The sequence below is a fragment of the Rhinolophus hipposideros genome (genome assembly GCF_964194185.1).
Source record: "Rhinolophus hipposideros genome assembly, chromosome: 11".
NCBI classification, from domain to species: Eukaryota; Metazoa; Chordata; class Mammalia; order Chiroptera; family Rhinolophidae; genus Rhinolophus; species Rhinolophus hipposideros.
Genome location: NC_138057.1, coordinates 58,485,702 through 58,557,790, shown reverse-complemented (window position 1 = coordinate 58,557,790; position 72,089 = coordinate 58,485,702). Strand labels below are relative to the sequence as shown.

Sequence of the window (72,089 nt, the reverse complement as noted above, 5' to 3'; positions counted from 1 at the left end):
CTAGACAAGATGTTTTTGATAAGGGGAATGACAGAACAGATTTAAAAATTGAATTGTCTCGCTCCTAAAGATGAGTGATTTACAAAGTTTGTAGGAGAGGTGAAAGAAACTATAATGGTGAGGGATCTTGAAACATATAATGAGGAAACTGGATTTATTTAGTCTCAAGAAGATTCAGCAGAGGGCATGCTGGATGCTTTTCTTGATTTGAAACTGTCATATAGAAGTGCATCGATAAACAAAGGCAAATGGGTAGAAGATACAAGGAGACAGATTTTTACTCATCATAGGAGGAGACTTTGTAAACATCAGAAGTGTGCATTATCGTCTAATCTGGCTACCACCGAAAATATACAAACATAGGTTGAGGTTGTGAATACTCTAGGCGGGGGAAAGTATTGTACACAATAAGAAAACTAGGTAGATGATCAGTGATGTTTCTTTCAGTCCTAAATTTTTCTGTTCTAGAAAACGAGAAGACACAGGCAAGACATTACCCAAGAATAATGTAAACAGAAAATGACAGAAATTAGCAAACGCAAAACAGAAAAATTCAAAGTGAGTGTGAAAAATTGTCATAGGCTGGGTTCCTCCAGAAGCCGACTCTAAGACGGGTTTAGTTGCTGAATGCTTATTAAGGAGGTCCCTTTGGGACAATCTGTAAAAGGGAGGAAAAGGAAAAAGGATTGAGCAGAGAAAGAGAAGTCAAGTCTTGAGGCAGGATGACAGCCTCAGCCTCCTCCAGACGTTTTTTCTGGTGCTAGAATATCCCTTAGGAGTTGTCCTGAGTTGCGTCAAGATGGCCAGACTTTATTCACTTTCTTCAGTCATTCATTAGATGTGGACTACTCACAAAGAGATGCAATCTTGGGAAAGGTGCAACCAGTTGAGGGAGACCCTGAAATAGCTGACACCTGAAGGCTGACTGCCAGCAGCACTCCCAGCAACTGGGGCAATAACTCCTTCATCAAAGGGAGATCTGGGCGGTATATCATAATGTCTTTGAAATCCACCCCTTGTGCAAATTGAATCTACTTCTTCAGATACAATCTGGGAGCAATTCCTACAGGATTCTCGTAAACTTCTTTTCTTGAATGAACTTTATAGAGGAGGGAAGTTAGTGGGACGAAGTGCAGCCACTGCAACTGGGCTCAGAGCCACGGCTGAGACTCATTGTCTCCTTTTACCAGTGGGCCAGCACTCTCATTCTAGATACACTTCAGTAGTGATATTAGCTCAATCAGCAAAGGTAAGTGAAAATCCATACTATTCAACTCACGCATAAACCCGTTTGCATTATGTGCCTATTGTGTCAGGCATGAGCCAGCCTTTGTAAGGAGAAGTCTGGGATGATTGGGTCTCTGTCACCCAGGTGTTTCTCATCCCAGGACTCCCGTGCCACCCACCCCCACTTGCCCTATATCTCCCAAGATCCTGTGAGCTCTGGCTTCCTCTGGGAAGAGTGATCATGGCAGCGGCACCTTGGGCCTCATTCAGCCATTCTCTGAGCCTCCCCAGAGCCCATCCTCTCCCTGCTCCTCCATCAGGACCTTCACTTACTCCCCATACTGCATACCCTGTGGGCTCCTGTTTGCCTCCCTGGGAAGCCCCGCACTTCCCCTCCCCAGGTGCTGGCCATTGGGTGTCACTCATGGTGTTCAAAAGAGTAGGACATTTCCTGATGGAGGGGCTTGGGTGAAGGCATCAGCTCTCACATCGCAGGATGCTGGCCATTGGGCTGGGTTAAAAGAGTGAGCAATGAGTTGAGGCTGTTCTTCAGGGGAGGCTCCAGAAACAGGCAGCAGTGGTCCCCTGGGACAAGACACCTCACCGCTGCTGGGAGGAAAACTGGCCCTGAGGATAATGTAACCCTGCCTTGTGTTGCTGTGGCCTTGGACCCTGCCAGAGGTAAGCCTTGCACCCCTGAGCCTGTGCCAGTGTCCTGGGGCTCCAAAGCCTCATGGCTTTGGGCCTCCTGGCAGGTAATAGACTCCTGGGATTCGCGTGTGCAATTCTCCCCCAGCCAGGCCTCGGATATTCAAAGCCTGGTCCCTCCTTGCCGGGCCCCTGGGACTCTGACCGCTGGGTCAGGGAGTTTGTTGTGGGATGTACTCTGACATGGTCTCCTGAGATTGACCAGATGTGGCTGAGGGAGGGCAGGAGAGGCACTGTGTAACAGTGGTGGGTTATGTGGGAGTCTGGGGTTAGCTGATAAGGGACTGTGGGGACAAAGCCCCAAAAAGCAGTTTCCAGGCTCTCGGCCTCACATAGAAAGGTGCTGGCTCGGGTAGTAAATGGCCATTAACTGTGATCAGATGGCCATCAGCTGTGGCTAGTTGGCCGTCAGCTGTAACCTGTAAGCCATTGGCCACTAATATAACTGTTGTGGCTACGCTAGCAGAGGAAAAATGGGGGCTAGCAAGAAGATGGTGGCTGGCAAGCACGGACTGCTGTTAGGACGGGCGGGTTGCAGATTATGTAGATCCTGCTTCCTGTGTCTCCAGCCCAGCCGCCAGCGAGAATATATTGGTTTGACTTCCCTATCTATGGTTCTGTGGGTGTTCCTTTTTGGCCTTACCGTGTCCTGCGTTCTTATGTGGGAGGCGGGAGCAGAGACCCCACAGGTCACCCTGCACGACAGGGACCTGTGCTTGATTCTTGATGTAGCATTTTTCTCTTAAAATAGATTGTTGTTGGGCCCACCTGGGCACTTCACGGTTAGGTACTCGATCTCTAAAAAGGGTTCAGTAACACACTAGGTGGTGTTTCTCTGAAGATGCTGAAGTCTCGGCTCCGATGGCATGGCGCTGCCCTATGGGTCTGCGTTGTGAATATCCCACTGGGGCTTGTCAATTCCACACAGTGTCTTTCCCCACAGCTGGTGGTACCATAGGTTCTACCTAGTCATATGTTCCCAGTGGCAAAGCTGCTTCCACCACAGCCTAGCCTTGCTACAGAGCTTTTCCTGTTTAGGGCCCCTCTCAAAGTTTCCATGTCACTTGGCATATGGGTGGGCACAGTATTCCCAGTTGTTCTGCCTTCAGAATCTGAAGAGATCTACTAGTCAATGTGCTTCTTTGTATTGGAGGATATAAGAGGCAGTCATTTATTTTGTACTTTGCATGGGGCGTCTGAGGATGCCCACGACCACTAGAACATTAAAATTTCACTTATGGGGTATATCTGTGAGTTGTCATAGGGTTTATCTCCAGTCCTCTGGAGCACAGATATCTTCACAAGGTCTCTAACAGGATAGAGACCTTGCTCATCCAGCATGATCAGCATGATGTCATCGATATGGTGGATCAACAGGATATTTGGTGGGCTGTTTAGATTGTCAAGGCCTCCTCATATTATGATAACAGAAGGAAAAGTTATCATAATCCTGGAGCTACCTTCTAAATACACACTGTTGCCTATTATCTGAATTCAAACTATTTGTGATATGCTGTCCTGATAGTGATGGAAAAGAATACCTTTGAAATATCAGGAAAATAATACATTTGATAGATCACTGGCTATGTTCCATGTCCCCAAGGCTGTTTTAATCTGCTCAAGCAAAGATATCCCACCTGGCATGGTGGCTGTAATTAGGACCTCTCCTTGGTTGAATTTGCCATAGTCTAATGCCATTTTGTAGGATCCATATGGTTTTTGCAGGAGCCAGAATGGTAAAATGAGTGGCAAAATGGCTGGTGCCACCAATCATACATTCTGCAGATTGTTAAGAGTGGAATCTAGGATACGGTATTATTTTTGATTTGCTCTTTTGGAAGGGAGTTTTACAGTATCAAATACTTCTATTTAGAATTTCACACTAGAACAGTTTTTACCAGCAGTGCAGAGACACAAGGGAGGTATTGTGCTATTATCAAGGATGTCACTTCTATTTGAGATCAGAAAATGACCAGCAGGTGGGTTCAGACATGCAGTGTACCCCTGTGAACCAATTTTCATTTGTTACCTAGCCTCCACATGCCTGCACCTCCCCCCACCGCCACATTTAACAATCACACTTTAGCCATCCAGGTATCAATTTAACGAAGACTACCCATCATTCCATAAAATGTTTGCTATTTACATTTTTCTAGGGCACAATTATCCTAGCACATGCTTGCGTCTTCCTTGTTAATCCAATCTGAAAATTTCTTTTAATTGGTTGTTTATACCATTTTCATTTAATGTAATTATTGATATATTTGGATTTAGGCCTAATATTATTTTTTAAATTTATTTATTGAGGTGACAATTGTTAATGAAATTACATAATTTCAGGTGTACAATTCTGTATTACATCATCTATAAATCCCAATGTGTGTTCACCACCCAGAGTCAGTTCTCCTTCCATCACCATATATTTGATCCCCCTTACCCTCATCTCCCTCCCCCCACCCCCTTTACCCTCTGGTAACCACTAAACTATTGTCTGTGTTTATGAGTTTTTGTTTCTCATTTGTTTGTCTTGTTTTTGGTTTATATACCACATATCAGTGAAATCATAGGGTTCTCTGCTTTTTCTGTCTGACTTATTTCACTTAGCATTATACTCTCAAGATCCATCCATGTTGTCACAAATGTTCCTATATCACTTTCCTTAACGCCGAATAGTATTCCATTGTGTATATATACCACAACTTCTTTATCCATTCGTCTATCGAAGGACATTTTGGTTGTTTCCATGTCTTGGCCACCGTAAACAAAGCTGCAATGAACATTGGAGTACACATGTCTCTATAGAGAAATGTTTTCACATTTTTTGGGTAGATACCCAGGAGAGCGATTGCTGGGTCATATGGTAATTCTATTCGTAATTTCTTGAGGAACCTCCACACTGCCTTCCATAGTGGCTGCACCAGTCTGCATTCCCAGCAACAGTGTATGAGGGTTCCTTTTTCTCCACAGCCTCTCCAACACTTGTTGCTATTTGTCTTGTTGATGATAGCCATTCTGACTGGGGTGAGGTGATACCTCATTGTCGTTTTTATTTGCATTTCTCTGATGATTAGTGATGTTGAGCAAATTTTCATATGTCTATTTGCCATTTGTATGTCCTCTTTGGAGAAATGTCTCTTCAGGTCCTCTGCCCATTTTTCAATTGGGTTATTTTTTTGTTGTTGAGTTTCATGAGTTCCTTGTATATTTTGGATATTAGACCCTTATCGGAGGAAGTGTTCACAAAAATCTTCTCCCATTCAGTCGGTTGCCTCTTTATTTTGTCGATGGTTTCTTTTGCTGTGCAGAAACTTTTAAGTTTCATATAGTCCCATTTGTTTATTTTAGCTTTTACTTCCATTGCCTTTGGAGTCATATTCATAAAATGCTCTTTGAACCCAAAGTCCATAAGTTTAGTACCTATGTTTTCTTCTATGCAGTTTATTGTGTCAGGTCTTATGCTTAAGTCTTTGATCCATTTTGAATTAATTTTGGTACATGGTGACAGATAACAGTCCAGTTTAATTCTTTTGCACATGGCTATCCAAGTCTCCCAGCACCATTTATTGAAGAGGCTGTCTTTTCTCCATTGTATGTTTTTAGCTTCTTTGTCAAAAATTATTTGTCCATATTTATGTGGTTTTATTTCTGGGTTCTCAATTCTATTCCGTTGGTCTATGTGTCTGTTTTTCTGCCAATACCATGCTGTTTTGATTATTGTAGCCCTGTAGTACAAGCTAAAGTCAGGCAGTGTGATACCTCCAGCATTGTTCTTTTTTCTTAAGATTGCTTTGGCTATTCGGGGTCTTTTGTGGTTCCAAACAAATCTGATGATTTTTTGTTCTATTTCTTTAAAAAATGCCATTGGGATTTTGATGGGGATTGCATTAAATCTGTATATTGCTTTGGGTAATATGGCCATTTTAACTATGTTGATTCTTCCAATCCATGAGCATGGAATGTCTTTCCATTTCTTTGTGTCTTCTTCAGTTTCTTTCAAAAATGTCTTAAAGTTTTCAGCATATAAATCCTTCACATCCTTGGTTAAGTTTATTCCTAGGTATTTTATTCTTTTTGCTGCAATTGCAAAGGGAATTGTTTTTTTGTATTTCTTTTTCTGAGATTTCATTGTTAGTATATAGGAATGCACTGGTCTTTTGTACGTTGATTTTGTAGCCAGCAACTTTACTGTATTCATTGATTGTTTCTAACAGCTTTTTGGTGGAGTCTTTAGGGTTTTCTGTATGTAGCATCATGTCATCTGCAAAGAGTGATATTTTAACTTCTTCATTCCCAATTTGGATGCCTTTTATTTCTTTCTCTTGCCTGATGGCTCTGGCAAGGACTTCCAACACTATGTTGAAAAGCAGAGGTAATAGGGGACAGCCCTGTCGTGTTCCTGAACGTAGAGCAAAGGGCTTCAGTTTTTCCCCATTAATTATGAGATTAGCTGAGGGCTTGTCATAGATGGCCTTTATTATGTTAAGGTATTTTCCTTCTATACCTATTTTATTGAGTGTTTTAATCATAAATGGATGTTGTATGTTGTCAAATGCTTTTTCTGCATCAATTGATATAATCATATGATTTTTGTCCTTTATTTTGTTTATGTGCTGTATCACATTGATGGATTTGCGGATGTTGAACCATCCTTGTGCCCCGGGGATGAACCCCACTTGGTCATGATAAATAATCTTTTTAATGCACTGTTGTATTTGATTTGCTAGAATTTTTTTTAAGATTTTTGCATCAGTATTCATCAGAGATATAGGTCTGTAGTTCTCTTTTTTTGTGTTGTCCTTACCAGGTTTTGGTATCAGGGTAATGTTGGCCTCATAAAATGAGTTAGGGAGTACTGACTCTTCTTCAATTTTTTGGAAGAGTTTGAGCAGGATTGGTATTAGATCCTGTTTGAAGGTTTGGTAGAATTCACTAGTGAAGCCATCTGGTCCCGGACTTTTGCTTTTGGGAAGGCTTTGAATGATTGATTCAATTTCTTTAATGGTGATTGGTCTGTTTAGATTTTCCAGTTCTTCATGGTTCAGCGTAGGAAGGCTATATGTTTCTAAGAACTTGTCCGTTTCTTCTAGGTTATTGAATTTGGTGGCATATAGTCCTTCATAGTATTCTTGAATGAGCCTTTGTATTTCTGTGGTGTCCGTGATAACTTCCCCTTTTTCATTCTGATTTTGTTAATTAGTGTCTTCTCTCTTTTTATGTTAGTGAGTCTAGCCAAGGGTTTGTCGATTTTATTAATTTTTTCAAAGAACCAGCTCTTTGTCATTAATTTTTTCTATTGTCTTTTGTTCTCTATTTCATTAAGCTCTGCTTTGATTTTTGTTATTTCCTTTCTTCTGCTGACCTTGGGTTTCACTTGTTCTTCTTTTTCTAGTTCTTTGAGGTGTAACATGAGGTTACTTATTTGGGATTTTTCTTGTTTTTTGAGATAGGCCTGTAATGATATAAATTTCCCTCTTAAAACTGCTTTCGCTGCATCCCCAAAATTTTGGTAGGATGTATTTTCATTGTCATTTGTTTCTTATATATCTTTTGATCTCTCCTCTAATTTTTTCTTTGACCCAGTCATTCTTTAAAAGTATGTGTTTTAATCTCCATGTATTTGTGTTTTTTTCCTGCTTTCTTTTCGCAGTTGATATCCAATTTCAAAGCCTTGTGATCAGAGAATATGCTTGGTATGATTTCAATCTTCTTAAATTTGCTGAGGCTGCTTTTATGCCCCAATGTATGGTCTATCCTTCAGAATGTTCCATGTACACTCGAAAAGAATGTATAGTCTGATGTTGTAGGATGAAGTGCTCTATATATGTCAATGATGTCCATTTCATCTACTGTGTCATTTTGGGCTGTCATTTCCTGATTTATTTTTTGTTTGGATGATCTATCCATAGCTGTCAATGATGTATTTAAGTCCCCTAGTATAATTGTGTTTTGGTCAATTTCTCCCTTTAGTCCTGTTAGTAGTTGCTTGGTATATTTTGGTGCTCCCTGATTGGGGGCATAAATATTGATGACTGTTATGTCTTCTTGTTGTATAGTCCCCTTTACCATTATAAAATGTCCATCTTTGTCTCTTGTTATCTTTTTCACCCTGAAGTCTGTTTCATCTGATATCATTATGGCTACACCTGAATTTCTCTGGGTACCATTTCCATGGAGTGCCAATTTCCACCCTTTCACTTTGAGTCTATGCTTGTCCTTATAGCTGAGATGTGTCTCTTGGAGACAGCATATGGTTGGATTTAATTTTTTGATCCAATCTGCTACTCTGTGCCTTTTTATTGGTGAGTTCAGTCCATTTACATTTAGGGTGATTATTGATATGTGAGGATTTCCTGTCATTCTATCTTTAGTTTTCTGGTAAGGCTGTGACTCCATTGTTCCTTTGCTTTTTTGTTGTCGTCCATTATTTCTGTGTGGTGGTATTCTATGATGTTTCCCTCTGTTTCTTCTTTTATTACAGTATATATTTCAGTTCTGGTTTTTTTTGAGTGGTTACCCTTAAGATTATGTAAAAGAAAGTTTGATATTTAGAGTATTCCATTTTCTTCAGCACGCTTACTTTCTCCATTCCCATATTCCGGTTCAGGCCTTTCTGCTCCCCCTTTTTATGTTTCGGTTGCCACAAATTGTCCCTGTTGATGGTGGTGGAATAGCCTCCTTTGGTATTTCTTGTAGTGCAGGCCTGGTATTAGAAAATTCCCTCAGCTTCTGTATGTCTGGAAAGGTCTTTATTCCTCCTTCATATCTAAAGGATATCTACTGGATATATTATTCTTGGCTCATGATTTCTCTTTCAATAGTTTGAATATTTGGTTCCACTCCCTCCTGGCTTGTAGAGTTTCTGCTGAAAAATCTGATGATAATCTAATGGGCTTTCCTTTGTAGGTTACCGTCTTCTTTTCCCTGGCTGCCTTGAGGATTGTTTCTTTGGTGTTAATTTTAGACAGCTTCAATACAATGTGCCTTGGAGAAGGCCTGTTGGGATTGAGGTAATTAGGTGTTCTATTTGCTTCTTGGATTCGAGGATCCAGTTCTGTCCACAAATTTGGGAAGTTCTCATTAACAATTTCTTTGAGTATATTCTATGTTCCCTTCTCTCTTTCTTCTCCTTCTGGTATGCCCATTATTCTTATATTGCTCTTTCTGATGGAGTCAGAGAGTTCTTGTAGAGTCTTTCATTTCTTTTAAGTCTCAAGTCTCTTTCTTCTTCCATCAGTGTAATTTCCAGGTTTCTATCTTCGATGTCACTGATTCTTTCCTCCATCTGGTCAACTCTACTACCTAAACTGGTTATTTCATTCTTAATTTCTTCTACTGAATTCTAAATCTCCAGAAATTCCATTTGGTTCTTTTTTCAAATTTCAATCTCTTTCGTAAAATGCTCTTGTTGTTCTTTGATTGCGTTTCTGAGTTCATTAAATTGCCTTTCTGTGTTTTCTTGCATCTCTGAGGTTTTTCAGAACTGCAATCTTGAATTCTCTATCATTTAACTCACATATTTCCGTATCTTTAAGTTCCTTTTCTGGAGACTTTTCACTTTCTTTCTGAGCTGCCTTGTTGTTTGGTTATTCATGGCAATTACTGATTTATTATTTCTCTTCCTAGACATCTACAGGAGTGGCTTCTGCAGCAGGTTGATAGGAAGAGGTCTTTCTTTTGTTTTCCAACACTTGTTGGAAGAATGTATTATTTTCTCTCTGACTGCAGCCTTTTATTTTTCTCTCTGACATAGTAGTGCTATATTTTCTCTGCACTTTTCCTGCTTCTCACACAATGGGGGGATTCCCTGGGAAACGGGTCTCTCCTCTGTTAACAGTTCACCTGGGTCATAGGGCACCACGCCCCTGTGGGGGTGCGGAGAGCTTTTGAAGTTCCAAAGCTCTTTCTGCACCCAGTTCAGAGCCCGTATGTTTCAGCAGTTCTGTTTACTCCTGCAGGGTTCCGCCCTGATAGGTGGGGCCAGGGGCGGGGCAAATTGTGAGAGGTGGCCCAGAGCAACGGCGGCGACCACCACCACCGCCAGTCCTGCTTCCACAGCTCCCTCCCCTTTGCCGGAACTAGTTGGGCTGCGAATCTGTTTCTGCGGTCCACAGTTCTCAGAACAGCAAAAATCCTGTCCTTTTGATCTGACACTGATACTTTATTGCTTCTAGCACTGCGTAGGTGGGGGCGGCGCGAGCTCTGGGAGAGTAAGGAGGGGCGGCTAGTCTCAGTCCCTAAGGCTTCTGTTCTCTGCTCGGCAGTGAGGGCTTAAACCACAGTTTTCAGCCTTCTTCCCTCAGTCTTTGCTCCGAGGTGTCTTCCGTGAGCGTTGGGTTCAGCGGTGTTATATGCTGCCCCCTCAGGCCTGTGGGCATAAGCGGAGCCCTATCAGTCTGAGTTCTTCCCTCTCCTGCAGCTGCAGTTGTTCCGGGATGCAGCGAGCTCGGAGCACTGAGCTAGGTCTGTGTCCTGAGCCCATGCGGCTCCGTCCCTGCACTTCTCCCTTCCCTCCTCCCCCTCTTGCGCGATTCGCCCACCTGGAGGTGAATTCAGTAGTGGACCTCGTCATCTTGCCTGTCTGCTGTGCAGGGAGTCCTTTGTGGAGTTATTGTCCGATTAGTTGTAAATTCCAGGAGAGCTTTACGGAGGCTCACCTCACGCCGCTATTTTGATCCAGAGCTCCCTGGATTTCTTCGAATACCTAGAAGTGGATTTGTTGGATCATATGGGAGTTCTATTTTTAATTATTTTAGGAACCTCCATAGTGTTTTCCATAGTGGCTGCACCAATTTGTAATCCCACCAGCAGTGCACAAAGGTTCCCTTTTCCCCACATGCTCACCAACACTTGTTTTGGCTTCCTTATTGATAATGGCCATTCTGACAGGTGTGAAATGGTATCTCATTGTTTTAATTTGCATATCTGATTAGTGACACTGGGCATCTTTTCATGTCTACTGGTTATCTGTGTGCCCTCTTTGGACAAATGTCTATTCAGGTCCTCTGCCCATTTTTTAATTGGGCTGTTTTTTTGTTAAGTTGTCTGATTTCGTTATATACTTTGGATATTAATTGGTATCTTCTCCCATTCAGTAGGTTGTCTTTTTGTTTTGCTGGTTTCCTTTGCTGTGCACAACTCTTTAGTTTGATGTAGTTAGTGCAGTCTTTTTCAAACTACAGTTTGAGCATCTCCGGGGAGGAAATCTTAGGACACATTCTCAGGGGTCTGTAATCTCTCCTCAATAAATTTTGTGCTTTTATTTTGATAATTTTAAAAATGAATATCTACATGTTTGGGGCTCAACAACATGCATGTTATTAAGCCATGTGAGGTGACGTCACTGCTAGCATTTATACTTGTATAACCATCTTTTTAACATGAAGTAGAGGTATTAATGCAATGGGCCATGAAATAAAAGGTGTTCTTAATATGTACATGGTGTGTTCCTAGTAGAATGAAGACCAAATGACGTTATATCACGTTGTACAAGGTTTTAGAGTGGTGTGTAGAGGACTATGGGGGAAATGAATCATTACATGCTGCATGGGAAGATGCTAAAATGAAAAGATCCTCTCTGTGGCAGATAGTCTCACTCCAGCAACAACTTTGTTACTCCCTATGTCGGTGTAGACAAATATTAAGCTAAACTTTCTTTTGTGGTTGTTTGTACTTTGTATTTTTTATTTCATAGTTTTATGAAAATGGAAGGCAAAAAGAATTCATTTCAAAGTTTATTCTCGTACATATTAGAGTAAATCTTCTGTAGGAAACATTTTTCGTTTAGTTTTTAAAGTTTTAGAAACTGTGTAGTTGAAAGATCATGAACCTTGGAATTAGACATATTCAAATTGATTCGTTGCACTTTAATTGAGGGAGTAAATTAACTTCTCTGAGCCTATGTTGTCTCCTCTATGAGAATGATAAATAGCAGCTTTGTTGTTAAAATCAGGGAATAGGTGAAACTATGTGCAATCCATGTATGCTTTTCTTCGTTTTTTCAAATCTTGAATCTGCATTTTGACAATTTGTCAGCCGCAACCCACCAGGAAATAGCATGGGCCTTGGATTAGCAGCACAATGCACTTTTGATCCATTTTAGCCCTAATGGAAATTATGTGAGGGAATGAAGATATGGCTTAAACTATTGGAATTATTTATAAAAGTAAATCACTCATGCTCTTTCTGGTCCCCCAAAGCAAAGGTAATCAGGATGTGTTTAACACCTGCTTCCTTATGCTGTGCTGGAAGCAATCTCGGGATAAAAATCTGTTTCAGATTTTTTTTTCTTGAAATTAACATCTGCCTTGAATTTTTAATCCTAAGTAATTAGCAATAAAGCAAACTTCTATACCTAAATTACTAAGGGATTTTTAAAATTTTGTCTGATTAAAGTCCATAGATTTGAAATAAAAATCTTTCAACTTTGGAACACAAAAGTTCAGATGATTTATATAATTTTGACACCTACAAAAAAGAATAAGAAGTATTAGATATAACATATCAAAGGGCTGACATCAATTCTTTTAATTCTTAGGAGGAAGTCTCCAGCATGAGATGTTTGCTTTTTAAATTTTACTAAGAGACTTCAGTACACGCATGGTTATATGACAAAATCCTACTAGTAACTTATCACAGTGAATATGGGTCAATCTAATGCTAGTCAGTTTGCTAACCTACTGTCGTTCATGAGCTACATACATACTATGGTCTAGTCCATCTTTAACTTTTACGATTCTACTCATTCATTAAGCAAATAATCTTTGAGATCAAGGCATTAATAGACTACAGGCTCTAAAGAGTTGCGCGCTGCAGGTTATAGTGTACTAGAACTAAGATGTATGTTCAGTTACTATTATTATGGAATATTTGATGGCTTGTAAAAGGGGGATGGGAACAGAGAAGGACCCATAGAGGTGGTGATGACTTTTGAGAAGAACACTAAAGGACAGGAATACTGCTGACAGGCATGGTAGAGAGTGACTATCACACATTGAGAGGAGCATGAGCAAAAGGGTAGGGACAAAGAAGAAAGCTGTGTTGAGTGGCTCCTGTTGCAGACTGGGTAGAAAGTAGGATTCAGAGGGGCAGTTAGTGTTAAGACAGGCTGAAACTCCACAAAGTGGGCAATTAGAGGGCTTAGATGTCATACTGCTTAAACAGGCAGTGACATGCACTAGGCCCAATATACAGAATGGAGCAAGAATGAGCTTGAAGAGAACTTGAGAAGATGCTTAATAACCATCAAGTAACAAAGCTCATCTTACAAAGCACATAAAAAGTTGTCTCATACAGGATAATATGTAAAGCCTCAATCTACTGAAGAAAACTCTTGTCCTTAACAGGAGGCAAGAAAAGAACTTGTGCCTACCATTCTGTCATATTTAGGGAGTAGTAGCTCTACTATCTCACTAGGTTGGTATAAAATGATCCACTAACATGAGCTTTAGATCTAAACTGCAACTTTTCCTCTACAATGGATTTCAATGGTATCTCTCCTTGCTCCCACCCATGCATGACTAGGGTCTATACAAGGCAGAATGGGAATGTTATCTCAGCAATAGGCACAAATCCAGGAGTATACCTAACTCACAGTTTGTTATAATGGCTAAGAGTATGAGCTCGTCAGCCAGAAAGTCTTGAAAGTTTAAATCCTTTCCCCTAACCCCACCACTTCTTAGCTATATAACTTTGGATAAATTATTCTAGTTTCTCACCTAGAGTTAAGAAGAAATGTGTAGCTCAAAAGGGGAATATTAGATAATGTATTCTTTCTTGATACTAAAAAATAGACAAGTTATAGTTTAAATTAGTTGCAATGTGGCATCTGAAACCATATAAATAAAGTTTTCACACTCTGGAACATTTAAACCCGTGGGCCTTTCCTGTACTTAGAATGGCTGTTTTACCCAAGCAGGATTTTTAACATTAAACATTGGTCACTGGAAGATACCATTCACTGAGTTAGGCAGACCTTAACAAACACATTTCATAATACAGTATCAAAAAAAATCCCATTTGTTAATATTACCTCCAGTGTTATCAGAAAAGTCTTTTAAGTATCAAGATATCAAGCTCACAATGATGAACACAAGTTTGCCAAAATTCTACTTTTCATTTGAAAGCTACAATTTTGTTATTTGCAACAAATATGTCAAGTTCGTATGACAGGTTCACTTTGTTCATTTTTGAGAAATGTCTACCAAATACCGTACACTTAATAACCGTATTTGTCTTAAGTTTTACGTTCAAGTAAAAATGGTTTCCCATGAAAAAAGCAGTTACTTATGACGCCTCCTCCTGAAATAACTGCATTTCTGCAAAATACCCATGTTTTGGTATGCAGCAGTGCTTTATACATAATTCCCATTTTATCTCTCTATTAAAGACATGTATTCAGCAGGTTGACATAAAAGTTAATTTTTACAGCTTCATCAAAGTGAAACTACCATTAAAAAATTCAAACTCAGTGAAAAATACCATCAGTAGTACTACTAGCAGTCTTGTAGTACCTTAATTTATGCTACGTTTTACCCACCGCTTTTGCACCACTCATGCAAATGTCAATATGTATGTTCCAAGTTCTTTATACATTTTTCATACAATTCTGTCAGCACTGTACATTGTAAATTTCTTCTAGGATGTCTTCATTTTCTTAGCAGTGTCTTTTGAAGATTTTTAAAATTTAATTTTAATGTTCCATTTATTCATTTTTTTTATAGTTTGTGTTGTGTCCTAGGAAATCTTTGCTTAATCAAAGGTCACATTTTCTGTTTTCTCTAGAAGTGTTGTAACTTACTTTTAGGTCTATGACTCATTTTTAGGTGTTTTGTGCATTGCATAGGGTCAATATTTTTTTTTCTAAATAAATATCTACTTGTCAGTATCACCTGTTGAAAAAACAACTTGAAAATAGCTTCTTTTATAGATGTTGTTAGATTCAATTTGCTAATATTTTCAGGACTTTTGTTCCTGTTTATGAGGACTACTGTCCTGTAATTTTGTTTTGTAATGTTTTTGTCAAGTTTTAGTATTAGAACACTGGCCTCATAAAACAAGAATTGTTCCATCCCCCTCCATTTTCTGAAAGGCTTTGTGAAAGACTGGTGTTGTTGAATAGCAAAATTTACAAGTAAAAGCTTATGGAACTGGAGTTCTTTGTAGGGAGATATTTAATAATACCTGCAACTGCCTTAGATGTGAGGCTATTCAGGTTTAGTTACTAGTTTTGGTGAGTTTTAGTTTTCTAGTAATTTTTCCATTTTGGAATAGTTGAATTTATTAGCATAAAAATGGTCACAATTTTGTATCCTTTTAATTTACGTAAGATCCATAGTGGCAACTCTTTTTTCATTCCTGATACGAGTGATTTATAACTTCTCTATTTCACTTGATTGGACTAATTAGAGATACCCCAATGTTGTTGCTCTTTCGAGAACTAGATGTTGGTTTAATTGATGTTCTCCATTGTTTTTCTGTCTTACGTATTGTTGATTTCTATCTTTTATTATTTCCATCTATTCAATTTGGGTTTACTTTGATCTTATTTACCTAAAATACAGATTAACGTAAAACCTTAGGCAATTAAATATGTACCTCTCTTTTCTAATAGAAGCATTTAAATCTATCGTTTTCTACAGTTTTTTAAAAAATTGAAATGATACAGAGTATAATCCCTGACCATAACAAAATTAAACTAGAAATCAGTAAGAGAAAGCTACCTGGAAAATCCCCATGTATTTGGAAATTTAGAAATACACTCCAAAAAAATTGAAAACATTTCCCAATTCATTTTATAAAGCTAGTACTACCTAAAACCAAATATAGGCAGTTTGGGGGAAAAAAAGACTTAATAGGCCAATGACCCTCATGAACATATACAAAAATCATGACCAAACTATTAGCAAATAGAATCCAACAATACAAAAAGATTTATACATCATGCCAAGTGGAGTTTATTCCAGGGATACAAAACTGGCTTAACTTTGAAAAATTAAGCAATGTAATTCATAATACTAACAGGCTAAAGAAGTTACATGATCATAGCAATCAATCAATCAATGCAGAAAAAGCAACTGACCAAATTCAACACCCATCCATGACAAAACCATGATCAAACTAGGGGAAGGAAACTTCTTTAACTTGATAAAGAACATCTATCAAAAGCCTACAGCCAACATTATACTCAGTGGTGAAAGACTGAATGCTTTCCTCTTCATTTTGGGGAAAAGGCAAACATGCCAGTTCTCATCACTCTTATACAACATAGTGCTAGAATTCAAGGCAGTGAAATAAGGTAAGGAAAGGAAATAAAAGGCATACAGATCAAAAAGAAACAAAACTGCCCCTACTGAAGACAATGCGACTGTGGGAATATGGGCCTGTTAGATACTGCACCACATTTAAGAGGATTCCCACGTCTGTGCTTTTGCATTTGCTGTTAGGGCACCTGAAATGACCAAACGAAACAAAACCACAAGAAATCCTCTTCAAATGTTTGAGGTTCTTCCTAAAGATATTTTCACATGTTGTGCATACTGCTCATGCAGGTTTCTCTTAAATGTATTATGTACAATAAATACAAATGTTCAAGGTGTCAAAGAGATAGTATATCATAGGTTCTGGAGACCAATTGCCAAAATTTGTATCTTGCCTCTGCCACTCACTAACTGTATTCACTGTGTGCAACTTTCTGAACTTCTCTGCTCAATTCAATTTCCTCAATTATACAATGCTGATAACGGTACTTACCTCACTGGGTTACTACTATTGGATTAATTGTGAAAATAAGTGCAACTGAGACTAGTGTCTGAAATATAGAAAGAGTTCAATACATGTTACTCATATTACTGTGGATGTGTGAAATAAATGTCCCCATTCCTCTTAACGTCTTCCCTCTAATCAAAGAATAATGACAACATTATTCACAAAAATTTAATGTTTGAAGTTTCTCAAAGAGGAAAATTATGTACGAGTATAGGACAAAACTTTGGAAAGCAAACAAGTAGAACATTTGTAGCAGAGGAAATAAGTTTAGTACATAATGGCAAATATTCAACCCCACAAGTTATTTATAAAATGCTAGTTAAACAGTAAGAAGTACCATTTTATAACTAGTAAATCACAAGTATTAAAATTAACAGGCAGTGCTGACTAGGTTGTGGTCAATAGTATACCCATATTGGTGACACTGTAAATTGATATAACTGTTGACTTACGCCTGTTATATGTGATATGAGGCTTTCTGTAACTCAGCATTTACAGCTTTGTCTCCCTCACCTCCCACGACAGAAGTAACTCCATATTCAATCCTTTTCCATGTATCCCATAATATCAGTTACCTGGATATTATCTGACACCCTCACATGTGTACGAGAATGAAGAATGAGAAATGTTAAACCCAGGGCCAATAAGTATGAGGGGAAATATATCAGGGAATATATCAGGGAAAAGCTAACACAAAGGAACTAAAACTGAAGTATGAAAGAAGGGATATGAGATCAAAATAACACACCCATGATCAGATTAGATCATGATAGAGCTCTCAAGATTCAGAGTTTGGAGACCCTATTCTGGTGATATGCTTAGAAAAACTAAGAACTATTCTTATGGTGTTTGTTAGCATAATCTCTTGAGTTTTTAAAAGAACTTCATGCTTTTGAACGAAAAAGCAGAAGACACTAAAAAACATAATAATCATCAAATTCTGAGTCCTTTTGGTAGAACAGATGGGTCTAATTTACTTACGCATATATCAGAATGAAGGAAAAAGATAAATTTGGTTTGGTATGCTGGCACCTACATTTTCATTCACCAATAGACTGTTACTGATTGGACTGTGAAAAGGCTGACTGAAATCTTTGAAAATATTAGGAGACTTCAGACAAACTTACAGTAGGGAGTAACAGCATGCAACACACCTTTTCCCAAGGTTCTACTGAAATATTCATAAAGATTTAAAAAAACAAGACTGCACAGACCAATTACTAAGCACATATAAACATGATATTCAAACATCATAAAACAGGAAACAGATCTTGAAAGATTTCTGTCATCTGAGTCTAAATCAGGAATCTAGCATTGTGTCCTCAAGGAACTAACCACAAATAACTCAGTACCTGCCTAATAGCTTTCTTTGTGTTCCTTTTGTTGGTCCAGCTACTTGCTTTATAATTCTTTCTTATTTGAATGTCTTTATTAGCAATAGAAAAACACACTAATATTACCTTAGGAATTAAACTAAAAGCTGATTATCAGCTATATTTATCCTGTAATTTAATTTCATCTGTTTCTTTGTATTTTTGCTTTTATAAACAGAATGAACCACCAACCAGGTATCTTGGGCTCCCTAATGTATAGAAGACTTGTATAAGAAAAATAACTGATGACATACATAAAATCACAATCACAGTAATTGAGTCATAGTTACACTAATTAAGGAAAGAGGACTCTATGCTCCTTTATAAATGATTATATAAAGGAAGAGAAAATATGGATTAATTAACAAAATAACATTAAATTTTTATATAAACAAATTAGATAAATCCCAAGTTCTTAAAAAGTTTGTTTAAAAAACAGGTCAAGCTGAAGGAGTAAATTTGTACTTTTAACTTCCACATGTGATCATTTGGGTCCTTTGGCCTTGGATTTGGTTTCCTTTGGAAGCTTTCCATTTTGACATTGAGTAAATCTGGCTACTGTAGAAACACCATCCACAAACTTGGTTTTGAAAAGGACATTTGCATTGTTGAACATACCTTCCTTTAGGGACACCACAATGAACTTAAGGAAAAAAGAAAAAAGCATAAAAAAACTTTTTGTAATATCCTTGAAGTTCACTCCTTTTTTTATACTGGGCTTAAAGAATTGTTTGGTAATATTTTGATTTTGTAATTTATTTAAATGCTCGACTCCAAGCAAATACACATCCTCAAATGCAGATAAACAGTTATAATATTAGACACCTAAGTGAATTCTAGTGTTCCATATTCGGTTTCAGAAGTGTCTTAATTTTACCTTGAGTGATTCATTACCCAAGTTTACTACTTCCTGCTGGCTGAGTGCTTGCTGCACTCTTCTGCAGCTGGCATCACTGCTTTATTGCTAGCTCTAAATGCCCTGGTGAGATATTTTTCTCTGATATTTTAATAATATCAAAAAGGCTTCTAGTTCCTACAGCACCACCACTAGCTGAAATGGAACATTTGTATTTGTATAAAGAACAGGTACTCCTTAACTGCTGTCAGCTAAAACAACTGCCATAATAAACACACAGTCTATGAGAACTGTGATAAGTGAAGCCCCTCAGAGTTGTATAATGCATTATCTATACAACTGTTTTTGGCAGCCCAGTTCAATGAAAACAAATGGTGCTTAGCTTTCTCTACTTTCAAGCCAGGAGCCACATGATGTCCTGACACAGAGGCCTATCCCTGAAACATTCCTGTTTAGATTGTGCATCTTTCGGTGGCTAGGTAGAAAAATAATTACATTTAACCCTAAGTAAATTCCAAATTATGAAAAAATTAGATTCTCCCTCATGCTACAACCAACAATTGTAATGTCTGATCTTTTCTTTAATAGGAGACTAAACCTTCTTTCTATTCTAAATCCATTTGAAAATAAGTATATATGTAAAGAAATAAATACACAATGCTTTAGTATTCCTCAATCTTAAATATCTTATTAATAATTACTACTAAAAAATTTTTAAAAAAACAAACACTATTACTGAGACATTTTTAAAACTGTTTTATAAAGACATTGGTTCTTACCTGAGAATGTGTGAAATGAGTACGCAGCATCTGTCCAATATTTTGGGTATGAGAAAGGTCCAAGGCGGCATCAACCTCATCCAGAATATAAATTGGAGCAGGTTTGAAAAGGAGCATGGACAATATTAATGACAAAGCCACTAAGGACCTAAGTAAAGAAGGTGGGAAGAAAGCCATCAAAACTTGATTTTACCAAATACTGAAGTAAATCTGCTATCCTGTTATAAATAGTACAGATTTAGCTAACAGATAGTCATAGGAAAAAGAATCTTAAGTTTCAAACTTCAGCACCTGTATTAGAATGTTTCTTCTATTTTAACTTTCCATTTTTCCTCTTTTCAACGAGTCTTATTTTGAATAGAACATATTTATGTTTTTCTTCCCAGTCAAATAATCAACGTATTATATTTGGCACCTATCTTTAAGAAAAGATCACACTCCTGTTAACAGTTTTCTTTTCTTCCCCATGTGCTTATTAGATGCCTACATAGGTAGTAGGTGAGGGAGGGCTGTATACTTGTCTTGGTAACAGTGTAACTGGTTTAGGTGCCCTCTGTCAAACTTTGACTACGTATGTATCCACACATGTGCACACACTATTTTTTTATTGGCACCATTTGAATAAATTCTAGATTATAGCCCATTACTCTAAATACTTCAGTGTCAAAAGTTTAAGCAATCCTTAGGTAATGGTTAACGTGTCAACTTGACTGAATCATGGGGTACCCAGATATTTGGTTGGCTGAATACTATTTCTGGGTGTGTCTGTGAGGGGGTTTCTGGATGAAATTAGCATCTGAATTAGAGGAGTCAGTAATGTAATTTGCCCTCCCCACTGTGGGCAGATAGCATTCAGTGCGCTGAGGGCCTGAATAGTAGAAAGGGCAGAGGAAAGAATTCGTCCCTTTTTGCATTATTACTTGAGTTAGGACATGTATATTCTGCCCTCGGTGCTCCTGGTTCTCAGGTCTTCATATTTAGACTGAATTACACCACTGGCTTTCCTGGTTTCTAGTTTGCAGACAGCAAATTGTGGTATTTCTCAGCCTCCAGAACAAAATGAGTCAGTTCCTTGTAATCTCTTCATACATATCCCATCTTATGTATGTATATCCTGTTCTTTTTCTCTGGAGAATCATGACTGATATACCTTGTTTAAAATTTGTTGTTACACTTACTCTTAGATTCTGTAGTTCTTTTTCAGCTTTCTTCTAGCTAACCATCCCCTTTAGCTGTTTTCATTCTAATCTGGTATGAAGAATAATAATTCTTTTAACACTTTTTTCTTAAACATAGTTTATGAAAAAGCCTTACTTATTTCAATACAAAATATTTATAATTATTCAACATTAGAATTAAAAAAAAAAACAAAAACACTGTAACTTATTCTGTAGCTTCAAATATTTCCTGGTATGCAGCGCTAAACTGTCAACCTAATGCTTACTGCATTCCAATAGGGTATTTATTAAGACACATGTAAGTGGAAAAAAAAATGTGTGTACAAGTGGAAGGGGGCTAGGAAGGTAAAACCAAAATTTCTAGCAAAGGAAATGAATGAAACAGTACAATAAAAAATAGTGAGATTTGCCTCTATAGAGGGTAGCTGAGGTCATTCAAGCAACCTAAAATTATTTTTCATTTGCTTTCTTTGCCAAATGGTTAAGGGATTGAGCTTTAAACTTCCTCATTCAGAAAAAAAAAAATCTCACCAAGAGTTAAACTACTTTGCTGGAATAGTGGTGTATCTACAAATAATTTTATGTCATCTTAATTATGGAATTAACTTTTAGGTCCCAATAAGAAAATAAGCATATATTTTCTATTTTCCACAAATTTTTTCCTACGACTTTGGCAAAAATAGTTAAAGACATTGCAATCTAAATTGTGGAATCCAATTTTGGTTAAAAGGCAGCAGAAGTTGTCGTTTAAACTCAAAATATTTACGAATTTTACCAATAAAGAAAAATATAGAACGGACTGCTACTTTAATCATAAGAATGACAAAGGATTTTATAAGGGAAATTAACAGGTCTTAGTGGTCTTATTATTTTCCACGTACATAAGAGAAGAATTACATGACGGCATTACAGGGCATATGAGAACAATTCAAGGACTATGGATTGTATATCCTGCAGGGGGAAAAATTAATAACCATCTTCAATTATGTAGATATTCACAATTTTCTTAGAGGTTTTTAATTATTTGGGTCTCTGCAGGTAAGGAGTTAGGCCACGTGACCTTCTAAGTTTCTCTCAGTGGGCTGAGTCACTGTGAAGGCTGGGGAAACTTCCCTGCAGCCCAGAGCAGGCTATTTCCAACACTCTTCATTTATTCCTTTATGTGGGTCTAACCTTCTATCTGGTACCACTTTCCTTTCACCTGATAGCTTCCTGAGCCTGTACTGTCCTGTTGGGATCAAATTCTTCTAGCTTTTGTTTTTCTGAAGAAGTATCTATGTTGTCTTCAATCTGAAGACTATTTCTATTAGACAGAGAATTCTGAGTTGACACGTTTTTCTTTTCAAAAACAATGTTCCAGATTTCTGGCTTGCATAGTTTTTGGAGAACTCTAAAGTCGTTTTTACCTTTGTTCCTTGGCACCATAATATGCTTCCTTACCTCTGGCTGCTTTTAAGAGTTTTCTTCTAATCAGGGGCATATAAAATCACAGCAATTTTACATGACATGTCTTTCTGATTATTATATGTGTGTGGTGTACGGTTTATCCTACCTGGGGTTCACGGAAATGAAGTTGTAGGTTTATAGAACTCATCAAGTCTGGAAAATCTTGGGTCATATTTCTTTAAGTATTTTTCTGTTTTGCCTCTTTTTCAAGTATTTTTATGTTTTGCCTTTTTCTCTCCTTTTGGAACTCCAATTACATGCATGTTAGACTATGTGATAGTGTTCCACAGGTCACTGAAGCTCTGTTTTTTACACTTTTGTGTTTCTCAGTTCAGCTTGAATAGGTTCAATTGCTATATCTTCAAATTCACTCATGTTTCTTTTATATCGTCTAATCTGCTGTTAATCTCATGCAGTGACTTTCCTTTCAGGTATATTTTTTATCTCTAGAAGTTCCACTTGATACTTTTTTCAAATAGTTTCCATTTCTCTTATCAAATTATTTCTTGTAATTCTTGAAAATAGTTAATGTGATTCATTACCATCCTTATCTGCTAATTTTATCACCTGTCATTTCTAGCTCTGTTTCCATTGACTGATTTTTCTCTAAATTATGGGTGACATGTCTTGATTTCTGTCTAGTAGTTTTTATTAGATGCTGGACACTTATTATGTTGTTTAGATTCTCAATTTTGTCTTTCTTTGAAGAGTGTTGGGCTTTGTTCTCAAAGAATTAAGTTACATGTAGATCAGCTTGATCTCATCAAGGCCTTCATTTAACATTGCTAACGTGTATCTAGAGTAGCTTCACTTCAGGGATAGTAAAGATCTAATACTAAGGTGTAGCTCACTGAGGTATCCCAAAATTCTAATCTGTTTCCTTAATTTAGTGGACTACTGGGTTTTATGTGGGTTTCCCCTCCCTACATCTGCAGGCCAGAAATTACTCCTCAGAGAAATCTGGGGTAAACAATGGGCACACAGCACTTTTGTTTCCTTTCTCTCAGGTACATAATCGTAGGCTACTCATTTTCCAGTGTCTGAAAACAATGGTTTTTCATGTATTTTATCTAGTTTTCTAGTCACTTATCCTTATATCTCCTTTGCTGCCTACTACTATTTTTTATCGTGTAGTGTTACATATAAGACTCCTTAAATTCTACATGCAGAGAACTAAACAAAGCAAAATTTGAAGCAAAATTAGGAAGCAATGAGATCATGGATTATAATAAAAGTAATGAAGAATTATAATATAGCTAAGGGATTACTCACCTCTGACCACCACTAAGTTCAGTTAGGTTTTCTTTCCAAGTGTTTCCTAAGGCAACCTTGAACTCCAGACCATCCAATACAGTATGCCCCTCTGGAGGTGCAAGCATAGCATTAGCACCAGGCAAAAGAGTAGAAAAAATAGACCCAAAGTCCTTGTTTACCTAGGCAAAAAAATGATATAAAAAAATCATAGGTTTTCCAAAAAGAATCAAATGTTGTTACGTATATATGCAAGCTAGCAGTGCATTTTGTTGTTTGTTACTTTAACTCAGGGGTTGGTAAATTACGACCCATGTGACAAATTGCCATACCATTCATTTACGCATTGTTTATGACTGCTAGCACTGCAACAATAGAGTCTAGTAGTGGCAACAGAGACCAAATGGCTCACAAAACCAAAAAAAGTTTGTTTCTTTACAGAAATAGTTTACTGAGCCCTACTCTAACCTCTAGAGGGAACTAGACGCTGTACCTCTGACTTGATCCTGAAGTTCTGAGTTTTTCAGGTTGTTGTTATAATTGCAGGAATCCTTAGAGATTCACAATTGTACTATATAGAAGACTGAACTTTCACTTCAAAAGGCAAAAAAAAAAACAACAAACAAAACAAAAACAAAACTGTTTGCTATGAAATGTTCTCTTATAAAACTTGTTTTCTACTGATCGATATTGATAAGCCTGTGGTTTATGGCTAACCTTACAAAAACCTAAGATGATCAGGGTGACTCTAGAAGAAAAACGAGGCACGGAATCAAACAACCAGATCTGTTCAAGGTGTTGAATGGTTCATTTTATGTGCTTCTTCAAATAGCTCAAGTTAAGGTGTCAAGGGACAGGGATAGGATTGGACCCCAAGACAAAAAAGTTAAACAAGCCACAGTAGGAGATTACAGAGATTTAGGGCCAATATTCTAGCTTGTAATTGGGTAGTTTTTGTTCACACACACTTACTCAGTACTTTGAGAAGTCAGCCATCTGTTCTCAAAGACATGACTAATAATCTTAGAGAGTGCAGCAAATTTGAGTGTTTACACATACACAACACACAGCCATGGTCTCTAGGGAAATCTCCAAATTCAAGTACAAAATTCAAGTGCAAGTGTACTTTTTATGAGTATCTGTAGTAATAAGGAAATCTAGATATAAGCAATGCTCTTGAATATAGACTTACTGAAGAATATACATTTTAAGAGCAACTGCACATGTGCTAAGTAATATCCTACCAACACAGAGGATTCAGGTTCTAATTTTATTCTAATTAGGTTCTAATTTTATATGAGACAAATTTCTGGAGCTAAGCAAGGTTCATCTCAATAGTAAGAGGACCACTGTCTCATTTGGGAAAGATGGAAGATAGCACCCTAGGTTCTTTTCATCTTTAAATTTTTTGGTCAGGTGAGCGAGAGGCATCTCAGAACTGAAATAATGGAATGCTGCTAAACCATGAACATGACCATGGACCCCATGTAGAAATTCCTCCAAAGGGAAAAATTGAAAGTAACTTATGAATTAATGGGCAGAGAAGGATATAGGTGTGTCCTAGACAGAAAATAAATTATACTCATGGACAGATATAAAGATGAAATGCAATCAAATTAATCAAATTCTGAAAATCCAATGAGGCTATGATGGAAACAAAACTGCAACCAGTGCCTAAAATACTCTAGCTTTGAGAATCCAGTATGCTTGAAAGCAGAAGGAAGGAAGTATATATGAGTAATGCTGAGAAAAATAACACCTACACCTCATTAGGTTACTGTGAGGAATAAATGAGAAAATTAATATGAGATATAAGTACTCAATAAATTTACTTGCTTTAGGAAAACCTTGGATATTGAAGAAAAAAACAGTTTAAAGGATAAATTTGTACTAGCACTAAATCCAAGAATCATGAGGAAAACATAAGAAAAAAACCTCTCAGATCCAGTGTTAAATCCACATGTACCAGAATAATGGGGTCAACTTTTTGCACGTATTTTAAAAAGATGGACAAATACTACAAGGAGATGGAACACTGAAAGTAAGCTGCAGAGCAGGAAAAACAAGGTGACTGAAAGGCATTAATTGTTACCATTACTGAAAATAAAGTTCCTACAGAATTATAAAAAGAGGCAAGCTGTCCTGAAGCATAGGACCGTTAAAGTACCAAAAAGCACGGTAAATATGTTCAAAAGTTTTAGGAAGTGCCTTTTGTTATGGGAAATATAGGAACACTTCCACGTAAAAGGCTAAGGAATTAATCTCAAGGAGACAAATATATACAGCCAGGGAAGTAGAAATTATTGTAAAGAACCTTGAAATCTGCCAAAGTTGTCATAAAACAAAACAAAAATGGTAACTGAGATTTTTTAAAAATAAGACTCCAGTAAAAAGGAATACTAAACTTCCTTGTTTTATTGCTCAATTCTTAAAGAACAAGGGTGGCAGCAGTTAGCAATAAAAGGCAATTTTAACTTTGGTTCTAATTTAGGAAAAGAGAATCCCAGTCTTTCTACCTTTTGGCTACATTATCTTAGGCCATTTCATCTTTCTAACCTCTGTTTTTTTTCCGTCTATAAAATAGGGATAATAACTATCAAAGTTGTGGAATTGTTTTAAGATAATTTATGTAAATTGATTAAATGTCACTGTTTAATGTGTTCACTAATATAATTAATTTGATGTGTATAAAACGGTTTGTTAAAAATCTACAGAATGCATAATATTTATAATTCTGAAATACAATTAATAATTTCTAAGTGGTAAGCAATACACATTTTTAGAACTAATGTTTGACCTCATGAGTCTGGGCAAGAGAAATGGAGGTTACAGTTGAAGGTGTCCTTGAGAGAGTTTTTCCAAGCATCAGTTTCCTCAATGTGAAATTGATACTGTTTCCAGTTTCAAGCAGATATTGGACAGTGTCTAAGGTTTCTTCCAAACATAAGAGCTTCTGACCTCATGGGACAGAAAGAGGACAAAATAGAGTAACCTTTAAAGGTAACACAGATCTAGCAAATAAGGCAAGAATAAAAAACAGAGAAATCTAAAAAGTTAGGAATTTCATATAACTTAGAAACCAAAGAAGACTATGAAAGTATGATGGAATGACACAAACTTACCTTTGCAAATTGGTAGTAAAGTCAAAAAGAACTAATCATTTAAAAGTCTATGAGGTTTTAATTAAAATGTTAGCATGTGCCTCCTTCAAACACAAATCAGCCATTTCGAATTCATCATAGGGAGTATAAAACAATTGATAATATTCTTCATCTTTGCCTCATACAGAATAAATGATAAAATTTTTGGTATAAATACCTTTTGCCAAGCAATATTTAGGGCTTGATTTTTCTTCTGGTCAAGGTCTTCTATAGTTGCAAGTATTTTGGATTTGTCATTTTCCACAATTCTTTTCTTCTTCATCAAGTCATTATACTAGTAAGATAAAAAGCATACTTAATTGGGAAAATGTAAGACTTTTCATATTCTAAAATTCAGTCAGGCATAAAATGCTTTCATTATTTTTATATATATGTACACTCATATTTACCAAAAAGATACACTGTATTAACAGCTATAATGTAAACCAATTATAAGGAAAGTAAATATATCATGTATGTCTAAAATTCAATTACTATAATTGAGAATTTATAGAACTCCTAAAATATTCTGACTCCACTAATATTCCCTTATGTTCTTAGTAGCCAAGGCACAAAGGAAAATGTGTCCTATGTAAACTCAAAAGTAGCCCTGCATGCTTTCTTAAGGTCAATCTAAGCAGTAACACAAAATTTCAATTTTTCACCACGAGGTACAAATCCTACATAATCTGGCCCTTGTTTATCTCTGACTTTTTGGCATAACACTCGGCCCCAGGCTCCAACCATATGGTCTTTTTTTCAGTTCCTTGAACATAATAAGCTCACTGTAGCCGTATGGCCCCTGCATTGCTCCCTCTTCCCAAAAGTTCTTTCTATATTTCTGACGTAACTGGTATCTCAAGTTTCAGTTCAAACATCTAATTTGCAGGGTGAGCATCCCTGGTTAATGTAGAAATTCACTAAAAAAAAAAAAACGGAGGAAGGCTGCAAAGGGATAATTATACCATGAGTAAGCAGAAGTTCCTAAAAATCCTAACTCATTTTTCCTCGAAGCCTCACATTTCAAGGCCTCAAACTCTCCCTTAAAAACTCCGGCCAGTCTTGCTAGCTTCACTGCTGTCCCTATCCTTTATGGCCAAGCTCCAAAAACCTACTCTCCACATTTTTATCTTATTCCTTGCATAATTCCATGTAGTAGTTCCATATCTGGACAGACACAAAATACAACAAAACACAAAACAAAAGCCAATATGTTTATCACTAATAGAGCTTTCCTCTCTGATAGAGATGGGAGTTGGTGAATTCTTTTTTAAAACATTAATATTAGACTCAGTTGTCATTATCTAATAAAAGCAAACAAGTAAAAGTGAACAACTTTCATGATGTTAATGCAGCTCAAATTCAGACCAACGATTTCCTTCCACAAACAATGCTATACATTGCTGAGCTTTAACGGAGAAATGAAAACCAGCAGCAACATTTTACAGAGAGATCACAACAAGTACATTAGTAGCCTGTTTGGTGTTCAACATAATATAGATTCTTTGTAGATACTCATGTCAGTAACGTTTAAAGAAAACCCATTACAGCAAAATTTCTTACAAGTAATTCAGCTCATCCTAAGTATTATCACTTTTAAAATCTCTCACTAACTCTATTATGCAAATTCAAACAGAATTTTGCAGAATTAAAGAAGGTATAGGGCATATTATTCTGACTGCTAATTCTTATGGGGCTGTCAAGAATAGGGATTGCTTGGCTCTCTGGATTTTTCTAGTGACATGGCAGACTATAAAAGTTTTGTCAGGGTAGGGGAGACGGATAACATTATACAATAACTGAGAGAGCACTAAAACAGACAGGACGCTACGCTGCTGCTTTCAGAGACTAGTAAAACAGTCTCTAATTGGAACCATTAGATAAAATATAACAATTTTATCTAACTTGTGTTAAAAGGAATATGGTCTTACTTACTCTAACCACTGTCACTCCAACAAATTTTAATTAAAAAAAAAAAAAGACAATAGTTATGGGTAGATTGGTGAGGACGCAGTATACCTTACTTTTCATAGCCTGTCAAGGTAAGTGAAAGAAATGATAGCAATGTGAGGAGTTAACATGATCAAGTGCTGTTTTTATTTATACCAAGAACAAGGTATGAGTAGAATATGTTTATGACAAAGGGCAAAACAAGCAGAAAAGTCATTCAAGGTATAACAGAACATATAAACAACTGATGATGCAAAAAGAATGAAATAAAACAAAGAACCGAAAAGGGAGAAATGGAAAACAGAAAGAGAGCAAGTATCAAGGACATCAAGCAAAAAGTTGACCCTAATAACTGCCTCAGGGTCAAACAGAGCCATCAATGTATGTTGTAACGCGATCAGATACTCATAGGAAAATGACTCACCCGCTCTTCAGCTTCTGTCAGTACATTCATGGCTCTCATATTAACATTCCTTCCTAGTTTCTCTTTCATTTCTTGCAACTTCTGAAGTCTCTGACCAGCTTCTTTTGGGTTGTTACTTTTGAAATCATAGGCGCTATTGGGTAGCCCAAAGAGGTGTTTCTCTGTATTAATCCAGTCATAATCTTTCAACATTTTGGATACCTAGCCACATACAATAATAGAAGATCTATCATTGCTTATAGTTCTACATTTAAAAATAAGTTTCTTAAATATTTATAATTTTAAAGCAAACACTTTGGAGAAAAAAACCCACAATGATTCATTTGAAAAAAATGAGGTTCACTGTTGAGTAAAGCTATAGTTAGTATGAATATTTTTACCTGGAGGATAGGCTCAAGGAACAAGAGATTATGTAGGAAGAGATACTCCTACTACTTAAGCATTAGAAGAAAGCCAATTCAGACAAATTTTTACAACGTATATGTAAAACATCTCCATTAGAAATGTAAGTCAGACGAGCGCCTCCTTCAGATTTTACCAAATTCAATCTATTGCTTCAAAAACAAACTTGTGACAATTAAAATTCTTATAGGAATAATTAACTCATAGATGTGGTAGAATTGTGGAAACCTACTCCTGACTGATACCTAATAATTCTTCTCAGAATTATAATGTAAGTAAAAAACTCTCCTAAATGTTGATTCCATGCCCCATCAACTTCTTTTGACAATGCACAGTAAGATATTTGTTCATTTAAAAAATTAACTTATAAATTAAAATTAAATTGCAGCACTTAAGGAAGACTTTCTTCTACTAGAATTGTTTATGATGGTTCTGAAGGGTAGAACCTGATCCTTGTCAGTTTATTCTTATTAATTCCTTGAGTATGGTCCTAAAAGGCTTTGGAGCCTTCTAGGCTCCAAAGTAACACGATCACTTCTGATCTATCCTGCCTGCTGATCAGTAAGCTCTCTGAAGGTATTCTGTGTACATGTTCCTCATCTTTATATCTTTAGCGTCTGCTATAGTATCTGACACTAGTTGGTATGCAACAAGTATTTAATAAACCATGTATTCCAATCCCTGACTTCTTAGCAGTTTCACTTCCACCTGCAAATCCCTTTCTTTACAGCCTTAACTGTAAGTAAAATCCCTTAACAAGCACCAATACTAGCAACGTTAGCCTTGGTCATATTTCAGTGAATCCACTAATACTAGATGAATAAGCTAATGAGAAATCAATCAGTACTAATAAAATATTAGGATATTATATGGCCATAAAATAATGTTCTTTAAAACAAGTAATGAACCTGAACATGGCTCTTTCAGAGGGTACAGAGACTGTTCTGTATGCTCTGATCTTGTTGAAGTTAAATCTCTTGTACTTTTATGCGACGCTAAAAAAGACTTAAAAAAGACACCAAATTGTTCCACACCCGTTAGAAAACATAATGGGTAAATTATTAAGACCACATGAATGCAGCCTCTTAACCAAGCAATGAATTTCTGCAAAAGAATGTATTTTCTTTTGAAGTACTTAAGGAACCGTGATAGAAAAAAGGAAGAAACTTTAAGAGTGATCAAAAACCTGTGATAACCTCAAAAACATAACTTCTTGGTAAAACATCCGATTTCAGATGAGGCTGCAAAAACTGACTATACCAATCCTAATAAAAACATCCAGAGCCAATCAAGTTTAGAAGAGGCCTGTGTATATTTGTGAGTCTTTAAATTCAATTTGAAACAAGATAAAGAAAATATTACTACTATCACATTAATAATATTGATAAGTTCTATGAACAGTGGGGAGAAAACACAGTCACTTCAGGGGAGACTACTAAATATTTGGTAAAAACATCTTGTAGATGGGAATGAATACCTGAAATTAAATTTAAAGACAAAACATTCGTACCATTTGGTGAAAATTAGCATTGCTGAAAAGCAGTTAACGTAGCTGTAAAGCCTCTAAATTATATTACACAGTAGTTCTGCCATTTATACTGAGCTCTTTACCGAAATATTTCAACCCCCAAGCAAAAATTTGATTCAGGCTGAAAATGAACACAAACATGCCTTTGCAGCAGCATCTTCAGTTTCTCGTTTATGTTTGCTGATTTTGTGGTCCAGTTCCTTAATTTTAAGCTGAGAGTCATTGTTTTGTTCCTTATGCTTCGCCACTTCTGCATATTTAGCTTTAATTACATTGTCTTGGGCTGTTATCACTTCTTTTTGCTTGGTCATCTCTTCTAGAGCTTTATTTAATGACTCCTGAAACAAATACGCATAATTAAAAGGCAACATATAGCAAGGTAATAATGAGATATTTTTAGTTCACTAAAAGATCATCCAACAGACTTCTGGGCAAGATGGCAATGTGATTACGGGCAGATGGTCACCTAACTCTCTACATTTTATGTCCCCTTTAAAATGACTAATGGATTTATACATGAGAAAACCTGTATTACCACTAGAATAAAAGGATGGGATACAACGTTCATGCTGGAAGCAGCAAAGTTTTTGCTGAATACAAAGTAGCTGGGATTAAGTGGACGGAGAAGAAACTACTGGAATCTGACCTATGAAGTCTCTCAGAAAAGTGGCATTTCTGGGTAGTTAAAAAGAAGATAATCTGACAGACCTCCAAATGACATCAAGAGGTAGAAGTCAGGTAGGCAGGGATTTGTTCCTTTTCCCTTATGTAGATATAAGCCATATAGACTTTACCAGTAACAGTGGAAGTTCATAGTGTTCGGTTCTAGCGGAAGGGTTAAACCAGAAACGGAAAAGGAGAAAAACTTTTCTGAGGAAATAGATCTGTGGCCCAGAGAAAACCTTCTTGCTCTGACATTTACTCAACCTCCAAAGTGGTCATTACAACTGGAATTTAGTCTATCACTAGTCCCTGCCCCCAACCCGACAAAACAAAAAAAAAAACCCAAAATGCTCTGATTCATCCCAGATAGTAAAGAACTCACACAAGTGTCTCAAAACAAACGGAAAACTAGCTCAACTAGCATTTAGCTGGCAGAAAACAAACAAGTAGGCCAACTGCTTGCTAAAAGACTGAGGAAGAATAGTTCTCCATAAGTGATTAAAAACACCTATAAGAATTTAGGAATTTTTTTTTAGGCACGCTCATTAAAAAACAAGATACTTTTGAGCAATGAAGAATCCTTGACATTATGGTTAGGCTACTAAATATATGCAAAGTGCTTTAATATCCTTCTAATGTTTCATTTGTGTCATTAAAGAGCTTTAGCAGAAGGAAGATGAATCAGGGCATTCATCTCAAAGACCCAAGGATATTTTAGCTTTTTAAAATGTTTGGAAACAAGAAAAGGAAGTGAAAAATACTCTGGTGATGTTAACCAAAGAAAAGCAGATAAAGGTTTATTAACTAACATCGTATCTGACAAAAACAAGTTTATGAAGATTCCCTCATGCCTAGATGTTAAAGACTGCATTGCAGGTGTGACTGTTACAATCTTTTTTTAAAAAAAAATATTTTTTAGAATGAGAGGGGAAAAAAAAAGACATAGGAAATTTGTCACTTAAGATTGAGCAGAAACAATATTTTAGTTTTATTTGATTGAAGCTAATTAGTTAGTAGGCAGTTTCTTTTCTTATCTCCCTAGGAGTGTCCTTAGCAACTCTTTATCAATAAAGAGAAATAATTTAGAATGTAGAACCTGGAAGAATAACCTTTAAAAGCAAGTAATCCATTTCAGTTTTCAATAAAGAGAAATGGATACCCTTTTTATAGAAATAGGTACGTTTTGACTTTATCTTTTAGATCAAGGAAAGACTGGCTTATTTTCACACCTCTCATTAGAAATAGTATCTAATTTTTAAAAATTCTACACCATGATGCTCATGAAAGACAGTAGGAAATATGGAGAGAAGAGATGAAAAATAACTGAGATTAAAAGACAACAAATCTGTTTGTTTGTCTTGTTCCTTTGTTGCTTTCAGTTTTATATCTCACACATGAATGAAGTCCTCCTGTTCTCGTTTTTTTTCTGTCTGACTTATTTAACTTAGCATGATAATCTCAAGATCCATCCATGTTGTCACAAATAGCAGTATTTCATCTTTTCTTATGGCTGAACTCAGACACAGACAACAGTTTAGTGATTACCAGAGGGTAAGGAAGGGGAGGTGGTAGAGGAGAGAAATGGGGATGAAATATACGGGGATAAAAGGAGAATGGACTCTGGGTGGTGAACACACAATGCCATATATAGATGATGTATTATAGAAATGTACACTTGAAACCTATATAATTTTACTAACCAATGTCACCCCAATAAATTTAATGAAAACTTTAAAAAGACAATAAATAACAAAATACTTTTAAAAACTAAAATTTACTTTGGAGGCAAAGTAGAAACTGATTATAAACTGTAGAAAACTTAATCAACAACATAAAGCTTTAAAGCCTTTCTATCCCTTATCTTAAAAAAAGTTAAAAAATCATTTTGCTATTGATTTAATAAATGTGTTAAGAACACAAAATTTGAATTTAACCGCGAATAGAATCAAGAGGAAAGACCTACTTTCCAAAACAGTGGATGCTACAACGATTAAAACAATCGTATCAAGGGGAAAACAAGATAAAATGTAGAAGTAGATGACAAAAACAAGGCAAAAGCACTTTACTACAACGTAGGTAAATGAATGCATGCCCCGTTAAAGCCGTACACATTTTGTTAACATGAAAATCAATGATATATACTACTTACAAAAATAGTGTCGATAGCAACATGATAGAGAACTTACAAACTGAAGTTACATCACAAAAAGTACCTCCACTATATATCATGGTTATTATAGTTAATACTGTATTGCATATTTAAAAGTTGCTAAGAGTAATCTTAAAAGTTCTCATCACAAGAAAAAAAATTTTAAACTATGTATGGTGACAGATGTTAACTAGACTGATTGTGATCATTTCACAATATATACAAATATCAAATCATTATGTTTGTATGCCTGAAACTAAGATGTCAACAATACCTTAATTTTTAAAAAGAGTAGAAATAACATCAAACAAAATAGAATTCAAAGTCAAAATCACAGCAAGGGACAAGAGGGTATCAAATATTAATAAGGGACAACCTAACAGCATATCTTCATAACATGTGAAACCCCCTTGGCCCCAAATCCACCCATCACTGCCCTGCTTCTGATACTGTAACATTTCTCCCTCACCAGCTACAATGATATTAAGCCCCAGTAAAGGATGCTGTAGGGACACTGTAGGAGGAAGGGACTTGAATTCATGGTTATCGTGTGCTTTGCTTGTCACATGCAAGCATTAGAAGCTTGCATGGTTTCCCCTGACATCCCAGCGAGGAGACTGCTCAACATGTTCACAGGCTAGGCACCTCCCCATGGCCAGTTACTGTGGCATCCAAGAAAGCTATTTCCCAGCAAGTGCCACCATGTGACACTTCCTTAGATGGCTTCCCCTGGCACTACAAACATCATTAGTGGGCCACAGTTATGTTTTCTCCAATTAAATCTGGTTCTTAGCCCTGAAGGTGGAATAGGGCTCCTTTCCAGATTTCTTCATTCCATGGGTGCACTGTCTCAGCCCCATGGGTAATGGTTCTTCCCTATACCTGCTGGTCCTATAATTTTAGAGTTCTCTTTACCCATTAGTGATCAATCCCATATCATTGCAAACTCTATAGTTAAGAATTTTTTATTTGAAATTTACCTGTTCAAATTACAGTGTAGTTTTGTCATCTGAATAGACTCAGTCTAAAATAATTAGTAGTATTATTTCAGGACTCCTGGATCAGTACCCATCATTTTTGCCTCTCATGAAGAAAAGAATGAGGAGAATCAGGCCTCTAAAGTCAAACATGTTCAAGCCAACGGTTCCTAAGTAGATTAACATTTGCAATTTCTCCAATATGGTGAGTAAATCTTACCTTACTTTGAGCCACCTCAGTTGCCATCACTTCAATCTGACCTTCATAGGATTTGATAGCTTCATTCACAGCTTCGAGCTGTTGCTCGCAGGATGCATGCTCTCTCTTGAGCTCTTCCAGCTCCAGAGTGATAGCTTCAACTTCCTATAAGAAACACAATATCCAGGCAGTCAACAGATTATTAACTACTGAAAAACAGACACTCACATGTCAACAAAATTAGTAAAATCTCATGCAGTTAAGAGCCCCAGATTAGTTATTCAACTACCAAAAAAAAAAAAAAAACAACCCACAAAAAAACACATGTAAGCTACTTCTCCAGAAGATAGGAGGGAAAAGGAAATTATTTTCCTGTACTTAAGAAAATGATGCCAAATATATGTACAATATAGATGGGTTCAAAGAACTTTGCATAAACTATTTCTTTTATTATTTTATTGCTGTAGAGAAAACCAGTATAGAATTCTACATAACAGATAAACTAAGCAGAGGTAAAACCTTTTCTAAATATATGTAGCTATTCAATGTCAAAAATTGGTTTCTCCAGTTTTTCTCTCCGATTATAGGCTTTAGTTCATTAAAAAACATTTTGTGCAGCTATAGTGACAGGATCACAAGATGGGTTAAAAAAACAACTATGAAGAAAAGTAGATTTACGTGAAATTGTATGGAACAGTGATTCAGAGCATAGCTAGGTTCAGAAAAACCTAGATTCAATTTCCAGCTTTAGTACTAGGCAAAAGATATAATCAGATTATCACTAGTCTACATTTGAATGGCACTTTGTAAATATAACAGGCTTTGTCCTACATCATTCTTTCACAATATACCTTCACATAAATGATCACTAAACAGAAATATCAACACTGAATCTCTGATATGACGTAGCTCCACCACTATGTAAGTTCTGGACCATTCTAGAATGAGGCATTTACCAAAAGGCAATTGTGCTCTTTCTCTAAAATTAGCAAGCCAATATTAACTAACACAATTACGTGACACTAAATTACAGGGTTTTCAGAGAAGACTATTTTATTTTGACTTATATGTAATTTATTTCCTGAAAAAGCACACCTCACTTTTAGATTTTGTGGTCAATACTGATGAGTAAGGCCAACCAATAATGCTCTACCACCTCAGCTCTATGTTGTTAAAAGATTGGCTTCATTTCAAGAAAAGTGATTACCTGTTGTTTTTCTTTCATTTTCTTGCTGGAAGCATCTGCTTTGGTTTTGGCACAATCAAGTTTCTTCTGAGCATCCGTCAGTTCTTTTTCTCTTTCAGCTTCTGCGTTTTTCATTTTATTCTCCAACACTTCATATTTTTCTTCTGCTTTTTTTTGAATTTCTTTGGTATTTTTTAAGGTCTCCTCACTTTCCTCTGCATCATAAAAGTAGGCAAATGTAGCTAAATGAAGTTGTCCAACTATTAACAGTTATGGATAATGGCTTACAAATTCAATTTTAATAGAAAATATGGTCTGGAAAGTTAGAGGCTAGAGTTTTAAAAAAAATTAACTGTTTCTAGAAATGGTATGTTGAAATACAGATACTGTGTAAGAGCCATACTTGATTTATCTGAAGATCTGTGATGAAATTACTTCCAATAATGAAACTGAATAGCATAAACTTTACCTACTTTAAACATGGTTTTGAAACAACTTACTAAAAAGATTAAGGACCACCTTTTTAATATACCTGTATGCTTCCTAAAAGCACAACTGAGAGAATAACTATAGTATTTTTTCCTTTATTTCAGTTGCCAGAAAACTTATAATTTCATAAACAAGCTTTCTTTGTGTTCTTTGCTCATTTATTTTTATTCAAGGAAACTCTTATTATAAAGAAATGTTGTGAGAACATGGCTAGTATGAAGCATAGTAAAAATATTACCTCTAAATATACAAAGAAATAAAAAGGTAAGACAGAATGAGCATGTTACTGTCACTGACATATACATACATTGTGTTAGATCGTAGGTAACATATAACCTTGGATGCCATGTCCGCACGATTTCCTACTCTACTCTTCAGTGCAGAGTATCATTGCAAGATGTAAAAGTTAATTGTGGTTTAAAACGTTAAAAATAACTGCAAAAACTGCAAGTACTTTTGCACCAACCTAATACATATGCAAGGATGGTTCAACATCTGCAAATCAATGTGATACACCACATTATTTAAATGAAGGATAAACATCAGGATTTCCATAGGTGTAGAAAAAGCATCAGACAAAATTCAACACTCATTTATGATAAAACTCAATAAAGCGGGTATAGAGGGAACATACCTCAACACAATAAAGACCATATATGACAAGTTCATAGCTAACATGATATTCAACATCGAGAAGCTGAAAGCTTTTCCTCTAAGATCAGGAACAAGACAAGGGTGCCCACTCTAGCCACTTTTATTCAACACAGTATTTGAATCCTAGACAGAGCAATTAGGCAAGAAAAAGAAATAACACTCATCCAAATTGGAAAAGAAGTAAAACTGTCACTCTTTGTAGGTGACAAGATATTATATACAAAAAATCCTAGTCTCAAGCAAAAAAAAAAAAACATGTTAGAACTAATAAATGAATTCAGTAAAGTTGCAAGATACAAAATCAATATACTAAAATCTGTTATGTTTCCATACACTAATAAACTAACAGAAAGAGAAATTAAGAAAATAATCTGATTTGCATAAAAAAGAATAAAATACCCAGGAATAAATTTAATCAAGGAGAAGACGTGTACACTGAAAACTATGATATTTATAAAAGAAACTGAAGAGGACAAAAATAAATAGAAAGATATTCCATGCTCAGGGAATGAAGAATAGTTAAAATGTCCATGCTTTCCAAAGCAACACAGAGTCAATGCAATCCCTATCAAAATTCCAATGACATTTTTCACAGAACTAGAATAAATTCTAAAATTAATATAAACAACGAAAGACCCAGAATAGCCAAAACAATCTTGAGAAAGAACAAAGAAGTATCACACTCCCTGATTTCAAACAATACTACAACAACATAATGATCAAAACACTATGGTATTAGCATAAAAACAAATACATAGATCAACGGAACAGGATAGAGAACCCAGAAATTAACCCACACAAAAATGTCAAATACTTTATGTGAAACGTGCCAAGACTACATTATGGAGAAAAGACTGTCTCTTCAAAAATATGGTGCTGGGAAAATGACACAAGCAAAATAATGAAACTGGACCACTATCTTATATCATACACAAAAATTAACTCAAAATGGATTAAAGACTTAACTGTAAGACTTGAAATCATAAAACTCCCAGAAGAAAACATAGGCAAAAAGCTACCTAACATCTGTCTTCGTGGTGATTTTTTGGATTTGATACCAAAAGCAAACGCAACAAAAGCAAAAATCAACAAGTGGAACTACGAACTAAAAAATTTCTGCACAGCATAGGAAACACCATTAACAAAAAGAAAAAACCTACTGAGTGAGAGAAAATATTTGTAAACATTTATGTGATAAAGGGTTAATACCTAAAATATATAAAAATGCATACATGTATCTGATAAGGGGTTAATATCTACAACATATAAAGAACACAAAGAACTCAAAAGAAAAAAAATGCAATTAAAAAAGTGGACAGAGGATCTGAATAGACATTTTTCCACAGAAGGCACAGACAGCTAACAGTTACCTGAAAAGATTGTCAACATTATCAATCATTAGGGAAATCCAAATTAAAAGCACAATGAGAAATAATCTCACACCTGTTAGAGTGGCTATCATGAAAAAGCCAAGAAATAAGTGTTGGCAAGAACGTGAAGGAGAACCGTTGTGCACTATTGGTGGCAATGTACATTGGTACAGGCTTTATGGAAAATAGTATGGAGGTTCCTCAAAAAATTAATAATTGCATATGATCCAGTAATTCCATTTCTGGGTAATTATTTGGAGAAAACAAAACACTAACTCAAAAAGATATATGCAATTCCCCAACATGTTCACTGCTGCATTATTTAGAATAGCCAAGATATAGAAAGAATGGATGTGATCACCCATGAATGAATGGATGAAGAAAATGTGATACATACACATAGGAATATTATTCAGCCATAAAAAAGGAAGTCTTGATATCTGTGACAACATAGATGGAACTTGAGGGCATCATGCAAGTGAAATATGTCATAAAGACAAATACCATGTGATCTCACTTATAGGTGGAATCTTAACAACGAAATCTGAGCACACAGACACAGAACAGATTGGTAACTGCAAGATGCAGGGGATGGGGCGGTGAACAAAATGGGTGAATGTTTAATTGTATAAAAGAAGAAAATAAACATTAGTGGGGAAATAGGTGTGTGGATACTGTCCCAAAGAACGAGAAAAATTAAAACTGCCATATACAATTAAATTCTGAATAAAAGTATAAAATAGGTTCTTAAAATTAGGGAAAGTGATACCTATAAATTGAATTACATTAAACATAAAAAAAAAACTTCAGTGTAACAGAAATACTAAAAATATAAACACGGTTAAAAAACAAGCATATAAACCAAGAATATTAATAATGCAGATAATCTCCAAGAAATCATACATAAGAACAATAGAAACAGACTATGAGCCACCCAACAGAAAATTGAGCAAAAACAAAAAAAAAGGTACAAAAGTAGAAACTTTCCAAGGAACATGCAAAATAGATCTCAAACTTCACCAACAATCTGGGAAATGCAAATTAAAATACTAATGAACTACCTATTCACAACAATCACATTGGAGAATTTTAAGTCTGGAAAGGAATGGATTTGGAGAATTGAGTACTTTCATATGCCACTAGTGGAAATATATACTGCTATAAACGGGCAGAACTTTGGCAATGTGTAACACACAAAGATAAGATCTGAATACTTACTGTAAAATTATCAAAAACAGATTAAGCACAGAATGTTTTTATCTTACCAATGGTTTTTTTAAGAGCATCTAATTCTTCTTGTTGCTTGTGATATGAGCTTTGCTGGAGCTTGGTTTGTAATAAATCTGCCTCCTCAGTTTTCATCTCCCACTGCTGTTTCAGTTGGCGATACCTTAAAGTTTGTAACAAATGCACACAAATTTTCTGATGTTTGAGACATGCATTCAAACTAGTCTTTTAACTTAAAAAAGCGGAACAAAACAAAATTCACATAGACTATAAGATGCCACTAGTTACAAGAATAATTTGATGGACTCTCACATTGCTGAGGCATCAATTTAATTCAAGTGTGATTTGGTCACTGAAGGTAAACAACTCTAAATGTCCAAGACCGACAACAACTATTTATAGAAATACCCTTAATTTTCGAACACTAAAATTCATCTTTGAATAGGTTTCCTTAAAAATAATCCTCCCTACTGATTCTTACCAAAAGGAAAAACCTCACAAAAGCTCCCACTACAAAAATAGATTAATACTGTGTTTCCCAGAAAATAAAACCTAGTCGAACAATCAGCTCTAATGCGTCTTTCGGTGCAAAAATTTAATATATGACTCGGTATTATATTATACAGGGTTTTATATTAATTTTTGCTCCAAAAGATGCATTAGAGCTGATTGTCCCACTAGGTCTTTATTTTCGGGGAAACACATTATAACAATTACATAACATTTCAAAAATTTTGGTCATCACACAATGTAATATATAGCTGATGTATTACAGAATTGTACACCTGAAATCTTTGTAACTTTACTAACAATTGTCACCCCAATAAACTTTAAGAAAAAAAATTTTGGGGGGGTTATCTATAATCTCCATTTTCAAATGTTAAAATCACGTTCCCTACATTTCCTAATGAGACCGGTTAGTTTAAAAAGGCACGGTACTGAACATAAATTTGCAATATACTTTTTTTGGAAACGCTGTAATTCTACCCCAGTTCCAGCTGCTTAAAGTTATTTCTTTGGAAGGTATTTAGCTAATTCAGCTCCTGTGAAATTTCAAGTTATTAATAAATTCAAAGGTAGCTTGTCACTAGAAATTCATGGTTTGAGTAAAAAGTATAAAACATAAAAAACATAAATATTCCCTTGAGTATCTTGCCTGAGACTGATTGACAGCAATTAAAACCGTAATTTTAACGTAGAGTCATTTTTCAATTCATTAAAAAAATGTAGTGTAGAAATTAAAAAAAAAAAAAAGCTATGTTCTTAAAATGGTCTATAAAAGAATGGCTTAGGTGATACTTCCACTGTCATGTTTTTCAAAATCCATTTCCTTTCCTTGACCTCAGTGCCATAATTAGTCCACAAGACAATTCTGCAAAATGATTGACTACTGCTGAACAAAGTTTAACAGTTCTAAGCCAAATGTGACCACAAATCTGCACCTATCTCAGAAATTTTGTTGCATTTTTCTCACAGAAAGTTCATTCACTTTATGGTTCATTTATGCTACTGAAGGTAAAATGCAGGCTTTACATGTATATGATGTTTGAAAGTGGGCATTTTGATACAAATTTGTATGTTGGAATGACTACATTGACGGATTATGACAATTTATTCCATATACAGTGTCCCCAAAAAGTATGGTATCATTCTGAAGTTTATTTAGTTTTTTTTAAAACCTTTTTTCATTATTGTGAATTCTGAGTAAAATATTTGATTTTAATTTTATTTCGGTTGCCATTTGCCAGTTTCAGAGGGACGTGAAAAATTATTAATTAATTAAACTTTCAAATAATGTACTTTGCAAGTTTGTGGTGTTTAAACTCCTGAAGCTTTGAAAGGAATAAGGAGTCTTCTCCAGGGTAATCACATGTGGAGATCACTCACATCAGTGAGGTGTTTATTCAAGTCGTTGTCTCAGGAAGATTTTCCCTAGCCACCCAATCTGAAACCTCAACATCTCTTTGCCCTGGATAGTTCACATCTATACTGTTTTACTTTTATCTTCTTAAAACTTAGCATTATCTAACATGTTTTACCAATTTAACTTTATTGTCTGTTTCCCCAACTATATGTATGAAAACAAGATGAAGGAAGAGATTTATCTGTTTAATACATTACTGTATTCCCAGCTCCTGTAAGAGTATTTGGTGCATAAAAGGAGTCACTCAATAGTGAATAATGTTAAGTGATGGTTAAGGAGCATGATCCCAATTTTGAAAATATAAAAACATGCATATACCTGTATCATACACAAACAGAAGTAATGGTGAAACGTACACATATATCCCTATCTACACCCACACAGAAGAAACTGTAAGGAAATACTTTTAATTTTAGCAGGTACTTTCTGACATGAACTTGTTTACCTTCTCTCTCCATAGGCAATCCAGTGATCTTCAGTATCTATAGGAGTAGGGCGGCCATATGTTGCTAACCATTAATGCAGACTACTGATGAACCGATACTGTATCATTTCATTTCAAATTAAGGATTCAAGTATCCTCTGGTATCAACCTTGAGAGTATCCACGGGTTTCCCCACCAATCCCAGCAGAGTCTATCTCAACAGGGAAAGGGGACTATTTGGCTGATTTTTTTCCTTCCTTTTGTTAAATTAGCTTTCCCTAATTTCTTATATATAACAAAGCACTAGTTGTATGAATAAAATGAATAAATAAATGAATAAATAATTGAAACAAATTATCAATTCACAATTCATTCAACTAAAATTAAGGATATTATGAAAAAAATCAGAAGCTGTATTTTTTAAATAGAAGTAAATTTTCTTTTATGCAAATCTTTGACCAAAAGAAAAAAAAATGCATCTTAATCCAACATAAGTCTTACTTTTCAGCAGTGTTTTTAAGACCTGCTAATTCTTCTTCTAGAGCCCGTAGCTCATTCTCCTTGATTCTCAGCTCATCTTGAACATCTTTGAGTTCTCGAAACTTGGTTAAAATAGAAGCCGCCTGGGATCGAGCACCTGATAGAAGCAAATTGAAACAGGCCTTGAACAATAAGTTACCACATATTTAGTAAACAATAAAGTTTTCTAAGAGAATCATACTTGAAATGATTCAACAGCATGTTTACAGTATACTCATGAAGCTATAGAATTCATTTCGTAATTTGGATCTTAGGATGTACACACTTGATAAGAAATATTTCTAAGTAGATGTGGTGGATTATTTATTCAAAATAATCACGGCCTCTGACTACTGGGCCCATCTCCCCCAGGCCCGTTTTCCTCCCCACTAACATTGGGCTTAGCCATGTAATTGGTTTTGACCAACGAAATGGGAAACATGCCTCTTCTGAAAATAAGCTTTAAGAGGCTGCACATAACTCACCATTTCCTCCCTTGCCCATTTTTCCTTCAGCCTGGGTGCCAAAATGAGAAGAGCACGGAACAGAGACAACAGACCTATAGTTAATGTAGCGTAATTATGGAATAAACTTGCTGTAAGCCACTAAGATTTGGGGGCTGTTTGTTACCACATCATAACAGCCCTGATATAGCAGAGCTCTGATGTAGCAGAGTAGATTGGTTTCACTTTACAAGAAACTATAATTATCTGGCAGTAACAGGCTGAGGTGTTGTATTTCTCGATCCCAGAAAACTACAGGTTTGATGGGAGCATACGGTCGATTAGCAGTGTTATTATGAGCACTCTGTTAACATGATACGGGGTTACTTATCTGCCAATCCTTAAGTAGGAAGTTCAAGAACATACAAATTAATGATTTTTAATGACATCTAAAGTTCCTTTTGTTTTAGCTAACTAAAAATATTTGGTCTATCTTCCAATTGCAGATATACTAGTCATCTTATTGTGTACTGGGGAACTTGCTACTTAATTATGGAATTTGTTTTGTTGACTATTGTCTTGTTGGCCTAGAAAGAAATTAAGCCATGTGATATCTTAAAAGAGGAGTTATACAGCCTCTTGGTTTGGTTAAAAGCACAAACTCTGCAATTAGACTACCTGAATTCAAATTCTGAGTTTTGCCACTTACCAGCAAGTTATTTAAGGACTCTGTACTTTACTGTCTACAACTGTATTTTGGAGATGATAGTAATATGGCTACCTCATAGTTGCTGTAAGGATTAAATGAGTTAATTATTTAAAGGCCTTAGAATAGGGCTTTATAGAATGATAGAAATGTTCTATATCTGCATTCTATGTCTGCATTGTCCAGTTACCCATTAACCATTGGGATTTCTGAGCCCTTGAAATGTGACTAGTGCAACTGAGGGAATTATTTTAAATTTTATTTAATCTTAATTATTTTAATAAAATGTAAAAAGCCACATGTGGCTAATGGCTAATTGTTTTGGACAGCACAATCTTACAGCAATGCCAGGTACACACAGTACGTATTACAATTGAAAAAACCACAATTACTTTTGCACCAACCTAATACTACTATTCAGTTTGTTATTACATGATCACTTGACATACATCTTCTAGAAACTCAGTGTGGTAAACACTAGAACAAGAAGTATATGATCATTATCTAAGAATTCCTTTCTTAGAGCATTAAAGCACCACTGCGGGCAGATTGAACTTTTTGTTTTACTTTTGATAGGAACAATGGCATATACACAAATTAGAAGTTAACATGTTTCCTCAAGGAAAGTGGGTAGGTAAGCTGAAAATGTACTGAATAAGAAAACCTCATTTCCCAGTGACTACAATATCCTGATAGGGCAAAAAGCAAGAGAAAATAAGCCAGCAGGAATAGACTTACTTGAGATGAATTAAAAAAAGTCTATAGGACTGATTCCTAGACTAGGAGTTACTTGAGGACTATGACACTGTGTAGGCTCTCAATGTTACTAAGTACCTGTCACAGAAAAGGTATTCCTAAGAAAACCCAATCCCTAGATTAGGAGCAAAGCTCTTCATTAAATCATTCCAACCTCACTATTTCCTTTTTTTTTTTTTTTAAAAAAGGCCCCCACCCTATTTACCACATAACACAGAGAAATGTGAGGACAAAATGATAGAAAACCTACCTCCACTCAATGTCCCGTGAGGATCAAATACCTCACCTCCTAGAGTCACAGTTCTAGTCATTATCCTTTTATCAAAGGCCACTTTTTTGGCATTATCCATATTGTTACAAATAAACGTTGTTCCAAAGACAAATTCCATTGCTTTCTGAAGTTCTGGTTTGTATTCAACCAGGGAAAGAGCCACATGAACATTGTTAGGGCCAACCTGTGGGAAAACAACAGATATGTCATAATATACACTACTCCTTTCCTTTCAAAAATTAATTTACAAAATATTGAGAATTGCTATAATAGAAATTTAGGTAATATTAACCTAGCACTATAATTCCCTTTAAACTTTCTAAAATGCTATGGACAACTCCACAGAGTTTTAGAAAAAAAACAACTTCAAGTTTAAATACTGAAAGATCTCTTGCAAAGTAAACTAGTTAGCTAAAGTACCAGGCATCATGAGTTTCTATCAAGCAGGAGTGACTACCAACTTTCTCCAAACTGGACTATTTGGACATACTTTGTTAATTACAGTACAGCAATTACTGGATCAATACTATCATATAAAATGTTTGTTTCAATTATTAGGAAGTTGGTTGTTCCATAGTGAATACTCTTTCATTCAAATTAAACATGATAGGACTGCCACCTGCCAGTTACAGAAATAAAATACAACTAATAATAGAGTAAAAAAGTAATTAAAAAAATCCCTCAGTCCTTTCTTTTAATCTGTCTCTTCTCAATCTCTGTTGATAGTCTATCTCTGCCCATCTTTTTAGAACAACTAAGCATCCTTTGAAGCTTAGCAGCAAAGCCAAAATGAAGGCAGCTCTATTTAACATGTTCAGCATTGTTCCCTGACACAGCAGCTATCATTAAATAGGTCTGACTAAGAGATCGGCGTGAAGTATTTTTACTGATACTTGAAATCCCAATTTACTTCTAACACTGGGACTGAAATAACTTCCAAAGCCTTCAAAGTAAGTAGTAACCAAAACTACCACCTTTCAGTTACTGTTTGCTCATCTTCCAACTTCTGATAGTATACAGATCAATACAACTATATTCTGAAATAATTTTCATTGAAGGCTTCTCACTTCAACAAGTACACTGAATATCCATTTAATATCTTAATTACAAATGCATTGCTAGGTTTCATGGAACTGTCTTTTCAATCCATGCACTTGAAATGCCTGCTCTATAACAAACTGATATTGCTGCTGGAATGTTATGTTTAACTTCAGGTTTTAACTCAATATTATATAACTATAATAGCCTTTTTAATGAATTTCCTTGTACTCATCTGTTCTTTTAATAGTAGCCATAGCACTTTAGATACACCTGAGCAGCTGACTGGATATCTCAGTCACCTGTTTTGTATGTCCACAGGTTGGAAGGCAATCTAGAAGAACTCTAAACAGAGAAGCATTTCTACAAGTCTGATGGATACCTTCCATTATGGTTCCTGCTATGGGAAGTTTAAGTGTGCCTGGCATGAAAAAAACTGAAGAATTCTGGTATTTATAAACTCTGTAATTCTAATTATTCAGAAATTAGAAATTTAATACAGTCAAGTGCCAAGTTAATGACAGGGATATGATCTAAGAAGTGCATTGTCAGGTAATTTTTATCAGGTGAGCATCTTAGCATGCATTTGCACAAATATAGGTGGTACAGTCTACTATACACCTAAGCTAGATGGTATAGCCTATTGATCTGTAGGGGAGGAAAAATAATTTTCCCTGTTTCCCTTCTGTGTTCTTGGCTTAGACAACCCTGGAATAAAAGACAGATTAATAAGAGAAAAACCAAAGTTTAATAACCTGTATACATGTGAGAACTGAGTTTAACTCCTCAAAATGGCTGAACCCATCACCTTAAATACCATCTTCAGTGAAAGACAAAGAAGACGTTGGGGATGAGGGAAGTCAGTTATAGCAGGTTACCACAAAAAGTAAACAATGGTAAGGTTGCTTTGCAGATTTAAGTCCTTGTCTTCTACAGATATGAGTTTCTAAAGATAAGGTCAGCCCCCTCTTCCTGATGCAGAGAGAGATTACCTTACAAAGACATTTCCATTATAAATGTAAATGTCTTTTATAAAGGATTACTTCTAGGTTTGCAGAGCTTCTCCCAAGTCTGCAGTTTCTTAAAATTAACCAACCTAAAATAATTCTTATGCCAAATAGATATAGTATTTTAGGATGACAAGTTCTGTTTCCTTATAGCTTCTAGGGTACAAGCCTGTAGCATTTTACTGTATGGAATACTGTAGGCAACTGTAACACAATGGTATTTGTGCAATATGTCATACTATGATGTTACTAAGGTTAGGACTTCACTCGACTGTAAGAACTTTTTAGCTCCATTATAATCTTATAGGACCAAGGCCTTATATACTGTCCTTTTTAACCAAAAAGTCTTTATGGGGTGAGTGACTGTATTACCATCTGTTAGTCATATGACTTGACCTAATGTTTAAAGAGATTCTAATACTAAAACGTTAAAATATCAGACAGTTTTAGCCTTCCACCATTTCTATTCTATTTCCACAAACACCAACTCTACTTTTTTGCATCTTAATTTTTTTAAAGCATGGTAACAATAAAATTTTACAGTTCTCCATAAGATTATGTCCTCTGAAAAAAAAAGTTAAGATGTAGCTAAAACATATAAGTAAGACTTACAAGATTCTGAGCAACCCTCAGAGTTTCTGGAGCAATACATGTGGCTGAAATTTTATTGAGTGGGATTATAGTGTATCGCCGCTTCAGTTCCCCCTTTTCTAGTAGCTTTTTTCCAGTAACCTAAAACATTGTGCATTTGAAATAAAAAAACACATATTAGTAATGACAGAAAACATTCAAATGGAAAGAGTATACATTATGATTAGAAACCCATAATCAAATAAATGTTTAGTGCCTAGTATCCTGAATAATCAAAGTCTAAGACTGACAATATGCACTCTGGATTCCTAAGTGCATATGAGACTTGCCCTGGAATATAGCTAATCAAATATAATCAATAATATAGTAAACAAATCATTAACAAAATAGTTTTATCCTGTAAAGATAAGCAAACTTATGAGAAGCTTAAAGCATAAAGAAAGTACCCAATTCTAGCAGCACGTAACTTTTCAGGCTGAACAGTAATCATAAATTGCCTTTATTAAAATCAACTTACCTCTGTGTCTACTACGACATTGTAGAGTCGTTCTCCAGCCACCAATTCTAAAGCTGTGGTTGCAGAAGTATCTTTCACACTAATTAAAGAAGCTACAAGTCCTTTCACACAATTTCTATTCCAGTTCTTCTCTGGATCCCTGAAATGGAAAAGTTGACAGAACTTAATCTTAGGTAAGAAATACAAAAAGTTGTTTGTATGTTACTACTCAAGAGCTCTGACAACACATTAAATTGAAAGCTGAATCATGTAATTTTAACAAATCAAAAATTTTAAAATGCCCAGATGACTAGCTAGCTATTGTTTGTAAATCAATCAAAAGATCTTTCAGTATATATATTATTTTCTGTGCAACAAAAATAACTTTGACTTTCTTATCTTTGTGATACATGTATTGCATAAGTATTCCATGAAAAAAACCATGTAATAAAACAAACTGTAAAATGTTAATGTAGATATTTAACATTAATGATAGAATAACTTTAAAGAAACTTTGGACTGAAATTAGGACCAAAATGAGGGGAACTGAAAATTAGTGGAGTGAGCAGCCAGTAAATTTCACATGAATTCCCCCTGCCCACATTTGAAACACCTCAATAAACATTTAAGGAAAAAAATAGTATTTAAGGTAAGGCAGCTTACAGTAATTGTCACATGAAAATCTTAATGTCCATGAAACAATCAGATTGCCTTCCAGCTTAAATTACATATATCTTGGTTATTACCATGTTAAAATTCAAAATTTAAATCTCCTACCTGTAGGCAAATTGAAGGTTGGGAAACCTAGCCAGGAGAGCTTCATATGTTTCTTTCAATCTACTGATATCACGAGATAGCTGCCTTTGCCTTTCCAAAAGGCTTTCCTCCTTGTTTTCTGAGAAGTAAATCATAAGTAAATTGAACCAAGTTTTAAAAATTGAAATAATCTGTTTTAAGGAAAATATCGTAACATCTATTTCCAAAGCATTTCTAGAATCAAAACACAAATTTCTAATAAGTATTAAATAAAAAGCATACTTAACATTCAAATTTCTATCAAGTGTCAAATAGACATTATTTCCAACAAATAATACAAATTCATTCTAAGAAACAACAGATGACTTAGGTGCCTACTAACGTAGAAATATACAAATAAAATCTTCCAGTTTTCATGTGGCACTTCAGTGACTGAAGCAGTAAATTCTCAGTAGTGAGTTTTTAAAAATTCAAAGGACTGTTTTATACTTAGATATTTTTGTGAAATATATACAAACATTTCTTACATTAATACCCATTAGTAGGGTAAACGATTTTTTTACTTGCTATTTCCTTTATTTAAGTTAGTTTCCATCAACAATCACTACTTCCTGATGATTTAATATGTCTTTAAAGACAGACCTTCATAATTTAGCTTTTTCATTTCGGCTTCAAGTTTTTGTTTAAGTTTCTTCACGGCCTCTAAAGATTCTTGATCCTTCCTGTAGCCACTATCCATGTTCTTAACTTCAGCTTGTTTAGTCTTTAATTCTTGTTGGGCATGTTTCAATTTCATCTGAGCCTATAATAGAAAAATATAACAGACTATATGCAGCAGACAGTGCTAGTGATTAAATGCCGGATTCGGATTGGTTTGAGAGAAATCAGCCTTGAAAATGTAACTGTTTGGTCACTTGGATTAATATCTCAACATTTTAATCATTTCCCAATATTTTCTCCTCAAAAAACTACTCAAGAGTATAAACTAATATATGCTTAATATAATCATAAATAATTTGTAATTGAAGTCCATTTATAAAATTTAACATTATTGAGTTCAAAAATTATGTCAAAGAATAACTGTCATTAGCTGGTGAAATTAAAAACAATAGAAAGCTACAAATCCCAACTCCAGTTCTCTTCCTTTCCACTTAGGTTGTATTTGTGTATATTTGGGAGTGTTGTCTAACAGTAGAGAAGCTGTATTAAGCAATGAAAAATAACATATCTGAAAGTGAGGCTAAACTGACAGAAATTTAAATGATAGGAGTCTGATATTTAAATCCTAGCTTATATAATTGAGCATTATTCCTTAAAACCATGAACTAGTATTCTAAGATCTACTCGTATGTGGGTGTATCCTCCCCCTAAAACTTAATAATGGTGGACTTTCCCCAATACAACATAAGGTTACAGAAAACCTGAGAGGACTTCAAAGTTTTTTTGCTATTTGTTTCTTATAACCTTTTCTCTGACCAGCATCTTTGAATGAAAAAGCTGCCAACATGTATTAATAATAGAAAAACTTGAATGGGATTAATACACAAACACACACTTTTTAAAGATGACTCTTCCATTTAGAAAAGACTAAAAGAATGTGTGTGTATATACATTTTTTCTTTCTGACATCAAAACTCGAGCATTCACAGAACTTTTAAGTTGCACAACTATCTAAATAAATTTGAAAACCATGACAGTAAATTAACAAACCTTTGAAGACAATGAAAATCAGAGTAAGGAAACCAAAGACTGGAATGGGGGTATATGGGAGGTAGAGATACTTCCAAAAAGTATCTTCCAAAAAGATTCAGAAACAGTTTTAAGAACTAGGTGTGGTAAGCATGGAAATGAAGAAGACGTTTTTGTCTTCCTGTTAAAGCTTAGGACTTCAACTGTGTGCCAAAAAATCAGCAAAAGAATAAAAAAATTGACTAACGTCAAAATATCCCATACATTGCTATAAACAGGATAAAGCATTTATTGCATTTACAAGTTCAATTAACCTATAAAGGTATTTTGTTTTCAAGCACCGTAAACTATTATCATCAATATTTAACAATCAATGTATTTGAATTTCATTGCAGTAGATGCTACAGAGTGGAAGAATACAATAAATAAGTTCCTTGTTGATTTGATTATTTTAAAAATTTTATAACAATTGCCAAAGTATAAACATGAAGCAACTTCTCAAAAAAAGAAAGCAATCACATAGTGCTTAATGTCTACATTTACCTGTTTGGCTTCTGTCTGAGCTTTACTTATGTCATTTTTACAGGCCATCATTTGACCAGCAAGAGTTGCTTCTGCTCCATCTTCATTACTGGACAGGCCGGCAGAAACGGCATTGAAATGCTGCTGCGCAGCTGCCAAAGCTTCGGCATCTTTATGACTTGCTTCCTGAAGGGTGTTCAGCCCATCTGCTATCTTTTTAACCTCTTTTTCCTTTGCTGCTAGAGTTTTAGAATCCTTTAGGAAATAAGAGTTTCAGATTGGAGAATATTAAATTGTGGGAAAAACATCCATTTTCTTATACACACATAGACTCATGTCATCAAATTTTATAGCAATTTGAAGTGGGTATGGCAATAAGGAAAATAATTTAATCATAATAATTTTATTCCCATTTTGAAATTCGCTGTCTCTCAGTTTTTAAGATAAATGTGGCTCTTACTACAAATACTTTCATGTTATAGTCGAATCTGTGAGATATAAACATCATTGCAAATTTAAACAAACCACTTGAAGAAACTAAGAGTCTATTTTTAAATCTAAAAAATTGAAATAGGCATCCTATACCATGCTTAAAAGTAGATTTTAGAATTAAAAGCATGTATATGAAAATATTTTTATAAACTGTTAAGGGTCACAAAATTTAAGTAATTAATTGTGGGGATAGCATGACTTAACATTTTTGAAGTTACATTAATCAGCTATCTAGCACTGTGTAAGCTACTAGCTAAACAAACAAACCAACAACCTAGCTATATTGTTTACATAAACATGTCTTAAAAGGGTCTGCACACACTTGCTCACAACCTCACTCACTCTGAGCTTCAGCGCAGAGGCAGCAGCTTGAAACGCACCGGGGACTTACGGGGAGAAACTAAACTAAACTAGCTTCAGGGTGAGGGCTGGAAGGGCAGGGGTCCTGACAGTTCTCTCTGAAATGCAAGAGCTGACAGTCCCCACTGTTCCTTTGTTGAGTACTCTCCCCATCAAGTTGGCCCAATGCAGGTGGGTGCCAATTCCGAGCCCTTCATTTTCCCTTCCCTGGTGATTCCCTGAGAACCTACCCCACCCAACTCGCCTGCCTAGCAGAACCTATTCCAGTATCTCCTCAATATAAGCAGCCCACCTAGACTTGTGCTGTGGACTTTCCTAAAATCTCTCAAAGGGCCACAAACCCCAAACAAGCCTCACTGTGCCATGTACCTCTTGTTTAGCTACCCCAACCCTTGCAGAAGCAGTGACTGATTTCAACTTGCATTGTAACTCCCATCAGGTAGCCCTAAGCCTGGTATAAGCAGTAGCTAGTCTTGGCTGGGAACACAGCCTCAACTAAACCACAAACCTGGCACAAATGGCAGTTGGCCTCAGCTCACATCGTGGTGCCCACCAAAGGTTCCTAAACCAGATACTAGTAGAAGTCAGCCAAAGTTCACAGAATAGCCTTTCTTAAGTGCCCACAAACCCAGCATAAATAGCAACCAACCGCAGATCACTAAAGCTCCTACCAAACGGCCCCAAGACTGGCACAAGCAGCGCATGACCTTGACCAGCATTGGAGCCATTCCCAAAAGGCTCCAGAACCAGAACACCTGATGGCTGGCTTCAGACCACACCAGAGCACCACCCTACCAGCTCCACAAACAACACACCTGAAGGGCAGACTCAGCTGGCATTAGAACCCTGCTCAACTGACTCCGGCTCTGTGGGTCAGCCCCTGTACAACAGCCTGTCCGCTGTAATCATGGCCAGCCCTCACAGACTATCAGCCTGAGGGTCAATCACACCCGCTCAGGTGACCAGCCACTGTATCCCATAGGACACCCAATACATATGGCCATTCTGCCAAGTGTGGCCATATGGAGACATAGCAGATCCACCTACACTAATACGCAAAAACACAGGGGGGCAGCCAAAATAAGGAGACAAAGAAACATGTCCCAATTGACACCACAGAAATACAAAGGATTATCAGAAAATACTACAAACAATTATGTGTCAGCAAATCAGATACCCTGGAAGCAATGGATAAATTCCTAGAGACATAATCTTTCAGTTTTAAATCTGGAAGAAACAGAAGTTCTGAACAGACTGATAACTACTAACGGAATAGAATCAGTAATTAAAAACTTGCAAAAGTCCTGGACCAGATGGTTTCACAGGTAAATTTTACCAAACATTCAAAGAATTACTATCTATCCTTCGCAAACTATTCCAAAAAACTGAGAACGGAAGGCTTCTAAACTCATTTTATGCGACCAGTATTACCGATAACCAAAACCAGACAAAGATACTACCAAAGAAAAAAAGAAAATCATAGGCCAATATCCCAGATGAATACAGATGCAAAAATTCACAATAAAATATCAGTAAACTCAAGTCAGCAATACATTAAAAAGATCATATACCATGATTAAGTGGGATTTATTCCTGGATGCTGGATGCAAGGTTGTTTCAATGTCCACAAATCAATTAACATGATACACCACATAAACAAAATGAAGGAAAAAAATCATGCAATCATATCAATAGATGCAGCAAAAGCATGTCACACAATCCAATATCCATTTATGATAAAAACTCTCAGAAAAGTGGGGATATAGAGAATATACCTCAACATAATTAAGGCCACATATATGACAAACCCACAGCTAACATTATGGTGAAAAGCTGAAAGCTTTTCTTCTAAGATCAGGAACCAGACAAGAGTGCTTCGTCTCACCACTTTGTTGAATAAAAGTATTGGAAGTCCTAGCCAGAGTATTCAGTCAAGAAAAAGAAATAAAAGGCATCAAAACTGGAAAGAAGTAAAACTTATTATTTGCAGATGACCGACTATAGAAAACTAAAGATTCCACCAAAAAATAATTAGAACAGATAATGAATTCAGTAAAACAGCAGGATACAAAATTAGTCTTCAGAAAATCGGTTGCATTTTATACACCAGTAATGAACTCTCAGAAAGAGAAATTAAGAACACAATCACATTTACAATTGCATCAAAAACAAAACAAAACAAAGTAAAAAGCTAGGCATTAATTTAACCAAGGAGATAAAAGAGCTGTACTTAGAAAACTATGACACACTGAAGAAAGAAATTGAAGATACAAATAAATGGAAAGATATACTGTGCTCATGGATAGAAAGAATTAACATCGTTAAAAATGTCCATACTACCCAAAGCAATCTACAGATTCAATGCAATTGCTATAAAAATACCGATAGCATTTTTCACAGAACTAGAACAAATAATCTTAAAATTTATGTGGAACCACAACAGACAACGAATAGCCAAAGCAATCCTGAGAAAGAATAACAAAGGTGGAGGTATCTACACTACAGAGGGTGCCAAAAAAATGTATGCAGATTTTAAGAAAGGAAAACTGTATTAAAATTGTAATACTCAATATATACCGGTAACAGAAGATGAATAAAAGTCACGTTTCACTTCTGCAATTACAAGAGGTGCTCAAAGTGGTTACCATCATCATTCAGACATTTTTATTACAGCAAATTACTGTTTGAGCAACGATGACCCAAGTGTTCACTTTTATACACTTTTTTTGGCACCCCTGGCATACCGTGTTTCTCCGAAAATAAGACCTAGCTGAACAATTAGCTCTAATGCGTCTTCTGGAGCAAAGATTAATATAAGACACGGTCTTATTTTACTATAATATTTTTTTATTATTTAATTTATTTTTTTATTAATTTTAATCTTACTTAATATTATTTTACTATAATATTAAGACCGAGTCTTACATTAATTTTTGCTCCAGAAGACGCATTAGAGCTGATTATCCGGCTAGGTCTTATTTTCGGGGAAACAGCATACTACAAGAATAGTAATCAAAACATCGTGGTACTGGTATACAAAGAGATGCATAGGGCAATGAAACAGAACTGAGAGCCCAGAAATAAATCCATTCGTATACGGTCAACTGATCTATGACAGAGGAGGCAAGAATATGCAATGGGGTAAAGACAGTCTCTTCAATAAATGTTGTTGGGAAAATTGAACAGATAAATGTGAAAAAAAAGAAATTAGACTACTTTCTTACACCATATACATGAATAAACTCAAAATGGATTAAAGACTTAAATGTAAGACCCAAAACTATAAAACTCCTAGAAGAAAACATGGGCTGTAAACTCTGATATTGCTCTTAGTAGTATTTTTTTTGGATGTCTCCTTGGGCATGGGAAACAAAAAAAAAAATAAACAAATGGAACTATATCAAACAAAAGGTTTCGCACAGTGAAGGAAAACAACAGAACAAAAGGACACCTTACTGAATGGGAGAAGATATTTGCCAATGATACCTCCAAGAAGGATCAATACCCAAAAAACATAAAGAACTCACACAACTTAACAACAGAAGAAAAAACAAACAATCCGATTAAAACATGGGCAGAGGACCTGAATAGACATTTCTCCAAAGAGGACATACCGATGTCTAATAGATATGAAAAGATGCTCAACATCACTAATCATCAGGGAAAAACAAATTAAAACCACAATAAGTTATCACCTCATATCTGTCAGAATGACTATCATCAATAAATCAAAAACAAGTGTTGGTGAGGATGTGGAGAAAAGGGAACCCTTGTGCAGTTTTGGCAGGACTGTAAACTGGTGCAGCCACTATGGAAAGAACAGTACAGAGGTTTCCAAATGTTAAAAATACAACTACCATATGACCTAGCAATTTGACTTTTGGGTATTTATCCAAAAAAACCCCAAAATACTAATTTGAAAAGATATTCACTCCTATGTTCACTCCAGCATTATTTACAATAGCCAAGATATGAAAACAACCTAAGTGTCCATTGATAGATGAACAAATAAATAAGAGGTGGTACATATATATAATGGAGTATTATTCAGGTATAAAAAAGAACAAAATTTTGCCATGTTTGACAATATGGATGGACCTAGAGGATATTATGCTAAGTGAAATAAGTCAGAGAAGACAAATACCATATGATTTCATTTACATATAGAATCTAAAAAACAAAACAAATGAAACAAAACAAACTTATACAGAGAACAAATTCATGGTTGTCAGAGGGGTTTGGGATTGGTGAAAAAGGTGAAGGGATTAAGTAACACAAACTGACAGTTGGCAGTTATAAAAAAATAGTGACAATGATGTAAACTACAGCAAAGGAAACAGTCAATAATACTTTAGTAACTATCTATGGTGTCAGATGGGTTCTAGACTTATCGGGGTGAACACTTTGTAAGTTATATAAATGTCTAATGACTATGTTATACACCTGAAACTAATACACCGTTTCCCTGAAAATGAGACCTAGCTGGACAATCAGCTCTAATGCGTCTTTTGGAGCAAAAATTAATTTTACTATAACATAAGACCCAGTCTTATTTTACTGTAATATAAGTCCAGGTCTTATATAAGACCGGATATCATATCATATAATACCAGATATAATATGATACCAGATATAATGTAATATAATACTGGATATCATATCATGTAATACTGAAAACAGTACAATATAATACCAGATACAATGTAATGTAATATAATATAATACCGGGTCTTATATAACATCTTATATAAGACCGGGTCTTATATTAATTTTTGCTTCAAAATACGCATTAGAGCTGATTGTCCAGCTAGATATTATTTTCAGGGAAACACGGTAACATTGTATGTCAACTGTAATTAAAAATTAAACAAACAAACAAACAATATTAGTCCGATTAAAACAAAAAAAGTTAAACTTCTGCTCAATCAACTCCAGTGGCTTCCCATGTCACTTGGAATAAAGGTCAACATCCTTCACTGTCTTATAAAAGCACATGTGATCCTACATTCCATTAGTTTTCTGCTTTCCTACTACTTAGTTTACTGCTAACCAATCACACTGTCTTTGCTTTTCCAAAACTCTTGGCACTGAGGCAATTCCTGTTCTCTTGCCTGGACCATCTTCTCCCACAGCCTCCCAATTTATCTACATGGTTCTCTGACCTCTTTCAGATCTTTAATGAAATATCCTCTCAATGAGAGCTTCAATGGCTACCCAATTTAAAGGCCCAAATCGATCCCCTCTCTCCTATACTCACCTTCTCCCCTGCTTTATTTTTTTTTCCACGTCAGTTACCATCATATAACCTGCTATACATTTCATTTTTTTTTTTTCCTTTATCATTTCCCTCATTGGAATGAAGACCCACAAGGCACTTTGTCCATTTGTCATTTTGTCCTTCACTATATACACAGCCCAAACAACTACACTTGGTCCATAGCAGACACTCAATAAATATGAATGGAATAGGATAAACGTATGCTAGTGAAATGAAATTAGGTTTATTTGCTTACCTCAATCATATTTTTTTCCAGCTCTTTGCGTTTGTTCTCTTCACTTGTCAGATTTTTCTTCTTGAGATCAAAGGCACTTTGAGATTTAGTATTAACTCGCTGAGCTTCTGTAAGAGCATCTTCTAAAGATCGGAGTATCCCGCCAGTTTCCTATAATCAAATGTACTCAATTCAATCAACATAAAATCTTTTCATTGTCATTTTCTTGTATGATTTCTATATGAATTATTTTATTTTTATAAGATACTTTATTGTCATACTTTAAGATTAACAAATCAATATGCAAAATAATGCCCACTGAACCCTTGTTATTGTATACAATGTAATATTTTTCTTCACAGAGGGTATTATCTATTCTAATACATATGTCTGACCTTATCTTTTCTTTTTTCCAACTCTTCTATTTCCTGGCTAAGTACTTTTATTTTTTTATCATTCTCAGACAACTCCTCTTGAAGCTTCACAATTTTATCCTGCATTTCTTTGAATTCCTCAGCTGAGCGTTCTTTGGTATCTTCAGCCAGCAAAAACTGATAAGCAATATATAAACGACTCAAGTGTTCTATTTCCCTCATAACTTTTTGGTATTCCAAGTAGGAAGATCTTTCCTGAAAGAGAAATCACCAACAAAGCATAGCTCAAAATTCATATTTTTAAACAAGTTTGGAAAGAATCAAACGACAGCAACATGCATAAAATTTCCCATTACATAATAGATTTTGTCTTGGACTAAGTGATCATGGATTATAAATTTTAGACAACTTCAAATAACATCAGAACTCTGGCTTTTTAGATAGCATTATGCCATCTCTACTGAATCATATGTGGCTGTTCCTTCTAATATATATTATAATCAACACAGAAATGTGGACATAAGTTCTCAGACTGGGGGTAGTAAGAAGTCTATAAATGTAACCTATACAAACACCCGTGATACACTACTAAATGTATTTTGTAATAGTAGTCATCCCTCTGTATCCGTGGGGTATTGTTTCCAGAGCTGCCTATGGATACTAAAGTCTGCAGATGCGCAAGCACCTTACATAAAAAGGCATAGTACAAAGTATATGTATTACAAACTGACTACCCAACATTCACTCATGTATCTATTTATGAGCATTTACTCACACATTACTAAACCTGATTCCCATAAAGACTCGCTGGGCCAGGCACAGTAACAATTAGAATTCCCAATTAGCAGATAAAGAAACAAATTCAGAGTAGTTTAATGACCTGTTCATGTTGTCAGACTTAGAAAGAATTTGGCAAATTCATGTATAAAACCTAGATTTAAACTCATGATCTACTATTTTTTACTAAATCATGCATACAAACGGGGTACCCTTAAGATGATTTTGTTTCAGGTTTTCCAACACTTATGCTATTGTATGGATTCAGAAGATGGCTTTGACAAGTATCAAATTTTAATGAGAACTTAATAAATTCCTAAATGTATAACTTTAAAAACAATGTGCTATAAATGCATTCTTTCACTGAAATATTGATTATGATAACAGAAGCTGCAAAGGTTATCACGAAAACCTAATTATCTGTTTTAATACCTTTCACTTACCAATTGCCTTAACAGCAGTAATTGTAGTGATAGTTCCTAGTATCCTAGAAGTATTCACTCTACCAGCAAGGGTTACTAAGAGTGCTGCGTCTTTAAGAAATGCTGTTCTGTTTAATTCTAATCATCCAAAAGAATCTAGACTTACTTCTCTTCCATAAAGTATTAAAATCTGGAATATTATTATCTGAGATTATTTAGAGGAATTTCCAAAATCATTATGACTTAATAGATATGAAGTACATGTCCTTTACGAGCAGAAGCCTGAGTATGGAGTACCGACTAACTCTTTATCTCATCCCAGAAAATAATTCCTAACAAGTGGTACACATTTCATCCCTATAATGTATGATCATGGATACATCACCAATTGTGAGAGGCATCCTAGCAGCTGTCCTCACATATACAGTATATACCTCTTTTAATTTTTGAATGGTTGGAGTAATCTCTTCTTCAAGTATCTGGAAAACAAAGGAAAATCAAATTTTTCAGTATGTAAACTACTACTGAAGAATTTAAAAAGTAGCATGGAAGACTATGGAAAACTGAACTGTGGGAGGGGGGATTTCCCTCTTTATAGCAGAGAAACTTTAAATGCAAAATTACTCTCTCCTCTAAAAATGTCTTATATAAATTTGATAATTTAATTACCGTCTTAATTTCTTTCAGCTTAGCCTCCTTTTTTTCTATAGTTTTCTGGGCAGCTATTTTTTTGTATTCATACATCCTGGTTCCAGCTGCTTCTTCTATCATGGACAAAATCTAGAAAGACAATTGCATTAATGTTTTAAGAATCCAAGACAATGCGTCTCATTGGAATTTACGTTAAGTATATCATTTAAAACCTTGATCTCACTAAGCATCTGACCAAAATAATGGCCCAAATGGAACATAAAAGTTAAGTACACGTATTAGCCATAACCATAACATTCAAGAAACATTTCTGGCTTTCACTCCAATTCTAACATCAAACTTCACGTTATACTAAGGTTCCAGAATACATTTCTTTTAAAATTGAAGCCAGCAATTCCTTATTCCTCTTTTCCTTTAAACGTAAGTCTAAAAGAAGTAAAGGCTAACACCATTCAGCTTTCATTTTAGAAGTTTCTACTTAAAATTGTCCCAAGTAAGACGTCAGTCGTTCTGTGCCTACAAGGACGAAGCATGGCATAATATCTGCAACTCAACTGCAGCACATGCTTTAATAACTTGAGCAAAAACTTAATTTTCTCTGTGCCTCAGTTTCTTCATTGACAGAGTACTGATAATATCTCACAGTATTGTTGAGAATTAAAATAATTCATGTCAAAGGCAAATATTAATCAATTTTAATTTTATAAGAAGGGCAATTTTGCCAGAAACTCCTTTTCAGAAGTCTCTATTCATCATCAATCCCTATCTCAAGAGGATTATTTCTCTGAAAACTACTTTGATTTCTATTTATTTGACAGGTTTAAAATCAGACATTTTCCCTTAAAATGTTATCTAAAGAAAATACGTATGCCCAACATTCTAACTAGACCAATATTATCAATTATCCATCTTATTAGCTCTTCTCAATAGAAAGGAATAACTAAAAAGCCTAAGTTCTCTGCAAAAGATTTATTCTTTCATATCAACTCTTCTCGAGGGGGCTCCAAGAGAAAATTAAGACTTAATGCCCTCAGAAATCCATTGTATGTAATGAATTAATTTCATTCAAATCTTTTTCTATAAGGGTTTAACTAACAAGAAACACTGGTTAAGAAAGGCTGCTTTATACAATCATAATTTCCTTTAATATTGGGCACATAAAACTTCTAATAGAAAACAAAGGCAATAAGCTTCTTGACATCCATCATGATGTTTTTTTGATTTGACACTAAAAGCAAACACAACAAAAACAAAAATCAACAAGTGGAACTACATCAAATTAAAAAATCTTCTGCACAGCAAAGGAAACCATCAAAACAATGAAAAGACAATCCTACAGAATGGGAGAAAATATTTGTAAACCATAAAGAACTCAATAGAAAAAAACAAACAAAGAATCCAATTAAAAAAATGTGCAGAGGAGGGGAACAAACATTTTCCTACAGAAGACATACAGATGGCCAACAGGTATATTTCATGTGAAAAGGTGCTCAACATCACTAGTCATCAGGAAAGTGCAAACCATAACCACAATCAGATATTTCACACCTCTTAGACTGGCTATTATCAAGAAGACAATAAGTAGCAAGTATTGGCCAGGATGTGGAAAAAAGGAAACCCTCGTGCACTGTTGGTTGAGAATGTAAACTGGTGCAGCCCCTAGTTTGGAGGTTCCTCAAAATATTAAAAACAGAACATACAATCCAGCAATTTCATTTCTGGATATTTATCCGAAGGAAACAGACACCAAATTGAAAAAATATACGCAGCCCCATGTTCACCGTATCATTATTTACAATACCCAAGACATGAGAACAACCTAAGTGTCCATTGATGGATAAATACATAATGAAAACGTGGTATACAGGCACACCTCATTTCATGGCGCCTTGCTGTATTGCACTTCACAGATGTTGTGTTTTACAAAATGAAGGCGAGACCCTCCACAGGCAAAAAAATTATGTTTCACTTTATTGTGGTGGTCTGGAACCAAACCAGCAATATCTCTGAGGTATGTCTGTGTGTATATATATATATATATATATGAAAGAATATAATTCAGCCATAAAAAAAGGGAAGTACTGCCATTTGCAACAACATGGATGGACCTTGAGGGCATTATACTAAACAAAATAAGTCAGACAATGAAAGACAAATATCGTGTAATCTCACTTACATTTTTTCTCAAAAAAGAAAACAAAACCAGACTCATAAAGAGAACAGACTAGTGGTTGCCAGAAGAGGGGGTTTGGAGATAGGTGAAATCTGTAGTCAAAAGGCATAAACTTCCAGTTATAAAATGAAGTAAATTAGTCATGCGAATGTAATGTATAGCATAGCGACTATAGTTAATATTGTATTTTACATTTGAAAATTGTTAAAAGTAATCTTAAAAGTTCTTATCACGAGAAAAAAACCTTTGGAACTGTGTGGTGATGTTAACTAGATTTATTGTGATCATTTTACAATATTCATATATACATATACTGAATTATTTTGTACACCTGAAACTATGTCAATTATATTTAAATTAAAAAAATAATTTAAAAAATCTGCTTAACAATGTCCTATGCGTTTTCTTATATATTCTCATTTAATCCTCAGAACAGACCTGAAGCTAGCATTATTGACTCCAATTTATGGATGATAAAATTAAGGCTCAGAAAGGTTATGTTACAAAACTAAAAATAAAAAATATTGGGTACGATGTCAAATATTAAAAAAACAAAACAAACAAAAAACCCTCTTTCTTTACTAATTCTTAGGTAAATGTTTCCAAGAATTTTAATAAGGAAGCAATTATGTTAAGAAAATTGATTACTTAGAAGATTAAAACAGTATCTATTATTACTATTTCTACTGAAGCTAAGTAGTACTCTTACCTCTGGAGGTTTCATATTCAATACTTTTGTGATTCGGCCCTAAAAATAAATGACAAACTTACTATAATGATAACAAATTACAGGAAGGGTAACCAAAAGACATACATGTTTATCTACACTGAAGCTACTGTATCCTAATATACCAATCTTTTGGTAGTTCTTTCTTCTATCTACATGAAAAGATGTTTCTTTTATTTGAGACTGAAGGCATCTCATAATTCTAGAATTTTGATCTTCCCTTTCTTACTTACCAGTGATACAAATAACAAGTTACTAAATACTACAAAGCTAACTCAGACCATATTTCTGTACTAGTTAATACTAATGATGTAGAAGTCTCCAATTCCAAAACAGATAGGTGTATCAGTACATTTTAGCACAATCATTGAACATTTCTTGATCATTTCTAGAAATAAACTGCACATTTCTAGGCCTCAAACAGAATAGTAAAATGTCTTCTTTCAAGGCAAGAAAATCATCAAATTCATTACCAAAAAAGGCAAATAAACCCCCTCAAAAAACTGCTACTCAACTCGCAGAAAATCGTATTACTGAAAATTTAGTTTCATTTGAAGTGTAAATTTCCAGCTTTGAGGCTGTGATGTAGGGAAAATTATTTTATTTTGGTCCCATCAGGATCCTGCCAATGTTCTTGCTGTGACTTTCTCAAAGTACAGCTAGATGGGACAAGTGAGATAATGTAAGGGAAAGATAACATTAGCCATTGTTATTTTTCATTTGAATAAGTCTTTAAAGAAGAAAATTATTTAAAATGTATGTTTGAAATAACACAATACTTTAATCGAATACTTTTAGAATATACTACGAAAATATTTTTAAAAAATTTTTTACACTGAATACATATTCTAGTAACAAAGTAAAAGCCAAGGAAAATTACTTCTCGATGTTCTTCAAAATTCAAATGTATACAACATGTTACAATATGTCAGTACAAATAACTTAACCCACATTTAACAGGTGCCCAAACACCAACATAATAACACATAAAAACGAGGAAAAAACAAAAAGCCCTTCACCTACATTAACTTAAAAAATAAAAGATGTCAAAAAGATGCCACCATTACCAAACATATACAAGGATCACAAAATTACCTGCATGATGAGAAAGTGAGGGTTGTTAACATTAAGGCCAACAGAACAAAACAGGTCCTGTACTCGGGTATTGTTTGCATTTACTCCATTAATTAAATATTTATTTCTGCCACCAATAACCACCTAAAAAAGGAAGTATTTTAAAAGATATAAATAAATACACATATCTTGAGCTAAGGTGATAAACCCCCAAATACATTATCTTAACGTTTTTTCTATTCAACTAACAGTAAACCCAACCTGAGTAAACAAACAGTGGAGGAAGTGTGACATGGTCAAAAAGGATACGAGATTCAGTCAGGACAATTGGCTTCCAATTTAAAAACTTTTACTAACTAGTTATGTAACTTTGCACAGTCTCCTAAGGTCCCTGCATTGGACTGAGTCTCTAACGTCATCTCTAGCTTTCTTTCCAAGTATGTGCAAAACTATTTTCTATCCCTGATCACCTTCTTTCTGCAATTTTTCCACTCAGGTTAACCCCTTTTTCTCCACCTTTCCACTCCCAAAGAACAGAGATCAGATACTAAAAACTAAAGACCAGCAGTTCGATATCAGTCCTTGACAAGATTCTAAAAGGGATTAAATCACGAGTTGTGAATACTTGAACAAGTAATCACAGAGCTTCATTAAGGGCAACTTATATCAGACACCAGCTTGTTTACATGCTACTATAGCACTTACATTGTCACTTATGGAGTATGACTTACTCATGTTTTGAGGTCATTAAAACCAAGATGTTTCTCATCCTTCTTTCTGTCTGTATTTTCCAGTGCATTCAAGAATGCCCAGTACATAGCAAGCACTTAATATTGAATAAATGTTAATTCATTTCTTTTCCAGACATGATTATCAGACTAATAAATCATATATTAATATATTTGAACAGACTTAATATACCCATAACTAATTTGACAAAGTCTTGTAACAAAGACTGTGGCATATGGACCACATGTGGACAGAGATTTTTAGGTAGATTAGTAGCAGACTTATGGAAAATTCCTAAAGGTTGATTATTTGATGGATGCTCAATGAGACAGAACCTAGTCAATGTTTGCTTGCTTCGTTTTTTACCAGAAGCTTTTATTAAAATAGAGAGGGAAATCTATAAGTTATATATGCTAAGATGGTGAGTAAAGGAGTTAGAATTTTTAAAAATAAAACTTAGACAAACTGAAAACAGTGTCTGACTATAAGAAAAAAGATTTTAAGGGACAAATGCATTAGTTTCAAAAAACCTGCTTACATACAGAAATGGCAGTAACTTGGCTAATAGCACACATGAAAAGAATTAGTGAGATATTAAGTAAGTCAGATACAAATTCATAAGGTATTGTGAACTCTCCAGTATCATATTGAGAAAACAGAAGTAGAATACCTAAAGAGAAAGAAATGACAATTTTGCTTAATCCTTACTTAACTAGACCAATTCTGGTATGGAATTTGAAGTGCCATACATTAAAAAATAATAATAATAACAATGGAAAAAAAAAGAACTGGAGTGAATCATATTCAATGTTGTAAGACAAGGGAAGGAACTAGAAACAATTAAACATCAATTGAAAGACCTAGACAGATGTAGCCTAGAATATTTAGACTTACAGAACACTTAAATATTGAAATATGGAATCAGATTTGCTTTTGGCGCTCTCAAGAGAACAAGGATTAATGTGTAAAACTTGAAGACACCACTTTGGCTCAGTTTATAGGGAAAATTTTCTAATCAGACATGTCCAAAAGCAGGAGTTACCTAAGAAGATAGCAAGAACCCAAGTACCGTTAAGGGTTCCAGCATACAGGATTCACGTATGGTTCAAGATTTAAGCATCGTTGAGTTCTTATGCTAACAGATGATTTCTTAGATCCCTTTCAATCCTCTTGGTAAAGGGTAAAATTTGCATGATCAAAATTTTAACATAAGGAAGATATTCTTAAGGAATCTAGTCAGTATTTGATGCATCAATTTTGCTCATAAACTTTCTCCAGCAAAGTCATAGCACCAAAAAAAAAAAAAAAAATCAGCCATGTACGTTGTTAGGTATCCAAATTTTTAGTAGCCACTCACCTGCCTTGTTACTGTAATTTCATCATGGGCCTCAAATCCTAAAGGACTTTGTTTTTTGTCAGAATTGTCAAAGGTGATTGAGACGGAGGCTTTGGTAATACCGGCCTGCCCATTTTTGTAAACTAAATCTTGTAAATTAGAAGCCCGAACCTAAAAGAAAAGTTTATCAGTTACAAAACCCCATATTGCACTAAATGGCGCTAAGAAGGTTTCCTGATGTTGGAAAACCACCCATGTAATATTATCCATCAAGTCCCCAAGGAGTGGCAGTTGCTTTCACAGGCAAGGAAAATGGGCAACCTGAAATGAATGCCTTTTTCCAGAGGACTTTCTCAACCACGAACTGAATTGTTTTCTACTCATTTCTTCATAAAAGTTCATTTAAAAGATTTAAGGGTAGACAGTATCTAAGAATTTCATTATTCATCCATTCCCATTAGTAGATCTGGAAAAGGCATTATGATGGGGGAGGGTACAGACTCTGGAATGAGACTGCCTTAAAGGAAGAATGCCTGAGTTTGAGCGTTGCTCCAAATGTGATAAGAAGATGAACCTTCGGCAACCCATGTAAGCTTCTATTTTCTCACCTTAATAATACCTACCTTTAAAAGACCGCAGGGAGGTATAATTCACATAAAGTAAAACATGTAAATATTGGCCAGTTTCCGACTTCACTAAGAATTCCCTTCAGGTTCCCCAAACTTACATTCACGTCCGTCAGGAAGTTTGCACCTTACCTGAGACAGGTTGGAGATGCCCAGCAAAAAGCAGATGGAGTCCAGTATGTTGGATTTCCCACTGCCATTTAAACCAGTGATAGCATTGAAGAGGGGGTCAAAACCATTGACTTCTGTCCTTTGAGCATAGGACTTGAATCCCTCAAGGATAATCGACTTAATATGCATTTTCACTATTCACTTGGACAGGTGAGCCTTTGCCGGCAATCAGACAGGCCCTACAAAACAGTTCTGTGCAAAACAGAAACAATGACACGTACGTGGAACGCAAACCTGGAATCGTAGCGACTTTAAAAGACTCACACATAAGAACGGCAGCTCAATGAAACATAAAACAGCTACTGGCCACGCCACGCTCCTTTCTCTGATGCACAGCTATGTTTCTCCAACTTAAAAACACGCAAGCGTGAGCGCTCTCTGGGAGTCAATTAAACCATGAATTCCACTGCGTTACCCGCTTACCTTCCACCGTGACGATGCTCCAGCCGACGGTCTACTTTGTAGTTCACAGCCTATCCCCTTGGCCCACAATGTCCCTCTCCCGGCTGGTGGCGCGGCTCACTCTCCTTTACCACACTCAGGTCGTTGCCCGAATGTCACCCTAACTGCAATCCTCCTGACCTCCCGACACAAAAGCGCACCGCTACCCATTCCCTCACTCTGCCTTCTCTTTCCCTTGGCTGAACTTACAACGGACACTGAACAGTCCTCACGTGTCGTCCATCCAACCTGTCATCAGGCTCCTGAAAGATCTTCGCCCACGTCCCCCGCCGTGTGCCCAAAAGGTGCCTGAGCCGAGGGCGTGCGGGGGCTTGGGGGCGATCAGCGGCGGTGGCAGGAACCACGGAGGAAACACGCGAACACCCTTCTCCAGCCTCTTGCTGTCACTCAAGCTGTCCCTTCGCCTCACCAGGCCTCACTGGCAACACTTCCTCGCCCTCCGAGGCTGAGTAGGAGCCAGCCACTGTGCCCGGAACCCTTGAGGACTAACTTTAGTGTGAGTCCCTTCCCTTCTGGCTGCTATCCCGTCCCCGCACCCCCGTCTCCCTGCCCCCAGCTCCCGCCAGGAACGCCTGGCTAGGCCCCACCGGCCGCGCGCACGCACCCGCCTCACCGCTGCGTCCGGACGCCTGGGCCTGAGGTCCCCCAAAAGCTCTTCTTAGTTCCAAGGGCCGAGAGCGGGCCACCTTGCCCGCTTCGGGCTTCGGGCACTACGAAGCAAACCCCACCATTGCAGCTACAGCATTCGCTCTGGGCTCTGCATAAGGCCGGAAATATTTATACCTTTGAATTTCGGCGCGAGTGAAGGACCCCACCTCTACGGCCGAGTTGATTGGCTGCTGCCTTGGAGATGCCTGACTGACAGGGTTCCATTTTCCCCTCCCGTCGGACAATGAAAGTGGCAGGGAGATAGGACAGAGGGTCACGACAATGGCAGCTTCGGGGATGCGATGGCTCGGTCCCGAGGACTGAAGGCGCCGGTGGCATGTGTCGACATCCGCGTCCGGCACACTTCGGACAGCCCGGCAGCTCAGCCTCGGGTCCTGGCGCTCCGCCGGCCTGCCCCCGCCTCAGGTCCCCTGGCGCCGCGGGCCGCGTCCTGCAGTCCCCGCCTTCTCGCGGGCCTGGCGGGCCTCGGGGCGGCGTTTTGCCGTCGTCTCCGAGTGACGGAGGCAGGGAGGCCGGAAGCCTCAGCATCTCCCTGGGTTGGCTTAGATGCCTCGGAAATGGAGTCTGAACCTTTGTGGGGTTAAGGGAGCGCCGGCCTTCTGCGGCCTCGGGCTCCCCTCTCGGCGGCTTGGACTCCTGGCGGGCCACGTCCTCTCAAGTGTCCCCGTCGGGGTCGGACGGGGACCGCCCCGCTGCCGAGAGGTGTGCCTCGCCTCGTCCTGAAAAGATGTCTAGTCATCAGCAGTGGCAGGACCGACATTCGAGAGCGTCTGGGAGGGAACACCTTAGGACAGCTCATGTTTCCTGGGGGCTGTGTGCCAGTGTGGGTGGCCAGGGCTCTTCAAACTCCTCGTAGCAGCGCTTTGAAACCCGCAGTACTGTTCCTGTTGTACACGGGAGCAAACTGAGTCACAAGGGTTGGGCCACTTCTTGCAGGCAGTGAGTGGAGAAGCTGGGATGTGTCCCCGAGTGCGGACTCTTCGCCACTGCACTGTGCTCTCCAAGGACAGAATCCGGTGCTGGTAACAGGTCCTGCTTCGGGCTGTGCGTTGCTCCGTCCACGTTCCTCTGACTGAGTTACGAGCCCAGCCTCTCAGCACTGTGGTGCCAACCTAGGGGACGTGTAGAAAGACGGTGCCGCCAGGAGGATGTTGTAGGCCACGTCTAAGGTGCCGCTCTTGGCCCCGGAACCGGTTGGCGGTGTCGGACACCAGTCTTAACACTACCCAGAACGGGCCAAGGTTCTGAAGTTCTTTCTCTACCTAAGAGGGTAAATTGTGTCGGGTTTTTTGTGTGTGTTTGTTTAAGAATCCGTTTATGGACTCTCCTATCCCATCCCCATCCCCTCCCGGAACGTCAATCCTCACAGGCCTAACACCCATTCAGGGAAGCAGTTGTCTTCGTCTGCCTGGATTCCTGCGTCCCCTACGCGCCGCAGTGGTTCACTTGTATTGATTCTACTTAATTGTAATATGATAACATTTATTTTTAGCCATGGGTCCCCTTCGTCGCTCGATAAAGAATTTTAATTCGCCAACAAACGCTAATGTGGATTTTGTTAAGTGGTGAAACAAAGCTTTCTTTGGGGTGAAACTACATGTCAAAACATATTTTGCACTTATTTGATAGATTAATAACTAAGTGACATATTTAAGACAAATGGATGAAACCATGCAAATTCGCTTTGTTGGACAAAGACTTCTGGGTAGTTATAAGACTATGTACATCTAACTACTCCCACTAAAAGTACTTACTAAGATGACAATTGCCTATAAAGGGAGAGATCTGTACCAGTTGCAGTGCATGCCGGGGACACTAAGGACCTGTTAGTACAGATGGCTTGGAGAAATCACAAGTGGCTGCCTTACAACTCTGCCCGCTGAGATCACAGGGACGTGGAGAAGACCAAGGCACAAAGCCACTGATATCCCTCCCCTTACTTTGGAGACGGAAGGACTGGAAGTAAAGATAGACTGTAGGGTACATGTAGTATAAATAGAGCATCGTCCTTGTTTTATCACCATGGATCAAACACTTTTGAAAGTTTCAACTCTGGCCGGCTAGTGGAGTCTTAGTCCTCCCATGCGTGGCAGCAGGACCAGCAAGGATATCATTAAAGTCATAAAGTGGGAAACAGTAAAACGATTTGGTTTTTTCCTCTTTGAGGGCATAGGGAAGGACCCTCTATTCATTGATCACTTTTCTAATTTTGGAGTCCTTAAAGTAGCTCTTCTAGGAACCTGGGTGAATCCTCTCTTCCTAGGACTTAGGACAGAAGAAAAAAAAATAATAATAGGACTCCACTGGAGAAATAAGAAAAGGTTGATTCATTTTGTTGATAAGTTTTGGGTTCAATGGGATGAATTCATAATTACAGGAAGTACATATTGTAAAATTGTATTGAGTAGCAGCACATTCTGAATACACCGAGTATAACCTGTCTGACAAACTTGTAAAGAAATGAAGCTGAGCATCATTTAAAAGGAGAAATAGAAAAAGAGGTGATTATATTCCTTCACCTATGGGATCTGGTTAGGCCCATTCATTTTCATTTCAATGATAATATGTTTTCAACATTACATGTTTTGTTTGGTTCTTCGTGAAATCCACCTGTCTTTTCATTTCTATTATTTTGCCTGTTTAATCAAGATAAATATCTTTATTTTTCTCTTTTGGGAACTTCTATTATTTCGAGCTTTTGAGTTCCTAACTTTACTGTTTACAACATTTGCTGACTCTTACTCATGGTGATTTATTTCCTCCTGTGGTGCTTTCCAGGGATGGAGTTGTTTATGAGAGTCTTTTATGCCAAGTTGTGAAAGAGTCCCTTCAGAACAGTTATGTAGTTGCTTCTGCCAGAGTTCTATGGCTCATAAAGATCCTGGAGGCTTGGTAAATGATTATTTGTTTGTGGTTCCTCAGTTATGCAGATATTGTAAATTTATGTCGGTTGCAAGCCTCGGGTTTTGATTTCTCACAGGTACCTTTTGTTTTTTCCCCCTATCAAAAGCTCCAGGCAAAGAACAAACTTTTTTGCTTCTTTCCCAGATTAGTAGGTGGAGTTTTTCCAGTCCCAACGACTGGCAGTTCTTTTGAGGCTCCAGGTTTTACCTAAAGGCCGAGTTCCAGCTCCTCTGCCTCACTGAAGTTCAAGGCCTTGTGCTCGAGTGTTAAAACCCGGCTACTGGCTCTTAAGCCCTATAGCCAAGTATAAAATGTTGGAGGGCTGCCATGGCATCAGTTTCTGCTCTGCAAATTTTCAATTTGTTTCTGGCACTAAGATTTTCCTGCTTGTTGTTTTTGTTATTGAGCTTGGTATATATTTTACATAAGAATAATTATATTTTACACAGGATGTCTATGAGTTTTATAAGGGAAGTTTAGTCAACCATGTTGGAGGAGGTCTTCTCATGTACTTTTTCTGAAGAACATCAGTGGTCTTTGTTTTGCTCCTGCCAAGCCTTTCTTTCAGATTCTCATATTCCACATTCAAAGTAGCTTTCCTAAAAGAGATGGGGGAGCGGGGGACAGAGAGAAAGAGAACTCTGGTAGCTCTTAAGAAAATGTTTTCACTCACTACTTATAAAATCCAGTCATTTCTTATTTCATATTTGTTCTTTCAGTTTTCCAGCTCTCCTTGGCTTTTATCACTTCTGTGCTGGTAAACATCCAAAGCTACTCATCTCATCTCTCTCTCTCTTTCGCTTTACCACACCCCTTCCTTTCTGCTGATGATTATTGGTTCCTCTTTCTCAAGTGTTGTCATTTCATTGTTCTCCCTGTCATTGTGGTCCCTTATTACTTTTTATTTCAAATCCATACACTTCTGCTTGATCTTCCTCAAATTGGTTCCTTTTTATTACCAGCTCAGTTTTTACTAAACCCAAAAAGATTCTTCACTCAGATATTTTTTTCACAAGATCTGCCTCTTCTGTAATTAATATTTCCTTTACCTGTACATCATTTTGTAGCTCTCTACAGTCTTCAAATTCTGACTTAAATTCCTACCTCAACATTACTTCTTAGCCACCAGTCTGCCCTCTCTAAAGGTCTAGTCTATAAAATATCTATGTTTCTATATCAGAAATATGATTAGCTCTTCACTCTGAATAAACCCTTAGTATAAATTACCTACGAATTAATTTTAACTTCTTTAAGGTGACATGCCAGGCCTTTCACAATTTATCCTCAACCTACTTTCCCAGTCTCATCTCCTGCTGTTTCTTACTTAGATTACATGTTTTGTTTTGTTTTTTGTTTGTTTGTTTATTCCCAGTGATTGTTCAATACTGTGAACTAAGCATCAACCACTGACAACAAAAGTTACTATGTTAAATTTGTTAATGAATAGATGAATGAATGAATGAATTCCATAGGCACTTACAGAATGCCTGCCTTATGTTAAGGATTGTGTTAAGTGCTGGGATACAAAGATGAATAAGATATGGTCTTGTCCCCAAGGAGTACACAGTT

General features: G+C 36.2%; 1 protein-coding gene across 5 annotated transcripts; it reads right to left on the bottom strand.

Moving 5' to 3' along the window:
• Window positions 1-15,867: 15,867 nt before the first annotated feature.
• Window positions 15,868-67,760, bottom strand: SMC2 (structural maintenance of chromosomes 2). Of its 5 annotated transcripts, none has more exons than XM_081067832.1 (25): window positions 67,561-67,760; window positions 66,447-66,677; window positions 65,710-65,859; window positions 63,645-63,767; window positions 62,532-62,570; window positions 59,668-59,778; window positions 59,433-59,477; window positions 57,821-58,054; window positions 57,447-57,596; window positions 51,103-51,336; window positions 49,513-49,672; window positions 48,892-49,009; window positions 48,136-48,274; window positions 47,640-47,759; window positions 44,962-45,166; window positions 42,789-42,924; window positions 39,978-40,102; window positions 36,221-36,414; window positions 35,035-35,178; window positions 31,169-31,363; window positions 29,096-29,296; window positions 26,900-27,016; window positions 23,603-23,763; window positions 19,707-19,854; window positions 15,868-18,714 (listed from the first exon to the last, which is right to left on the bottom strand). In XM_081067832.1, the coding sequence occupies exons 2-25, from the start codon at window positions 66,612-66,614 to the stop codon at window positions 18,556-18,558; spliced, it is 3,576 nt and encodes a 1,191-aa protein (XP_080923958.1). In that variant the 5' UTR covers window positions 66,615-66,677; window positions 67,561-67,760; the 3' UTR covers window positions 15,868-18,555. The 5 variants fall into 5 exon arrangements, with proteins under 5 accessions (XP_080923958.1, XP_080923957.1, XP_080923960.1 ...); XM_081067831.1 differs by having other exon boundaries at window positions 67,552-67,741; XM_081067834.1 differs by lacking the exon at window positions 67,561-67,760 and adding an exon at window positions 66,909-67,495.
• Between the last annotated feature and the right edge of the window lie 4,329 nt (window positions 67,761-72,089).

Bases quoted from the DNA above. Each gene is read 5' to 3' on its own strand.
- SMC2 (XM_081067832.1), bottom strand. From the start codon at position 66,614: ATGCATATTAAGTCGATTATCCTTGAGGGATTCAAGTCCTATGCTCAA. The intron at 47,760-48,135 runs GTAAGTTGATTT...ACAATGTTTTAG, and splicing joins ATGTCGTAGTAGACACAGAG to GTTACTGGAAAAAAGCTACT. The intron at 42,925-44,961 runs GTAGGTTTTCTA...TGCTTCTATCAG, and splicing joins TCACGGGACATTGAGTGGAG to GTGCTCGATCCCAGGCGGCT.